The sequence below is a fragment of the Chrysoperla carnea genome, chromosome 5 (assembly GCF_905475395.1).
Source record: "Chrysoperla carnea chromosome 5, inChrCarn1.1, whole genome shotgun sequence".
NCBI classification, from domain to species: domain Eukaryota; kingdom Metazoa; phylum Arthropoda; class Insecta; order Neuroptera; family Chrysopidae; genus Chrysoperla; species Chrysoperla carnea.
This window is the reverse complement of record NC_058341.1, coordinates 71,622,674-71,694,762: the sequence shown is the minus strand read 5'-3', so window position 1 is coordinate 71,694,762 and position 72,089 is coordinate 71,622,674. Positions and strand designations below refer to the sequence as shown.

Genomic DNA, 72,089 nt, shown 5'->3' with positions numbered 1-72,089 from the left:
CAAATATTTTGTGAAATGTCGTTTCATTAAAAAACGCACAGTTTGAAGAGTGTAGACAGACACTCTTCAATTATTTAAAATTGTGTAATTTAATATTGGTTTTTTCTACCTGTGTTTTTGTGACTTTTCGAATCCCATATGTGAGCACAGCCCCTTAAAAATGTAAATTAGGGAGCTGGATTCACAGTGATCGCAAATTACATACAGGAAACTTTTATTTTTATTATATATTTTATATATAAGTTAATTTTTTTTCTAAATTCATATCGAAAGATATTTTTTCAAAAACTTTGTATTTTGGTTTTAATTTCAACATGTAAAATTCATGTAAGTGAAAAAACAAGGCTGATGCCTTCTGAATTTATGTTTTTCTTAAGTATGTATACTCAAACATTTATATTTTTTTTGGAATTAATCAAATAAACAAACTTTATAGTTTTTTTTATTTTTAAACGTAGACTTTTTTTTATTTGTATTGTTAATACTTTCTGGGGGGTAATCGCCTTAGGCGTTATCTTTGGGCCTAGCACGCAGTTTGATCTGTTTCGGTTTTATTTTCAGACCGGGATGTTTCCCTTTAGTGACACTGTTTAATATTTCTTTTTTTTTTTGATTTGGTAAATATTAATCCGAGTGTTCTGGGGGTTGCGAGGAATTTTGGCTGAGGCTTACTTCTTGTTCTCGACGCAAGTCGAGAAACAATTAAGTATTTAAATTTAGGGAAGAGAAAAAATTCGTTTCTTTTTTTTTTCTCAATTTCCTCACCAAAACATTAATTCCCGCAACACTATAATTATATGTTCCTCAATAGCCCAGCACGTATAACTCGTAGTACTACAAGAAAACTTAATCTAACAGACGCAAACATGCCAGGTGGTGAAAGTTCATCAGAAAGTAAAAGTACTTTGTATGAACAACCTTCAATTGGATTTTTAACTTCGATGGTGATCGGGATGAATATAGTCATTTTATCTCTCACGCTAAAAATGCGATACAGTTGGCTAGTGAAATCCAAAAACCCCTTTTATTCGCTTACATACTATCCAAAATTTCACCAGAAGTCAAAGCAAGACTTAATACTAGTGAACTTTCGGATTTTACAGAGCTAGAAAGTAGCTTACAAATCCTATATCAAGATCACACACATATTTCCCAATTATTGGAGGATCTTGAAACTTCTAGGCAAAGACCGAGCGAAGATATCACCACATACTTCGTAAGGCTTGAAAAGTTGACGAATCGATGTCTGATAGCTATTCAAATATCGACTTCCGATGCTACTGAAATAAATGGAAAAAAGGCCTTTATAAAAGAAATAGGATTGAGACGATTTGTATTTCATAGCAATGCAGAGATATCTCGAGTCTTAAGATTAAAGGACTTTAAATCCATTAATGAGGCTTACTCAACTGCGTTATAGGAGGAAAAATTCGTTAACATGCAACGCCGACAAAGATTCAATAACTCTAACTCAAATCATACTTACAGCCAACACCCAAATTATCCTAGACAATACCAAAATCCCAATCAAAACCGAAATTATCAATCAAATAGTCCACAAAACAGTCGAAATTTTAAGCCCCAGTATAACCAAAACCCTTCACGAGGACCAAATCAAAACTACGACCCCCAAAGAAACAAACCCCCTTACAAAAATCAAACGAAGCTATGCCACTTTTGTGGAAACGCTGGCCATTTGGTACACGAGTGCCGAAAAAAAAATGCACAGCGACTCTATAAGGCAAAACCAAAACGCCCGTATAAATCATTTAAACTACAATCTGTCCTCGATAAACGTTGTATCGCAGGACCAAAAACTTTTCAAGACGTCAAAATTCCACTAGAATACTCAAACCAGAATTTTACGATTGAATTTAAATCACCGAACTCGGAAAAAAAATACTTATCATTTTTAATTGATACCGGAGCTTCTATAAGCATCGTCAAACATACCCACTTGGATACAAGGAATACTTTTGTTGACCCTAAACACATGACTAACGTCACTGGCCTAGGTACAACGTATTCTATTCCAACAATGGGAAAAACAGAAATAAAGCTTGAAAAGAGTGAAACAAAATTCAACGCTTTATTCTTTATGATCGACGGAAGCTTATTAACGTCTTTTCCATATGACGGAATCATCGGTCATGATATTTTATCAAAATATGAAGCTATTATCAATTATCAGGATAGGTCAATTAAACTAAATAAAAAAAATCTACAACTCACAATAGCGCCCCGAAAAAAAGTTCAAATAAATATTAATATTCTAGATCACAAGCTCAATGGCGGCTTCATTAGCACAAACACCTCCCTTCCCTCACAGTTATCGCTACCTAAAAATATGTTAATTTCCCGCAAGACAAGCAAAGTACCCATAATCAACACGAGCTCAAACCCTGTCACAATAAATACACCCATAGACGTAAAATTTCTCGAATTAAAAAACCCTGAATTATTATTACCAGTTGCTTTGAAACCAAAAAACGAAAATCGACAAAAACTACTCATCGAAAATCTAAGGACGGAACACCTTAAGCCCCAAGAAAACGAAAGTCTTATAACTATTTGTAGAAACTTTGACGAAATTTTTCATCTCCCAAACGATTCATTATCTCACACGACATCCTTTGAACATAAAATCAGACTAACTGACGAAACCCCTATTTATACAAAAACATATAGATACCCAAAGGTTCATGAAGAGGAAGTCCAGAAACAAATCGAACAAATGTTAGAGGACGATATAATAGAATCTTCCAATAGCCCTTGGTCATCAAATCTTTGGGTTGTGCCCAAGAAAAAAGATTTTTCCCAGAAGAAAAAATGGCGTCTCGTTGTAGACTATCGGAAGCTTAACGAAGTCACCATATCGGATAAATACCCAATAACACGTATTGAAGCAATTTTGGACCAACTTGGTCAAAGCCAATACTTTTCGGTCCTGGACCTGGCTTCAGGCTATCACCAAATCCCAATGGCTAACGAAGATCGAGAAAAGACTGCTTTTACGACCCCTTTAGGTCACTATCATTTTAAGAGACTTGCTTTTGGTTTAAAGAACGGACCAGCTTCTTTCCAAAGGATGATGAATTCAGTACTCACTGGAATTCAAGGTAAACGAGCCCTCGTTTATCTCGATGACATCGTCTGCTATGGAAAAACTCTAGAAGAACACAATCAAAATTTGGTTGAAATCTTCAAGAGACTACGGGAGCATAATCTTAAATTACAACCAGACAAGTGCGAATTCTTAAAATCACAGGTCTCCTATCTGGGTCACGAGATAAGCAACAAAGGAGTTCAACCGAACTTTGATAAAATAGAGGCAATCAGAAATATTGCTACCCCAAGTACACCTAAAGCTATTAAACAATTCCTTGGGCTGGTAGAATACTACCGCCGATTTATCAAAGATTTTGCCGAAATTTCTAAACCATTAAATAAATTATTAAAAAAGGATACAAAATTTAAATGGACCGACGATTGTGACAAATCTTTTAAATTTCTTAAAACCGTCTTAACTACGAAACCAATCTTACAATACCCCGATTTTACTAAGCCCTTTATCTTGAGCACAGATGCATCAGGTGAAGCAATAGGTTCAATTCTGTCCCAAGGTGAATTTGGGATTGATCTCCCAATCGCCTACTATTCTTGTACTCTGAACAACGCGGAACGAAATTATTCTACTACAGAGCGAGAACTCCTTGCTATTGTGGATTCTGTGCGACATTTTAGGCCCTATCTACTGGGCCAAGAATTTTCTATAATTACGGACCACCGTAGTCTTACTTGACTAATGAATTGTAAGGATCCCGCATCACGATTAGTCCGTTGGCGTCTCAAACTAATGGAATATACATATACAATCATTTATAAACCTGGTAAAAAGCATACAAATGCGGATGCTTTAAGTAGACCAATTAATATAATCCAAAAGAAAACGTTTACCAATTTCCAAAGATTCCATCAGCAAACCTTTGACATTAAAGACCCCCCCCCCATTAATACATCACCTCTCGAAAAAATTAGTAACCTTGTAATCCCCTATTCATGTGATTTGTCCAATAACAACAAATTTTCGTACTATATAAATGAAAACTGTTCCATAGAAAAATTAAAAACCCCCAAGTTAGGTGACATAACGATCCTCAACTCCAAACAACAGGAACAAAAAATTATCCTCCTGTTCAAAAAACAGAATCATACGGATTCAACAAATTATGAAAAACTTTTCAACTGCCTTTTTAAATTAGTATCATTGTGAAAAACAAATAAAATCAACACATTAACAATTATTAATATGCCCCTATTTTATACCAATATAAAGAAAGACACTTTTAAGCCCCTTTTGGAATACCTTCTAGGACACTTAAATTATTCCGTCTTACACAATATTAGAATTGAATTAAATAACCCCGAAAGTATCGAAACTGTACTCAAAGACCATCATGATAATCCATTAGCAGGACATCCTGGGTTCCATCGAATGTACGATCGTATCAGACAGTATTATTACTGGAAGAATATCAAGAAGGATATTGAAAATTATGTGAAACATTGTCCAGTCTGTCAGAAAAATAAAACTATTTTCAACCCAAACAAATCACCAATGTTGATTACAACAACGGCTTCTGAATTTAATGAACAAATAGCGCTGGATATTGTTGGTCCCCTCCCCTTAACTAGAAATGGTAATAGATTTATACTTACCATTCAAGATAGCTTAACTAAATTCATCCAAATTTATGCCATCCCGGATTATAATGCTGAAACGACAGCCATCCATTTTCTTAAATATTGTACGATTTTTGGATTCCCCTCATATATTCTGACCGATCAAGGGTCAGAATTCACCTTCAAACTTTTTAAGGAAATAACCAAATTTCTTTCGATACACCACAAGTTATGCAGGCCATACCATCCAAAAACGAACGATTCTCTCGAACGTTTCTCATGATGACTGGGACGAACTACTTTCACTTGCCACATTTTCTTACAATTCTCATCGACATTCCTCAACCGGTGAGTTACCCTACAAATTAGTATACGGTATTCAGCCTAATGTACCGACCTCAATATCAAATCCAAAAATAAAGCCGAATTATCATGAACTTACCCGCGATATCTCATCGAAATTAAAGAAAATTAGAGAAACGGCCAAAGAAAACCTAATAAAAGCCAAACATCAGAGTAAAAAACATTATGATAAAACTCATCATAATGAATACCAGTTTTACAACGGACAATTAGTACTACTATATGACAATTTATCAAAAGTACAATATAAAAAACTAAACCCGAATTACAAAGGACCATATAAAATAATACAAGTCCATCCTAACCATACTGCCTCTTTAGAAATTACGAAAAACAAATTCAGGACATACCATTTTGATTTTTTGAAACCATTCCTTTCAGACACAACGAGACCCTAAGCTATGACAATGATCAAACTCGTGATTTCCCTTATAACGCTCTCAATCCTCAGTCACCTTCCCGTCACTACTTTAAGGTTATTGGCACCCGACAGACAGACACACATAACTAAAATAAACTCAACTTCCGGACTTTTTTATAAATTAATGGGATCTACTCCACTTAGTAATTCCAATTACAAGTTAGTAAACTTCTATAACTTCTCCATAATAGAAGACCAATTGGAGCTTATCGAAAAATATTACGAAAAGTCTACGAACCTTTGTCACTTAATAACATTACAAACCCTGAATCGATTCTTTTGTATTCAAGAATTAAAAATACTTCAGGATCGAATGACCGACATCAAACAAAACATTAGGACGTTAACACATCACTTTCAAGTGGAAGCTCGAGTAAAGCGTGGAATACTGAATGGAGTGTCGTATCCCCTTAAATGACTTTTTGGCATACCAAACTCGGGCGACAACGAGTTTTACGCTAACTCGATCAAAAGCTTGACGAGTGATCAACGACAAACGCACACTCTAATGCAAGAACAGATACACGTAATAGAATCGACAATTAAAAACTTTAATGACACTGTGACAAATTTAAAAACAAACGACGAAACATTGAATAAAAACCTTTTAACGTTCAACGAATTTTCAAGGAATATCACGGACTCAGTAAACAGAGACGATATAGAATTATCCGTGATAGACCACATTTGTCTATTAAATCAACTAACTTCCCAACTTACAATAACCGTGGACAGATACCTACTTAGCCTTACTCTAATTCGGCACGGTATTATTGACTATAACACTATCAACCCGACGGTCCTTTTCAATGAATTACGAAAAATATCCCAAAATTACAAATTAATAAACCTTATCAACTATTATTTAACTCTGTCTAGAAGCATTCGTATTGGAGATTTTGATCTATTGAAGTACGTATTACCGAAAATCGCAAATTTATTTTTCATCTGTAATCAACCAAACTATGCTCGTTGGACTGTTAGATACTGCTCTAATTTATTAAACGTTGCCGAAACTCATCCTAATTTGTACGAACATTTCCAGGAGTGTTTTTCTAAACAACCAATTGATCTAGTTCTTGGACAAACAATAAATGCATATGCAGCAAGGAAGCTCACTGGTATAATACATTTCCCAAATTCAATTTCTGCTCGTCAACGATGGGCCCGGAGTCATGATGTCAGATCCACTATAATTAGTTCAATGTATAAAGATTTGGGCTTGCATAAGGACCAAGACGTTTCAACCGAGCTCACCAATCATTCTATTAAAAATAATACTAAACAATTGCAAAAATTTATTGATACTTTTGATTTATTTATAAATCCATTCGACTCACAACTGCCAAAAGATCTTTTAATCAATATTTCATCAGGTAAAGCTGCATCAGAGTCCATAGCAAATTTTTTGCTAAATATTGAAAAAAATGGTGACGATAAACGTCAAACGTTTATCTCTGAGTGTGAATTGGATATTAGCAGATTTGCAAAAAGTATTAAGAAAACACCACTGGAAAACTTTACACTGGATAATTCCAAAAAGGAAAAAGCAAAAGTAGGTGGTAAAATACAAGAGGTACGTATGCAAAGAGATCTTTTCGAGCGTATCCTTGGTATATCTATAGATCACAAAGTAGATATGGCCAAAATTCTATCCTATCCTATTACTCCGATGCCATTATCTATGTGCCACTTTGATGGGGCCATTTGTAAAACACAGAAATCCACCTTGATGAAATCTTTGGAGAAAGGTTTAGAGCACAATCCACCTGCTCAAATAGATGTTTTATTAATTGATGGTTTCTTTTTGTTACGTACGATGAAAAATGTCCCGAAAACTTTTGGAGCTATCTCAAAAAAATGCTTCAAATGGTAACGCAACTGTTATTTGTTATTGTCAACGTTATTTTTGATCAATATTTCACTCCTTCGATTAAAGATTATGAATGATCTCTTCGCCAAGAATCAACTCAACTGGATTTCAATATTGCTGCTCCTGATCAAGTTAGACCGTCTGATTTTTTAAAAGAACTGAAAAACATCAATTTTAAACAGGCCCTCGTTAATTTCTTTATTCAACACTGGGCATCTCATGAAAGGGTTCCTTTTGTTGAGAATAAACGGATATTTATAAATTATAAACAATGTCATTCTTACATCGTTGATAACAACAAAGTTGTATCAGGTGTAGATGACAGTTTATGCTGTCCAGAGCATGAAGAAGCTGACACAAAAATTGTTTTTCATGTTTTTAACCAGATGCTCAAGCAAATTTTATTATTAGATGTTCTGACACTGATATTGCAATAATTATGTTAGGACATATGGGTAATTTGAAAAATGATGACTCCAATGTATGGCTATACGCAGGCACCGGAAATAACCAGAGATACATTCATTTTAAAAAAATTTACGTGCATTTGAGCCCATCTTTGTGCAAAAGTTTACCAGGATTTCATGTATTGACTGGGTGTGACTTTAATCCTTCCTTTTTCAAAAAAGGTTAACAAAGACCTTTTAATATATTGATGAAGAAGCAGGAATATCAGTTTGTTTTTATGCAATTTGGAAGCCCAGAGTCGTTTACCGATGTACACATACAACAGGATATTTTTAACAAAGTACAAAAGTTTATCTACGAAATTTATAATGTTTCTGGCACACTTGATGTTGATGCAGCCCGGCTTCAGCTGTTTAATAATTATACCGTTTCTGATGTTAACGAAGAATTTAATCCAAAAAGTTTAAAAAATTTTGATGCTAGCAATTTACCACCATGCAAAACTGAATTATTTCAACAATATCTCCGAGCTAATTACATTGCTAGCATATGGAATAATGCAAATGAAAAACAATCAACCATCTTTACCCCTGAAAATAATGGCTGGACGTTAGAAGAAAACCAGTATCACTTTCATTGATTTGATGGTGACCAATTACCAGGAGACGTCAGTGAAGCACTTCAAGATCCAGATACTGTACTTTAACTTAAGATTTACAATGACTTTTTGTTTTATATTTGTAGTTTTATGTTTTGCAATTCTTTTATTTGTTTTTTACAGAAGAAGCTGGCAGCAACGACAACAACATAAATGATGACGATGAGAATGATGACTCGAATGGACTGGCTCAATGATGAAAATTCTAATGCTTATTTTGATGATGATAACGATGATTATATTTTCTTTTTTACTTAAATTAGTTTTACTTAAAAATGTAAAAACTGTTATCTTTGGTAAAAAAAAATAAAAATAATTTTTTATAAAATACAATTACTCCGAAAAAAAGAATTAATTTACCAAATATATGCAATAAATTGTTTTACTTTTAATAATTATTAATTATGACCTTAATGTTGAAATTCATTTTATTTAAAGATGCAAAAATATTTTATCGAAAGCAGTAAGTACTTTTTGGAATATTTAAATTCTTCGCTCTGACACGCATGCGCATAGTGCTCTCGCGCTCGTACTCACGGCCGAATAATTTTTGTGTTTAGGGGATTTTTGGTCATTTCAATTTGTCTGACTGACTAAACATAATTTTGTAATAATCTTAATAACATATTCAAAAATTAGACATTAAAAAATAAGTGAAGTTCATTTATTTTTGGTGGAGCTTTAAAGCATCTGACAAAAATTTTGGTCCATGGAAAGTGTCTGATACTTGCGATACTATTTGAGAATGATACTCTATTAAATATATATCGAAATCAGCCATATAAATTTAAGTTAAGTAACTCTTATTTTTAGTCACCTTCTCTGGGTAAACTTCACAAACACGCAGGTATACAAAGTACATGAGACACTACTGAGAACTTAAAGTTTCATCTTTTAGAAAATAAGTTATGTCTTATCGCTCTGGGATCTTACTCTATTTTATAAATCTTAAATTTAAATCCTTTTGTTTATAGATATTTTTAAATCAACTTGTTTAGGATTATATAAGCTTCTTGATTTTTTTTTCTTTTTGACGCATTTAATACAATTGTAAATTGTTTTTATTTTGAATAAAGATTATTATTGTTATAATTATTATTATCATCCAGAAGGTGTTATTCCTAGTGATAATTTCACTGAGTATCCTTATTTATAATTAGAATTCATGTGGTTCCTTATAAGAACGAGGCTACGTTGTTCGCACTTTATTTTCGTACAGTCTGTAACTATTCTACAATTCGGATAATGTATTTTAAATGCTGGTAGCATACTTTGTTGTATATCTTCTGTGTTATACCAGTAAATTTTCGGTCTTTTGTGCTAATACAGAGAGTGTTGGAATATCGTCAACAGTGCTGAAAAATGGAATAACTGGATACAAAAACGGAATAATTTTGTACCCCGTTCGTATCCTAGATTGCCTAGTATAATTGAATACAAAAAACATATTCAATTTACATAGGGCTTACGGGTTGTTGTCGGTTATAGGTCAGAAGTGGTTTTAATCTATGGAGGGTACTCTCATTATGGACCTGCCGAGTCCGCCCACCCGGCACCTGGGGACTGGAGTTATTCAGCAAATTCAGCCACAAATTTTTTTTGCTCTCTTGTAAGCGATGTTACTCGTAAATGGTGCACGTTAGGATGCTGGTGATGTAGAACTTTTTGTTCCTTGGATGTTTTTCTAGAACTTTGAATGAAAAAAAAAACAAAACCAAATATTTTGTTGCAAATTTTTGCGAAAAAAAGCGAAAAAAATGCCGACAAAACGCTATTTTCTAAAAATTACCTCTACATCTTGTAGATTGTACCTCAAAGAACAAAATTAGCTTTGAAACGTTTCATTTGATCTAATAGTTTTTGCACAACTCCATTTTGCACTAGGTGTCTGAAAAAAAGTGATTGACTATGAGCAGGCCGCAAAGTTTGAGATAGAGCAAAATGTCAATTTTATTTAGCAATTTTGTTGCTTACACCCATATTCAATATTAACTACAGTTACAGCAGTTTAAAAAATGGCGAAAATTCTTTGTTGCTAAATTAATTTTCTTAACGAATTTTCAACTTAACGAGATGCGGTTTTAAAATTTGCTTCGAAAACAAATATTAAAAAAATAGACCTCTCTAACACAGTTTAGGTAATTTGAAAAGAATAATCTTATAAAAATAGTTCGTTCTAACACAGTTTGGGTCTCAAGAACAATGTCTTCGAACCATCTCCCTTCTTAAAAATGTGAATTTATAAATTAAGCAAATTAATGTTTTGTAAATAGTAGTCGTTAATGACCTCGCCGTTAAAAAGCAACTTTAAATAAACAAATAATAAATAAACAGTTTAGGTCCGACTTATGGTCCATTTTTTTATATTTTTTCATAAAAACAAATTAAAGATCAGAATCGTGGAGTAAAAAAACTGAAGAATTTTCGCCATTTTTTAAACCGCTGTAACTGTAGTTAATATTGAATCTGGGTATAGGAAACAAAATTGCTAAATAAATTGACATTTTGCAAAGTCAATCACTTTTTTTCAGACACCTAGTGCAAAATGAAGTTGTGCAAAAACTATTAGATCAAATGAAACGTTTCAAAGCTAATTTTGTTCTTTGAGGTACAAGGTACAAGATGTAGGGGTAAATTTTTTTTAAACAATGATCTGCAAACGAATAAATTCATTTGAAAAATAGCGTTTTCTTAGCAAAAATTTTTTTTTCATTCGAAGTTCTAGAAAAACATCTGAGAAAAAAAAATTCCACGGCACCAGTATCCTAACGTGCACCATTTACGAGTAACATCGCTTACAAGAGCGGACGAGCGGACTAGGCAGGTCCATAATGTGAGTACCACCCTCCATAGATTAAAACCACTTCTGACCTGTTTCCAACAACAACACTTACAAACCGTCATTCAATTGGCCTATAAGATTATTTTAAATATTTCTATGTCCAAATAATTTCTCATAATATTAATTCATAGTATTTACCCTAAACGATAAAAGGAAACGTAGTTCACAGTTCACTAACATTGTATTACAAAAAGGTTAGTTTAAATCACATTCCTTCAATATTAATCAGTTTTTTGAAACATATATTAACCAAATGATTTGAATTACAAATCAGACTTGTAATCTCAACTTTTAGACATAGTTTGGGTTGCTGGATAACTTTGTTTCAATGGAATATTTATTATTGTTCATATTTTAATTGTTGTTACTTGAAGTTTTGTACAATTGTAAATTTAATTAATAAACAAATTTTTATTTAAAATATCTGGTCTACTTACATACGTTTGTAACTGTAATCGTTTCTAAATAAATTCATCATTCAAAACAAAAACATAAGCGACTTTACTCTTTACTCTTTAAGTATTCATACTAATATGTAACGTAAATAATAACTCATGTATGTTGTAACGCCACCAGTTTCAGAATAAGAAACTAAATATGTTAATAACACGTTCAACGGAACGCACCCACTATAACACACAAAAATTACTAAAAGTAATCGTTGCGCACTTAACACTGAAGCATGCAAGAAGTACAGTGGGAGACATGTCTTTAACGAGTTCACTTCATGAACTCTGAAATCGATCGATTAAATACAAAATTAATAATTACATATATATTTGAGAAATCTGATCAGAATACAAATAGAATTAACAAATTTATCTTTTGTATAATATAATTATTGAAACAGAATTAATGTATATGAAATATTGTGTTTAAAAAGTTATAATAAATAATTGTATTCCATCTTGAAAAAGTTGTTTTGTGTATGTTAGCACGTGTGTACTGTATTTGCCTGGCTTACGAAAAATATAGATAAAAATTAGAAATATGGTCACCCTTAGTATTAAATACTAAGTAAAACAAAAGCCAAAACATAAGAGTGGTGACGAACCGACGTGATCATATTTAAAATTTGTAAGTACATAAAGCACATACTAATATATCCCTTAAATGCATGATTTTTTTAAAATGTAATTAAAAAATGAAAACTAGTAGGAAATCTTATATAGTTTATGGGAAAAATAGAAAAAAAATCGGGAAAAAAATTAAAACACCCTTTCTCTCCATTAAAGGGTTTGTTGCTAATCAGCAACATTGTGCATTTATTTATTTACACATACATTTACATATGAAAATTATTGAAACAATTATTGTGTTTATTTAAGCATAAGCCTACACCACATTTATCGCATTTCACTATACAGTGTATCCCGTGCATCTTGGAAATTTACAACGTGTTCTTTTTTCTGTAAAGACAGGCCAATGGCCTATCTGATCCACCCTTACATCCTTTGGTGGAACATGTTGAGTAGGGCCTCTGTGCTTCTTTGCCTCAATTTCTCTTTCTAGGCTGGAGCTCGGTCTTCCGCGTTTAGTACCAGAAGTAGATCCAATTTTACATAAGCAATAGGCTAAGTCCATTCGAAATTTAGATTGGGATATTATATCCGATTCTCTTCCTTTTTCATGCATAATTCTCTTATACAACAGCCATGAATTAACAATTGTAAGGTCAACCAAATGGTAGAATATTCTGAGATACCATTTTCTACTTTTTAAATGAATGGAATATCTCCCAAGTAAGCTATCCATTAAGTCTACGCCCCCCATATGGCGGTTATACTCTTGAACGACATACGGACAGTCTACTTCAATGGTCTTTTTTACATTTCGATCATAACGTTTAACCTTGCTGGTTGAATTTGTCCCAGCAAAAGTCGAAAGGAGATTCACACACTTATTATCCTTCCAAGCAAGAGATGTAACTTCGACACCGTCAAATGAGGTAACATATTCCACACTTGCACCCCGTTCTAGCTTTTTGAAAGTTTTTTCATCAGGCAGTTTATTATTAGGAATTCTGTTTTTGCGAACCGTACGGTACCCAGAGAATAGATACCCTGTCTAGCTAAATAGCTCATAAGAGGTAGTGTAGTATAGTAATTATCGAAATAAAGTTTATAGTTCATATTTTTGGGTATTTCTCGCGATAATCGAATGACGATATTCGCAGCCGCTCCTAAGTTTGGTTCATTTTCAGGTCGTGTTTTCAGGTTTTCTTGGCCAGAATAAATTTAGTATTTATAGGCAAATCCCCAAACACCAGCTAAAACAAAGAGTTTAAATCCCCATTTATGGGGCTTCATAGGCAGATACTGCTTGAGATAGTGCCTAACTTTAGTGGAACACATTTGCTCATCTATTGACAAATCCGGGTATTCTATATTTGGGTCAAACGTTGGATCATTAACACTATCTGTGTCCGACAAATCTAGCCCATCTACGCTATCCGAAAGATTATGTAAAATATCTTCGATATCTTTATGTGTTAGAATATTTTTGCTTGACATTCTACAAATACAAAGACGAACAAATAAAACAAATAAATACTACGAAAAATTACACAATGTTGCTAATTAGCAACATTCCTAATTTTTTACATTTGAACCGTAATTCTGCTTAATTTTTTATAGATACCTAATTTACGTCAAACCTATATTGAAGTAAAAAATATTTTTTTACTAAAAAAAAAAATTAAAAATCCGGTGAAAAATAGCTCTTGAAATTTGCATAAATTATAGGTTACGAATTGCTAACGTATAACATTTAAATTTTATGTTATTGATGGATTAACTGTCACCCAGCGGTCAAATTTTGATTTGTTTATCAGTATCAGTATGTTGTTAAACGACAACAAGTATTATTCACACATAAAACTCGTGCCTACATGTTTAAATAATAAACTTTATACTTTGTTTCCATTTGGCAACAGTATGCATTTAAGGGATATATAAATTTTGTTTGTATTGGAATATAAAATAAGTAGAAAAATCACACTAAAGTACTTTTGAATATAGTTTTGAAAAGTTCAGTCATAACAAAAATAATATATCTTACGTTAAATTTTGAAATACGTTAATAAAAATATTGTCATTTGAACAAAATTATTATCCGTTATTTTCATTAAAAATAAATGTACAAAACGAGGAAAACACCCGTTGAATAACTATAACAAATCAATCTTTTTAATAAAATAAAAAATTATTTAAATTTAAATTTGAAAAAAAACGTAAGGTGAATCAAAACAAAAAAATTTTAATCAAAATAAATATTAAAAATCCATAATCTATATTTTCAATAAAAATCATATTCATTATTCCATTTTGCAATATAAAAAAATTTTCTTGTTGCAAATTTTAACGTTAAACAATAAAAAAAAAAGAAAAAACTATTTGTATTTTACAATTATTATATTATTTGTATTTTATAAATTTTGTATACCAAATATATCTTTAGATTTTTTAATCCAAAATATACTAGGTATAATACAAAATGGATCCACCACCACCACCAGAACCTCGAGGCAATTCAAACCAAGGTGATGTGGCTTCAAACATACATGTTTCTGCATTCTCTGCTGTCGATAAAATTCCACCCTTCTGGAAAAAAGACCCTGATCTATGATTTTGTCAAATAGAGGCCGTATTCGCACGAGCACAAATAAATACTAGCCTCACTAAATTTCAAACAATTATCCCGAAAATCGATTTTGATGTATTGGAACAAATAGGCGATTTAGTAAAATATCCTAGCGATACACCATACGAAGATATAAAAGGAAGATTAGTTAGAAGTAGTATAGTCATGCCGGTTCTGGCCCAAAAGAATGGTACACTTTTCCAAAAAGGGCAAACCTAGGTGAATAATGGAAACCTCGGTTGAATGCGAAGTTGGAGGGGATAGATGACGTCATTGACCAATAGTAAATCAAGATGGCGGAGGTGTGGTGGGGGGGAGGAATGGCTAAACGGGGGATTGGCTTTGACCAATAGTGGTGCTTGACGGAGAGTGAACGGGGGCGGGACGTTGACATTAGTCAGCAATTCTCAAGAATATGTTGAAATAGATAACATTTGACCTTGAAAAATATGATATCATCATCCTGTTACAAGTTCAAACTTGTTTGAATCGACTTTGATCTTAAAATAATTTTACACGTGTACATTAGTCAGCAATTCTCAAGAATATGTTGAAATAGATAACATCTTACCTTAAAAAATATTGTAATTTGACACTTTAAATATACACGATAAAATTCAAGACACGTGACCAGATGTTAATATTTTTATAATAGAATAAGATGATTCAGCAATGTAATATGACACTTGAACGTGTTAGATAATAATTTGCAAGTATGAACAAGTCTGAATTCCAAGAAAAGAATATTATTATGAGAGTCAGCAATTCTCAAGAATATGTTGAAATAGATAACATCAAACCTTGAAAAATATTGTAATTTGACACTTTAAATATACATGATAAAATTCAAGACACATGACCGGATGTTAATATTTTTATAATAAAATAAGATGATTCAGCAATGTAATATGACACTTGAAATTTACATGATAAAAATACATGTTTAAACTTGTTTGAATCGCATTTGATCTTACATGTAGATAATAATTTCTGCTGGTGGGGGATTTTTGGAGTGGTGGTAATCATATAAAAAAGGTGCTCTACATGATGGCAATATCAAACATAATGAATAAAAAAGAATTAAAATTATTAGATAATTGTTTAGTTGTAAGATATCATGCATTAAAATGGATGATTTACCGTTAAAGAAAAAAATTAAAATACGAAAATTGGAGCGGATTCAAACAAAATTTGGATCATCAATAAAAGCAACACTGGAAGTATGCTTGGATGGGAAGGAAAAAACAGAGGAGGGAGTTTTTCTACCAACCAGGTTTGTGGTGATGACTGATAACATGCTAAAATTATTTAACACGAAATGCGGCTATTTGAGGGTGGAGGAAAAAATTGGTAGAAGTCACCAATTGAGACTGCGCCTATTCGAAGACGATGGTGATAGTGATGATGATGATGATGATGACTATGTTCAAGAACATCAAAATCTTAAACAAATCATTCTTATATTTAATTGTTATTCAAAATTTAAAAAAAATATATGTAAAGTTTATGTTTTGATATTTAAAAAAAAATATATATATATATATATGATGAATATTTTTGAAAAAAAATGGTTTTTATTTTAATTCACTACAATTATGGGGTACAATGTCACTATAAAATCATATTGATCTGTTTCAAAATTCGGAGATGATTTACACTGAATATTTTAATGTGCGTATTGTTTGATTAGACCTGTTTTAGAAAATTTTAATTATAATGAAAATGAAAGTTTTGTGTTAAATACATCAGAAATATCTGAATAAAAAATCATTTTATAAAATCTATGTATTTTTATTTTTAAATATTTATAATACAACACTGTTTTTTTTTTTTTTTTTTTTTTTATATGATAAGATAAGAAACTTACAATAAAAATTATATTTTTACAATGTGATTTTTTTTATTTTTTTTTATAAATCACAAGTATGTTCATAAAAACGGTCCACTATGAAATAAGACTTTTTTTGTCAATATATGAATCATGTGATGAATCAAAACCTAACCACCTGACTTTAACGTTAGATCCACGTTTAGCTAAGACCTTTTCCACTAAATAAATGTTTGGATCGTGAACTTTTTGTCATTCTTCAGCATAGAAACCACCCTTTACATCATCGTTGTTGTAATCCTTCAATAAATATGTTCATGGATTTGTAAGTTTCACCTCGCGAACGGTGAATATTTCTGGTGTCCATGATGGATGAAAACCACGAGCAAACGCCGTTCTAAATTTACTTATCCTTTCATGATCACCAACTGTAAATTTTTGTTTTGGACCCACCACCTTAATATGATTGTACGAATCATTTAAAACCCGTTTTTCATTTTGTTGATTGACTTGCGATGGTTTCATCCTAATTGTCCGATGGTATGAATTATTGTACTGTTTAATCAATTCCGGTAATACTTTTATCCATTTATAATTACCATACAAACTGAAATGTTTGTACATCATCGATTTCAGTGTGCGTATAAATCTCTCCACAATACACGCCTTTTTAGTTGAATATACAGAATAATGGTTTATGTTGTACTCTTTCATCAATCTCTTAAATTTTTCATTATAAAATTCCGTACCATTATCAGTTTGAAGGTTTTTCGGTGTTCGGTCTTTTATAATCTGTTCCATGGCATTAGTGACATCCACCGCACTCTTGGACTTTAGTGGCATAGCCCAGCTATATTTGGAGAAGCAATCGATGACCACCAAAATATACTTAAAGTTGGTATTTTGTCTTGCAAAGGGAATCATTTCTACCAAATCAGCTTGAAATAAATCATTGAGTCCCTTAATGATTACACGCCTTCTTGGATAATTATGCCGAGCTGGTTTATGTAACTCATTCACAACTGTTTGGGACATTTCACAAAGTTACTGTTTTTACTTTTTTTCTTTAGTGATTTTAATTAATAATGAGTTGGTACTAACTGACTATACCAAGAATCCACCAATCATACTCATCGTTGTCTCTTGTTTGCTCATTTTTTAAACTGGTCGGCTACCGGCCGGCCAGTTATGAGTTCATAACTTTTTCTTTTTATTATTATTAATTCGTTTCTCGATCTGAATGGATCTTTTTCTTTCGGTTGATTTAATTAATCAATCTAAAATATAATTAAAACGTTGTCGAGTCAGTGATTCTGTTTTCATCTTCAAAAGTTTCAATTTTTCAACTTTTTTCAATGTTGAAGCGCATGGCCTTCAACATTTTATTTTCTATTTAACAATGTGTTAAAGTTTAATTTCTAAACGATTTTTAACTTGATAATCAAGTTTAATTTTGAATTCATATTGATAATTACAAGTGAACCATATGTGATTTAGTGTAGTGAACTTAACATTTTCTACTTTTCCCGCCATTGAGGTGATATAACGCATATTGCAATTTTCATCAATTAAAAGTCAATAACCAACAGTAGCAAAAGCGTGAACAAATTCAACGTAAAGGTTTGATAAATTATCCTAAATTCCTTTTTTCCTGAGTTTATCCGATCAAACCTTTAAATATCAGCTTAATTATTTAACTAGTGTCAACCTGGATAAAAAACTGGTGAGTACATATATATTTTTTTCCATACAGTCCGTTAATCTCAAAGGTTCTTAAAACTCGCTTATTGTTGGGAAATATTTTAGTTTTCTTAAACCAGCGACCATCACCCCAACATTTTTGGTCACTTCAAGCCAAATATACGTTTTTTCATTCAATTCAAATAATCACGTGTTTTTGTTCTTGACAAACAATTACGTAATAGTTCATGCTTCTTTGAAAAACAATATTCGACGTCATTTTGATATTCATGATTTGACTTATAATAAGAAACTACTCTTTTCATAAAATAGATGTCACTATTGACTATTTTTTTGTTCAAATCACAAATCATAATATTTACATTGTATTTTTTAATTGTCAAAATTTATTAAATGACATTTCAAAAATAAATGTAAATAATTTACTTTTTTTTGACTTTAATTGTTAATTTCAATTTTTCTGAAAAAATTTAAAATTCTTTTAATTAAATCGCATTTGATTAAAATTTCGTATTAATTCAATATTATTTAATACTCAATTGATTTAATTAGTTTCAATTTCTTATAGGGAAAATTCGTAAATTTCGTATGGTTATTGACTTTGATTGATTTTTTTTAAATTAATTAATTTCATACTTTTATTTCAATTCACTTGTATTCTAAAAAGTTTAAATTGTTTATTCTTGGGTATCAAATAAATTCATTATTCATTCATTGATTTTCATTCACTCTCAAGTATTCGAGGTTTTCAAAACAAATTTCAATTCATATATAATACTGAATGTCCGGGTAACTCTGCTGATTTGCTCTAATTTATTAAAAATTTTCTTTTGATTTTAAACAAATTTAATTTCAGTGGTTCTGTAATTCGATTGAAATCATCAACGTATCGCTCATCAATAATATTTTAATTATTTAAAGTCATTTGATTGTTTTATCAATCCTTCATCAATTAATATTATTCCTTTTTTCAATTTTATTTGCATTTTCATTCAAGTATGGCACAAGTTATTGACAGCTTACTCCAATATGGAGAAACCATGGAAGCAGTGAAGGAAAACCTAGTCCTTCATCGTGAAAATGCCTTTGCGCAAGTAAACGCAATTTATGACACTGTAAGGGGTCTTACACAAGCAGATTTCTTACAGTGTGAATTATTATATAAAAAACTGCCATCCTTCATTGAAAATCATAAAATAATTCAAAGTGATATTTTGAAATTTAATTCTGCTGTAGAAAAACGTAAGCGAATCGAAACAGTTTCAGCTCAAATAGCTTACGATCAGTTGACATTTTCAATCGAGCTGCATTACCACAAATTGAAGGCGTTAATGCCAGACAAAGTTTCTGATTCAACATCGGTTGATTCAATCAAACCTCTTCAACAGGATAACAGTTTAGCTCGTATTAATTTACCCCAATTCAATGGCGATATAGATTCTTGGTTGGAATTTATTTCCATATTTGACAGCCTTGTCCATTCAAAACATATGGACAACATTTGCAAATTTCGTTACCTTAAAACCTCGTTGAAAGGGGATGCGGCAGCTGTGATTTCCGGGTTTGCCTTAACTAGCGAAAACTATCCATTAGCATACGAAGCATTACGTTTTCGCTACAACAACAAAAGGCGCATAGCCAGTTTTTATTTACAAAAAATTTTAGAGTTCAAGACAACCCATTTGTCTAATTTAAATAATTTAAATTCATTTCTCACCACTCATGAAACTGCAGTAAAATCTATTCGCTCTATGGATTTACCAGATTTAATTGATTTCATTTTTTTCAACTTAACACTAAATAATCTGGACACTAATATGCGCCGTGAATTTGAATTACGTCATTCAGACAAGGAGATTCCGTCATACACGGATTTAATCACGTTTGTTACTAATCAGCTTCGCTCATTAGAGTTGCAATTACCCACTACTCGCACCAGTAGCTCAACGTTTCCAAAAACAAATAAACCCAAATCATTTTTAGTAAACACCGCTCACAACACGAATAAAATTTCTTCATTTAAACAAAACTCTCAGATTTCAAAATGTATTCGCTGCCCTCATAATCTCGCAGCTTGTCCTTCATTTTTAAAAATGGAATTATCGAATAAATATCAATATTTAAAATCACTTACTCGTTGCTTCAATTGTTTAGGTTCTCATCTCCGAAGCCAATGTGCTTCTAAAAATGTATGTCGCAAGTGTGATTCTAATCAACATCACACTACCCTTCATCCTGGGTTTCAATCACCGGTCACGTCGGCAACCAAAGCCACCGTTTCGGACTTGAATGCGTCTCCCTCAAACTCAATCACTCAACCCCCTCACAGCACCGGTAACGACATCCCGGCGCTGTCATGTACTTCATATGCCCAAAACCCACAAGGGGTCTTACTGGGCACAGCTCAAATTTTAATTAATACCCCCAGTGGTAATTATTTTTCTGTTCGGGCACTTGTGGACCCTGGCTCCCAAGTGTCAATTATTTCATTATCATGTTGTCGTGCTCTGGGTTTACCTATTAAACCCACTTCAACTCAAATTTCTGGTATTGGCGCCACCGAAACCTCTTGTCATGGTACGGTTTCGTGTATTTTAAAGTCAAAATATTCTGACATAAAAGTCTCTACAACTGCATATGTCATGTCTACTATTTCGTTAAATTTACCTTCAGTTGAATTGTCTCAAGAAGTCATCAGTCGCTTCACGTCACTCAAATTGGCAGATAGCCAATTTTATAAATCGTCCCCCGTGGATTTCTTAATAGGGGCAGATTTGTTCCCCTCTATATTGTCATGTACGGATTCTCAAACTATTCAGGGATTCCCTTCCGCCATAAACAGTATTTTTGGGTGGTTAATTATAGGTCCTGTTGAGGGCAACCCCCCTACTCAACCCATTTCACTTCTGAGCACTGCTCAAATAAGTGATCACTTACAAAATTTTTGGGAAACTGAAGAATTTTCGGTTTCCATCCCCTCAAATCCTTCAGATATTTTGGCGGAACGCCATTTTAAAGACACGCATTCGCGTGACTCAACGGGTCGATACATTGTCGCTCTTCCGTTTCGTCCGGGCAGCCTCCCTGCCCTTTTCAACAAGGAGCGTTCACTCGCTTCCTTTATTAATTTGGAAAAAAGATTGTCTAAATTTCCAGAAAAATACAAGGCGTATACCGAATTCATGGATGAATACATTTCATTATGTCACATGTCAAAGGCAACTAACTCATCAGGTTATATAATTCCCCATCATTGTGTCACTAAGGACACTAGTACATCCACCAAATTACGTGTTGTTTTTAACGCCTCGGACCCAGGTTATAACAAAATTTCTTTAAATTCATTATTGTTGGCCGGTCCTAAATTACAAAACGATATCTCGGATATCCTTTACTCATTCCGTTTTAACGCAATAGCCTTGTGTTCTGATATACGTCAAATGTATCGACAAATTTTGGTACGTCCAGAAGATCGTACTTATCAGCATAATTTTACCGACCATTCACTGAATCCGATGTCGTTGAATTTGAACTAAATACCGTAACATACGGCTTAGTTCCTTCCGCTTTTCTTGCACAAAGGTGCCTAAAACAATTAGTTATCGACGAAGGCAATCATTATCCTTTGGCTTCTCAAGCCCTTTTGCACAACACTTACGTTGATGATATCATTACTGGTGCTTCGTCTCCTGAACAAGCCAAAACTTTAATGATACAATTACAAACTTTAATGAGTAGGGGAGGTTTCGAGTTGCGAAAATGGACTAGTAACGATCCTTCCATATTAGCTGATCTCCCTGTAGATCACATCGAGACGCCATTTATGTTCGAAACGGAGATAGTGTTCAAAATACTTGGGCTGCTGTGGGACCCAAACACAGATAGTTTTCTATTTCAATTTAAATCATTCGAAAACGTTTTGACAAAACGCACTTTGCTTTCACATGTGGCAGGAGTGTATGATCCTTTGGGTTTTTTAGCACCTATTACTTTTAGCTTGAAGTGTATTCTGCAAAAGTTATGGTTAGACCACTCAGGGTGGGACGACCCTGTACCTCCACATATTCGTCAAATTTGGGACCTCCATCAACAAAACATGTATCTCGTAGCTCAAATTCGCATTCCCCGTTTCATTGCTCCTTTAGAAAGTAGGTCGGTATGGTTGGCCGGTTTCTCTGACGCGAGTCAGCTTGGATACGCAGCTGTGCTTTATCTCTGTTGTGATAATGGATACTCAATAACATCAAATTTATTTGCTGCTAAAACTAAGGTAGCTCCATTAAAAACCCTGAGCATACCGCGCCTGGAACTCTGCGCAGCACTTCTGCTTAGCAAACTCGTCTCGTCTGTCCGTCAAACTATGCCGAATTTGTTCAAAATTCCCCCACTTTTATTCACCGATGCTCACATCGTTTTATATTGGCTCAACACTCCTCCACATTTACTCAAAGTTTACGTTGCCAATCGTGTTGTAGCCATTCAACAAATTACTCAACAAATGTGCTGGTCTTATATTCATACTTCTGTCAACCCTGCTGATATCGCATCTCGCGGACTGACCCCTGATCAGTTTTGCAAATCTACTCAACATAACTTGTGGTTTCACGGACCATCTCTAATTTCGGAGCCTCTCAGTCAGTGGCCCCCTCCTTTTACGGATACAATTTCCAATATTGCTGAGCTGCCCGAAATTAAACCCTTGGCTCTCGCAGCCAATTTAATTACTCCGGATCAAATGTTAGAATTATTTTCTCGCTTTTCGTCATGGACGCGTTTGATCCGAGTAGTCGCATGGATGCTTCGTTTCATCAAACAGTGTAAAGCACGCCTACATCATCTAGAACCCATTTCTGGTCCGTTGTCCGTCACTGAATTAGATTTTGCGAAAATCAAAATCATTCATCCAACTCAAAAATATTATTATTCCTCCGAAATTCGTTTGTTATCCGCTCATAAAGCTCTTAAAGGCAGTCTCAGCTCGCTCAGTCCGTTTTTAGATTCATCTTCCATAATTAGAGTGGGTGGTCGCCTCAACCACTCCCCACTCTCTTCAGCTTCCAAGCACCCCATTGTGTTGCCCAAAGTGGCACACATCTCCCAATTAATATGCGTTCATGCTCATTTGTGTTCTCTTCATTCTGGGCCCAGAGCAGTCCAAGCTTCTGTTCAAGCTATTTATTGGATTCCCGGGCTTCGGGGTCTCGTTCGGAAAGTGATCCGTAACTGTCTCACATGCTACAGATTTCGTGCTGTGCCCTTCACGCCTCAAATGGCAGCTTTACCCGAATCTCGAGTCACCCCCTCGAAACCATTTTCTCATACCGGAGTCGACTTCGCCGGTCCATTCATTGTTAAATCCGGCAACCCACGTAAACCTCGTTTAACAAAAGGTTATCTCTGTATTTTTGTGTGTTTTTCCACAAAATGTGTCCATCTTGAGTTCGCTTCAGAACTCACTACTCAATGCTTTCTAGCAGCACTGGATCGATTTGTAGTTCGTCGGAGTCTTCCATCCGACATATATTCCGATCAAGGTCGGAATTTTCTTGGCGCCTCACGCCTTTTAAATGAAATTTCTATTTTTTTGGAAGAAAATCGCGAGAATATTTCCGATTATTTGTCTCTTAAAAGTGTACAATGGCATTTCAACTGTGCATATGCACCTTGGTTCGGGGGTTTATGGGAAGCTGGCGTCAAATCCGCCAAATCGCTCCTCAAACGCATGTTCAAGGAATCTTCCTATTCCGTTGAAGATTATTTCACGATATTAGCCCGCATTGAAGCGGTGTTGAACAGTCGCCCACTGTGCGATCTGCCTGCTGATCCTTCTGAGGCATCGTCTTATTTAACCCCTGGACACTTTCTTACCGGCACTCTCTTGACCTCGTTGCCCGAACGTTACCCACCTTGTGAACAGCCCGTTCGTGACCGTTGGCTGAACCTGCGACGCTTGGTTCAAAGTTTTTGGAAGCGTTGGTCTAAAGAGTATTTAAATACTTTAATTCAAAGAAACAAATGAAAAACGCCTGCCGCCACCCCTGAGGTTGAGGATGTCGTATTAGTAAAAGGGGATCAAACTCCCCCACTTTCTTGGCCTATTGGTCGTATAATCAGACTTCACATGTCTGCAGACGGTATACCTCGTGTTGCCGATTTAAAACTTGCGGATCAGCAAGTAGTTACTCGGGCGGTCGCCAGACTGCTTCCATTGCGTGGGTCGATCGAGTAATCCCGTTTTATCCTTCGCTCCCCCATTTATTTATTTTTTTTGGAATTCAAATATTTTATCCGTTAGATTTCAAATATTCTTTGTTTTCTCTTCTTTCATGTACATTGTTGACATTTTCAATTTGTTCGGTCCCATGTAACTGAATTTTTCCCTTTTTGTTTAGGTAGGCTCAAATTCTATCGAATTTGGGGGGGCGACTTATGTTAGGGACATTTCACAAAGTTACTGTTTTTACTTTTTTTCTTTAGTAATTTTAATTAATAATGAGTTGGTACTAACTGACTATACCAAGAATCCACCAATCATACTCAACGTTGTCTCTTGTTTACTCATTTTTTAAACAGGTCGGCTACCGGCCGGCCAGTTATGAGTTCATAACTTTTTCTTTTTATTATTATTAATTCGTTTCTCGATCTGAATGGATCTTTTTCTTTCGGTTGATTTAATTAATCAATCTAAAATATAATTAAAACGTTGTCGAGTCAGTGATTCTGTTTTCATCTTCAAAAGTTTCAATTTTTCAACTTTTTTCAATGTTGAAGCGCATGGCCTTCAACATTTTATTTTCTATTAACAATGTGTTAAAGTTTAATTTCTAATCGATTTTTATCTTGATAATCAAGTTTAATTTTGAATTCATATTGATAATTACAAGTGAACCATATGTGATTTAGTGTAGTGAACTTAACATTTTCTACTTTTCCCGCCATTGAGGTGATTTAACGCATATTGCAATTTTCATCAATTAAAAGTCAATAACCAACAGTAGCAAAAGCGTGAACAAATTCAACGTAAAGGTTTGATAAATTATCCTAAATTCTTTTTTTCCTGAGTTTATCCGATCAAACCTTTAAATATCAGCTTAATTATTTAACTAGTGTCAACCTGGATAAAAAACTGGTGAGTACATATATATTTTTTTTCATACAGTCCGTTAATCTCAAAGGTTCTTAAAACTCGCTTATTGTTGGGAAATATTTTAGTTTTCTTAAACCAGCGACCATCGCCCCAACAACAACAATTCGTTTTTTATCCATCTATTAATTTATATTTTATACCAATGTCAACATATAGTAACATGGAATCAGAGTTTGTAGTCATGAAACTTTTAGGAATACCAAACGTTAAATAATCGTTTGATTTTAATGTATTAAGTTTCTTTTTATCTATAATAGTATCGTTTTTGAAGACCTCACAGCATGTTGGTTTAGTATCTAAATGATGTATCATCACAGAGATTGGGAATCTAAATACATAAACTCTTGGATTATTTTCCAATATATACCATGCAAAATCAGTAGTTGGATCTTTATAAAATTGTGTTGGTAGTGTATTACGTATTGATATTTGAAAATAACCATTTAATTTTTTCAGACCCTCGTTAAATATTTCAGTAGTGTTATTGATTTTATCACTAACATGATTGATAAGGGTGTATAAATCCACAGCATCAGTAGAAAATTCTGGACTTGCTACATTACTTATTTTTTTATTTTTTGCGTCAAAGTATGATTCTTTATCATCTAATGACAAACACTGTCCAAGACTTTCCAAGTTCACAACATCTTGCTTATTTATAGGTTTCCCGACATTCACAATTCGTCTTTGTTTTGCATCGAAGCAATTATTTCCGACATTACATTGAAGTATTGATTCATTATGTGATGTATATGAATCTTGATAATTTTTGAAGAGAGGACTTCCAAAACTATCTATGCCGTTCATATTGAGTTCTCAATGGTTAATGTTGTAATTTTAGTAATTACTTATAATAAATATAAAATCTAAACAGGTCTGTTTAGAAACAGCTCGGTTTAATACTGGTCTGTATCTAAACAGGTCTGTAGTATCTAAACAGGTATGTATCTAAACAGGTCTGTATCTAAACAGGTCCGTATCTAAACAGGTCTGTATCTAAACAGGTCTGTATCTAAACAGGTCTGTATCTAAACAGCTCTGTATCTAACAGGTCTGTATCTAAACAGGTCTGTATCTAAACAGGTCTGTATCTAAACAGGTCTGTATCTAAACAGGTCTGTTTAGAAACAGGTCTGTTTAATACTGGTTTTGATCGGTTTAATACTGGTCTGTTTAGAAACAGGTCTGTTTAATACTGGTTTTGATCGCTTTAATACTGGTCTGTTTAGAAACAGGTCCGGTTTTCAGTATATTATATTTTCTTCTCTTAATTCTTGTATCAAACTATTTATCTCATTTTGGTGGCTGAAATTCCCCGCGTCACGTGATGCGCATAACAGCCGTAATCTGTCACAAAGTTCGTCGATTGTATTCCAGTACACATAGTCTATGGGATTATCAGTTACTCGTGATAATGCTAGACCGCCACCAGAAGCAGGAGCCGATGGGTATAGATGTTTCTTAATGATATTTTTATACTTAAAACTTTTAGTTCCTTGAATTTGACCCTGAGAGTCATAATTCCGTCTATTAGCGTTTGTTGATGTTACAATTTCTGAATAGTTACGCATGTCTTGCTCCGAAAAATTTTTTGGTATCTGTTTTACTAAAAGCTCATATAAACCTGATGTCTCGTCATACCATTTTTCGTTGACTTGTATATCGTTATGCTTAATGTAAACAACTGAATTACCTACATATAATCTATCAGCAGCATTATCATAACGTAATCCGTAAATATTATCGATAAGCTTATCATCTTTATTCGATAATATAAAATAAATGTATTTACCAGCCACATCTCCATAAGTCTTTCTAAAATGTTGAAGTGCATGATGATTATTCTCTGGTGATTTTATAATATCCCTAAATACAACATCAGGAGTGTGTAATGCCTCATCCTCGTAGGTGTCTGATAGATTTTTTTGTTTTGTCACTACTGGAGTATCTTCAAATAATTTTCGAGCCTTCATTGGCGTATAATTTAATAGTTCATCTTTATTGTCTTCTAAGGTATCATCTTCCATCTTTACGTTTTATATTAATTCGAGTAAAATCATTTTTGTTCTCTTGTTTTTCTACTAGCTTATTCAACGGATCAGTGATGGGCTTAAATGTTTTTTCTAATGAAATGGTCGCTGTTTGTTCATCAGCTTTGAGTGCGTTATACTTTTTCTGTATAATATCTCTCAACTTAGCTAGCTGTTTCGTTGTCTGAAGCATGTTATCACATGAAAGATCACAAATTAAATGACCTATACAGTTGATAAACAGCGCTTAATAACCTAACAAGCATCATCAATCAACCAAGATAATATGCTCTTAATAAGGAATAATAATAAATCAACTTGTACTACAGATTAGATAAAAAAAATTTTATTTAAAAAAAAAATTCAATTTTAGATTAAAACAAAATACAAAATATGAATAAAGACAATCATTTTATTTTTTAATATTATTTATTGTTATAATAATCAACAACAAGCACCTCCGTATAAAGATCTATTAAAAAAATAATGTAATAAATACATAATAATATTTGTGGTACAATGTTTATGTTGATAGATGCATAGAGCTTTTGATACACTGTCATTCTTATGGAGCGGTTTTCCACCATCCAAATTTTCAATGTGGACTGCCCTTGTTGAATTTCGAATTAATTTTTTAATCCAAATTTTCTTTTCTTCACCTTTGCAGTATATAACATTATGATTAGCAATGTGTGTTAAAATGGTTGATAACTCGCAATAATCGGTGGCTTCTTGATTCCAGTATAAGCCATGGTAATTATTTGAGAGCCAAATTGTTTGTTTCTTATCCGAATCACTTAATGTGTTAAATGGAAATGGTGGTTTGAATACATAATGTCCAAAGTGGTTACCATTTGTATCCACAAAACTAAGTTCTTTAACGGTGAATTCATTGTTTACTTTGAAACCCTGTACGTCCACTATGTACGCCATTTTAAACTACTCTATTCACAATATTCGTAAGTGGATTGTATTTAAATAATCGATCATGGAACACTATACAATACGCACGCGTTTTAGCTGGGAAATTAACACTAGCTTCAAACTCAACGCGCAAGTCCACTGTTGTAGATTTAAGTGACTCTGGGTGCTTAGAACAGTCAATGACAAATAGAGGTGATTTATTTATAAACGTTTCTTTATCTAGCAATGCACTGCAAATCCAAGTGTTTAGTTTGATGTTTTAAAGTAAAACACATTAGCGTTTTTTATAACGCAAGTGTTTAGAAATAAAACGATTGAAGTGTTTTAAAGAATAATATAAAACACTTAAGCGTTTTATTGAAAAACATTTGATCTGTTTTAAAGTATTAAACACTTTGAACTGTTTTAAAATAAAACGTTTATTATTATACCAAGTGTTTAATTAAAAATTAAATGTTTTAAACCTAAACACATGCCATAAAATTAAACATTTGCTGAGAAAAAACGTTTATTAAATAAAACATTTGAATTATAAAACGCTTATATATAAATATTCATTTGCGCATGCGTATTAAAATAACAATTAATATATGTATGATTTTACACTTAAAATAATTTACAATTTACAAGTATTATCCTATAAATTCTGATCTATCGAAATTAATTAAAGGAATGAATGTTAGATTTTTTATTTTAAAACATGAAAGAGGGTGTGGAAAAATCAAATCATCAACATTGATAATTTTTGTTTGATCGCTGGATGATTTTTGGTATCGATAACTATTCACCTTAGGCTCATAAGAAGTAGTTTCAAGTTCTCTGATTACTAATAAAATTTTACTATTAAGTATGCAAATATCATTAATTTCTGCAAACAAAGGCATCATATCTTCGTTACATTTAAGTAAAATTATACTTTCATAACTATAACTAATGCCATGTATTATAACTTTTGGAGACCTCATTACAAAACACTTATTATTTTGAAAATTATCAACCAAGCCATCAAATAATTCTACATATGGCAAGTTTATTAAGGGTATACTTGGACCAGGTGTAATATGATCACCTTCATATAAAAAAGTTCTTGAAGATTGATCACGGTCATAAAAAAGTCGGGAACACATACGCGATTGGTAACGATAACACATCGTAGCAGGTATATTTTTGAAGTTGCGCACAACACCTACAAGTGATTTGAAATAAGCGTGTGCAGATTCAAATCGAAAGCACCACTGCTGACGTGCGGGACCAAACAGTCTTATATACTGTGGAATATGTTCTAAAAAGTGAATTTTGGGGATAAATTTATCTGGAAACAATGAATTGAATTTTATTTTGAAAGTTTCAATCATACGACTTAAAGTATCAACTGAGTCGTTACATATTTCGTATGCCAGACATAAGTTCATAATCTGAAGTAATAAAATAAAACAATCTTGTCTTTCAATAATATCCTCATCTTTGCTATCATAGATCCATTGACCAATTAAGAATGGTAAAGTATGTGCTAAAACAAACATTTGTGCTGCACTTTGACGCAATTTTTTATCATCAGAAAGATCATTATTTTGAATTATCGCAGGTTTATCTCGACTAAAGTGTCCAAAGTCAAATGCAATTAACTGTTCATTAAACTGCTTAATAGTAAACAATGCTTTTTCTGTAATGCAATAATTTAAAAATAATCGGCATAAAAGTTCAGTGACCCCTTCATTTAAAACGTGCATACAGTCTTGTGGTAAACATTTAGTTACATCAAAATATTGAATATCTGTTAATGAACTCGCGGTATTTATTCCGTAAAATACTTGCCAGAATTTTTTTGTAGCTTTAGTAGTATTTTCATTGATCATCCAGATATTCTCCATGTGTATCTTTGTTTCGTAAAATAAAATTAGTCTCATGAAAATGTTGCTTAATCTCATCTCTCGTAAGCATGCAAGTTCGGCATGGACGATATGCAGAAACAGATTCTTTAAAACCTCCCATCAAAGCAGATGCAGGAGTATCACCCGAAAAAAATAACAAGGAACCTTTATAATTTTTTACAATACCATTTACAGTGACATTGATTCCTTCAGTTTGTCAAATTTTTATATCATTGATGAAAGGCAGCAAGACTTTTTTCAAAGCGCCAGGATTTTTTAGATAGCAACTTTTGACAATAGCTAATAATTGTATAGTATTTTGGGATGAACGTAACTCTGGTTTAATATTAGCTAAAGTCCAATAAAACATAGTCAGTTTTTGAGTTTTTGAACTAGAAGCCAATGGATTGGCCACTCCTAACTCATCCATGTATAAAATTATAGCTAAAGCATTAAGATTTTCTTGGAAAAAAACATTTTTTTTATAATATTCGCCATCGAGTACTGTACGGAAAATACCATTCTTATGGGTTAAAGGATTATCAACATTATCTCTTACGGCATCATTCATCATAAGATTTATTAAGTTTTGATTAAACGGAACAACATACGCATTATGCTGAACTTCGCACAACTGAGATTTTATTTTCGACCATCCCTTTTTCTTCTTCCAAATTAATTTGTTCGTAATAAGTTGCTCTGAAGCTGGTACCATTTTCAGATCATTAATAAGAAACTTATCTAAGTCTGTTTTAGTTTTAACTGAGGAAAAAAGGATTGTTGGCGGATATTCTTCAAGCAATAAATGTTTCATTTTTTCAAATTTGATTGCTTGAGTTTCAGCTTCTTTTCTTTGTTGGCATTCTTCCTGAAATATTAATCAATATTATTTGAAATTTAACCGGTGAAAAGTTGAAAGTACTTACAATTATGATTGAATTATAAAATTCTAATAAACAAATCACACCATCAATTATATGTGTTATTGCCGTTTGTGACACTCTACAATTTTCACGAATATTAATTATAAACTTTCCTGTCTGCCACTGAAGACGCTTTATCGAAGTTTCGGTTCTTTCATGAACATTTTCTGAAAATGATTATTTTAATAATAATTTCAAGACATAAATAATTTTTTCTAATATTTAAACTATTCCACGGCGTGAATTTTCAAATTTTTTAAAGTCAATTTCTGAAAAAAACATGCTCTTTTGGTGTATTTGGCAGGTCATGTTTACTAGTTAATACTTGTAAGTTGTGAAGTGGAATTGTGTAGTTAAGTTTTGTTATTAAAATTCGGAAGCATTATAATTAGTGATTTATTGTGTATGTTATAAAATTATACAATGGAAAAAAAAGTTTTTTGTGACATTCAAGGCAGGAGTAAATGTTTAAAATTTGCCTCAGTTGCAGAAAAATCTGATTTAATTATATTAACAGAAAAAATTCATGACATTTGTCAGCGTGATAGTTTATTAAAAACTGTAATTGAAAATAAAACAGTTATTTTTCAAAAAAAATATGATAATGATTTGTATTGTGAAATTGAAGAAGATGATGAAATAAACGACCAAGACATTTTGAAGGTTATATTTTTGAACAATACCGCATGTAATATTTCATCTTTTTCAAACATGGATTCTACAAAAATAGAAATATTATACACCGAACCCCACCCCGAACTCAAAAATGATTTAATAATTTCTGATGTAACACAATACGAATCTGAAACGACAAATTTTAATGTACCGGGCGTTACTTGTAAAAATGGGTCTGAATCTAATAAAAATAACAATATGGTAAGTTGGCTTTTATAATAAATATTAATAATTTAAACTCTGAAACACAATGAAATATCACTTTTAGCTAAGACTCCAATCATTAGTTGAATAATTACTTTACTGATGCACAGATGTCAGATAAATATATATAAGTTAAATTAATTTTCTTAAAAAAAAATCCTTATAATGATATGTTATGAAAAATATTAATATTTTCTATTTTCATTTTTAATTTCTGAAATATTAAAAATACTTACAGTATTTTTATATGTAAGAATTTTTCATAAAAAGGAAAAAAACAAGTAATTGTTGGACAAGGAAAGATGTATACATAGCTAACATATAAATTATAGAGACAGCTATTTAAATTCATATATATAAGCTAGACGCTGTATACAGTCAGTTAGTGTAGTAAGCAGAACCAAAAAAATCAACAACATGGAATAAAGGAAACTATATATACATCTTTCTTCGAACAACAAGGATACGTATAAACGTCATATAATATTCTATTTCAAAATGTTCTGGTGAGATATTAAAAAAAAACTTTAAATATTTTAATTTCATTTTGAACTTTATCTTATTTCTTTAATAAGTTTGATATTTGTTCTTTTAAATCAATCTAAGTGCTAAAGGACAATCAATTAAGATTATTTTATTGAATTGTAAGCAACTTAGATAGAGGATATAAAAATGTTATTTTATATAGTATTGGAATGATTTATGTAACTTGTTTGGGAAGTTCATGTGTTCTTGGAGTGTGATGAATTTAACACTCCAGAACATAGTTTAACATGAACCTTTTTGTTGTTATATTATTTTTTCTAAATGAGAAATGTGTAACTAATTATTTTTTTTTGGTTGTTGCATAAATCATCCTTGCTAATTTTTTTTTTTTTGAAACATTTTGTTTCTTTTAAATATGACTAACTCATTTTTTTAGACTATGTCATTTATATATATTTATTCTCTTTTTTTTAAAGTTTATTAAATAAATTTTTGGATTCTTCTAATCCGTTTAATATATGGTTAACTCTCTTTATAGAGACGATATCATTTTAGATTATTTAACGATGTCATTTATATATATTTATTCTCTTTTTTTTTAAAGTTTATTAAATAAACTTTTGGATTCTTCTAATCCATTTAATATATAGTTAACTCTCTTTATAGAGACGATATCATTTTAGATTATTTGACGATGTCATTTATATATATTTATTCTCTTTTTTTTAAAGTTTATTAAATAAACTTTTGGATTCTTCTAATCCATTTAATATATGGTTAACTCTCTTTATAGAGACGATATCATTTTAGATTATTTGACGATGTCATTTATATATATTTCTTCTCTTTTTTTTAAAGTTTATTAAATAAACTTTTGGATTCTTCTAATCCATTTAATATATGGTTAACTCTCTTTATAGAGACGATATCATTTTGTATTTTTGACTATGTCATGAATATTTAATATTTTATAGAGTTTATTAAGTAAACTTAGGATTATTTTTAATCCTTTTAAAATATGATTAACTCTCCTTTATAGGGACTATATCATTTTGTATAAACTAAAACGGTCGCTTGGCTTGACAAATTGGGGTACGCATTCATTGTAATATTTTTTGTTTTTTTTTACTTCATTATTTTTGAACTTGTTGAATGCGGTATGCAATTTGTCGAATCAAGTCACTTGTATATATAATTCTGTTATTTGCTTTTGTATAGACTATTTTTTTTGAATTATTGTGAAAGAATATTGGTTACGAAATTGAATTTAATCTCTTTTATTAGTGAAGAATAAAACTCGAATTTATTAAAAATTTAAATACTGATTTCATTATTTTCTCTTAATCAAATTTATATTTCAGATTAATTAATTTTCACGCTTCCACGTAAACATTTATGAATGAATTGAACTTGTTACATATATGAGATTGAGTACGGTTAACTCGTGGCTAGAATAATCTAGTTCGAGAGAATATCTCGGTTAACAACCATTCTTATTAGTACTAGTTCACTTCACCCTAATACAACGTTACAATATCAATTAACTATAAATTTCGTTACAATTTTTAAAACAAATTTTCTCATTGTATCAATATTGGCAGCAATCGCTACGTTTCAATAATTAGATACCTTTTTCTCGTTTCAACTCATTGTTCTCCGTTGTAGTTAATGGCTATCAAAATTTGTTAAACTAATAATTTTTTTCAGTTAAAAGAAATTGCAACTCCGCCTTCAGCCGAATCAGTTCAACAACCGGGCCCTGGATCTATTCCAATGTCGGCAATATTACCGCCATTAACATATGATCTAAACAATAAATTAATTGAACAAGGTGTCCTCAAAGTACAAGCGAAGCTGATTTATCATTGGGGAATGTATTTATGGCAGATGACTGCAGGTCAGCCCTCGAAGAGAGACTACCATAATCTTTCCTGTTCAATAGTTCAAGCTTATCCTGCATTAAAAGGCGGTGCATACGAAAATAGTATTGTTCGATCACAGCTAGGCACATGGATCAGAAATCATAGAGTAATACTTAAACATCAACAAACTGTCACTGCGCAAAAAAGAAATTCTGAAGGAGAATTTATTAAACCTGCTACTTCTTTAGCCAAACTGGTGCCTTGTGAAAAATCCGAATTGCCGAAGTTGGACGTCAGTAGAGCATTGATTGAGCTTGAAAAAAAAACAAGGAAAGGAAGGAGGCACGCCTCATGTTAAGAAACTTTTAAAATTAACGTTTGACGAACGTAGAAATTGGATTAAAAATGAAGCTAAATCTATTCATGAAGTTGTTACTAAATACCCACATTTGAAAGATTGCGAGCCGCTATTAATTGATTTTTATCAATTAAAAAATTTATCTGCTGAGGATACTGAAAATAATATTAATGACATGTTCATTCAATTAAAACAATTTTATGAAGTTCATGATCAATCTAATATAGAATGTACTATAATTAAAAAGCTACAAAAAAGTTTGACCAGAAAAATAACAAAAAGTTCGAAGCCATTGTTCATTTTTCACGAGGTATAAATAAACTTTTTACATTAAAAAATTTGTTTTAATATATATAGCGTCAATATTGCAAGAAGCATATAAGAGTTCTACCTTTTTTGACATTATAATTTTTTTAATTTATGGCTTTTGTGATTTTTAAAGCCAAGAAAAATTATATGCTTTTTTGGCATTAGCGGCGAGATATAATAACAATTTTCATTATATTTAACCATTTGGTATTTTAATTTTTGGCTCGTTCAAATTCCGGTTCGTTAATGACTGCAGAAAATGGTGAATCTCCTAGAGTGGTGGTTTACACAGAAAATGACGGAATAATAAGTGATGCATATATTGTTGCTGATAACAACATAAGGGTAAAAATTGAAAACCCAACCATGCAGAAAGTGATTGCATGTTTATTGGCAAGTTATTATGTGTGGGACACCGTATTTCCAAGAGCGTATATAAACTTAATGCAGTATATTGATAGTCAAATACTAGGATCATGTATACAAAATAACAATGTTGTATTTAAGTTCATAAGACAGATAACGTCATTCGCTTGAATCCATAACTCTTAAGGTAGTTTGGTAGCCAAAGACTTAAACACTTTTTTTTTTTATAATAATTTTAATGGTATGGTAGCATTTTTGAATTAAGATAATAATTTATATTAAATCCTAAAAAAATGTCAAATAAATATTTAAATGAATAAATATTTAAAATATAATGTCTATATATTTTTTTTAAATACCTGAAGAAATGAAGCATTTTATAAACTTTTTTTTCAATAAAATAGGGCTTAATTAATTATTGAAATATTAAAATAAAAATAATATGGGGCAAATGATATAAAATCAAAGAAATTTTCTTTTTAGTAGTTTTCATTATATAATGATTGTGGACTAGATTAAATTTTTATTTCAACAATTATTTGTTTTGGTATATTAATTTATCATTAAATTGAAAACTTCTCTTGTTAGCTTTCTTTTATGGCTTGAAATTATTTTTATTTTGAAAATATTAATATAATTAATTAATTATACTAAACATTTATAGTGTATTTATACATAAAACACATTACACGTATTAAGCACTTTAAGTGTTTTAAAATTAAACGTTTAAAACGTTTAGAATATACTAAACGCCATTTTTGTGTTTAGTTGGTGACTACAAACATTTAAGCGCTTAAAGTGTTTTAAAATCAAACACTTGAGTTTGCAGTGTGGTTCTGTTATAGAGCGTCTATAGTACGATTTTTGAAAATTACAATACATTTCATACAGTAACGCTGTTTGATTGTTTGTGTAATTTAGATTCAAATTCACATATGGGTAGGCTTCACCATTTAAATAGACTTTCAAATTTGTTATGTTACAATGGTCAAACTGACTGGAATCTTTTAAAATGTTGCGGTCACGATTTGTTTGGAAACAGATAACAGCGTAGTTAGGACATTCTACACTAGTTTTAACACTCCACACATGTCTATCAGTTAATGGTAGTTCTGGTATAAGTAGACATTCCATTGATCGAAACCATAACCTCAAATCATCATTTTGATTGGCTAAGTTGTATAATTGGACTCGCATTTTATCAGATACTTTAACGTATGGAACACACCATTCTAATTTATTGATTTTAATTTTAGGTTTGCTTGTTCCGACAGTTGAGGTAAAACAATTAATATCATCATTTGCACGAACAATAACGATTTCTTGTTTCATGTTTACGAGAATTTTAGGTTAATCTTCAAAAAAACCCATTTACATTTTCAATGGAATACGAACATTGAAGTAACCAGCAGCATCCTTTTTAAAATTTTCACCAAAACCAGCATTCTCTAAAGCTTTACTTTGATTTTCGTTTGGGGATAGATAGTTTTTTATAGTGCTAACGATGCCTACGTTATTAATCACATCAACTATCTTACCACCAATTTCATAACGAACTTCATGAAACATAAATGATATAGCAGTCGATATGAAGCTGGCTGCATTTGTAGCATCATCATCAGTCACTTGACCTTCGATATTTAAAACACTTTCACTTGGTAATGTGTACAAGTCTTGTGATTGAATGCAAATTCTACTCTCATCGCTTGATTCAAATTTCGATGAATTATAAGCTTGGTGGTTGTGATACTCTAGTCCTGTAATAACATTATCGTACTCAGGTACATTCGTCACTTCTAGTATTTCTGCCATTCTTCTTCTTCTTCTTCTTAATACAATTGAATTTTATTCGTATAACTGATTTCTTTATTTTAAACCAACAATTAAATTTTACCCAACAATTGGCCGTTTTAGTTTTAAGCCAATTGATTGAAGAAATTTTCTATTTTCGTATGATAACTGTTTGTGATTTTTTATTCTATTGTTGCTCGATTGAGGTTGTTTTATCGGACGGTTGGTAGAAACACTGCCTCCGGCATAACGTGTAGGATGATTAAATACAAAACCCATTATATCTTTTTCAAATGTAATCCAATTGTAATGTTTTCACCTCGAAAGTTAACTAATTTACCAGTTTGGTCCACTAACATGAGCGTAATGTTGCTTATAGTTTGACAGTTGATTGGCAAATAAATAACATTCATAGGATGTATCACAATTTTATAACCTGGTGGTAGATTTGGTGAAAAATGAAACAATGTGTGACTGATTTCATTGTTATGATACGATTCATTAGTAATATTACATTGAACATAAATTGTTTCTGCAGGTAAAATATTAACTGTATTGTCACTTTCATGTCTTTTATTTGCATCTAGTTTTCGTTTATTAAATCCCAACATGCGACAAACAGAATCTGATGGTTCACAGTTTATTATCACAGTACACTTTATTTCACATTTTAATGTATTTGTATTAGCATTTATTTGTAGTGTCGCCTCATCGCCTACAGCTTCTTTTAAATAACGTTCAATATCTTCAACTTCATAAGATCCTGGAGGTATTTCTATGACTTTATCATCGTAATAAAACATGTTATTGTGGCTGTATATATTAGGTATGGAATTGTACCCTTGTAAATCTACTAGACCCATTTCATAATTTTCATTTTTATCTAATTCAATTGGTGAAGAATAGTCTGTTGTTAAAAAAAAAAGTTACCCCCTGTAAAAGTAAGTATGTATGACATCTTGATTTTGAATGAAGTGAATACAAGACTTGCTGGTTTATTTATTTAATAAAAATTGTATACATAGATGTCCACAAATCGGAGTATTAAACTGTTGTTGCCTATCAAAATTATATTGAATGTCACATCCGTTAAAATATTTAATGACTTCCGCTGGCGGTCTCAAATTTCCAAAACTATCATAATAGATGACACTTCGATTATACTTTTTATATGCCGTCCAGTGTGTACCACTATTTTTGGATACATCATGGTTGATAATTCCTGTTTCATATTTATATGGTCTTTTGGGTAGGGTGTCACGCATAAAAACACCACGAAAATACGGAATTTTAAATTGTTTAGCATACGCACGTAGCTCCGTATCGTAAAGTGCTCTACGTGGTAGCGTTTCAATTAGTTTTTTGCTAAATATAATCCCATGCCTTTGTTGTATGGTCTTAAATACAAGCCTTTACCCATTGCTATAGCTTCCGTTGTTTTGTTGTGTCTTTGACTCTCATTAAGTTGATCACGAGCACTTTTATAATTTGTAACGGCTTTAGCAATACCCGACGCTCCACCAGCCAAAGCACCTAAAGCAGAGAGTCCTGCGAATATTGGAATTAATGGAAGTACACCACCAGACTTTGGAACTGGTATTACACGTGTGGGTGCTTTAATGCGTTGACTTCGCACGGCTGCTTTTGCTATTTTTACTGCTGCTTTTAAGTCCGTTGGTTGTGATTTTTTCAATGCATTTCGTGCCTTTCGCACTGATGCTGTAAAGTTTATAGTTTTCTTTGTTTTTTTCGTCTTTTTCTTTTTTAATCCCATACCAAGTGAAGTTTTTGCCTTCATGGCGCCTGTAACGAATAAAGCGGATGCTTTTTCACCAATTGTTGAATCAGATGCTTTGGCACGTTTCCAAGCGGCTTCAGCTAATTGTTTATCTGCTAGATGACGCTCCTTTAAGTCTTTTTTTTTTTTGAATATGCTATATCATGTACCATACAAGCCTGATCCAATGCGTTTTTTGGTTTATCACCACGCGCTAATTGTTCTGTCAGCTTAGTTCGAGGTCCACAATATCGATAAGTTGGTATGTGTAACAGTAGAAGAGTCATGTACCTTTCAGCACAGTTGGATGGTACACTTTTCAAAAAAGGGCAAACCTAGGTGAATGTTGGAAACCTCGGAAGTTGGAGGGGATAGATGACGTCATTGACCAATAGTAAATCAAGATGGCGTCGGGAGGTGTGGTGTTGGGGAATAATGGCTGCCTAAGCATTGATGACGTCATTGGCTTTGACCAATAGTAGCGCTGTAAAAATCAAGATGGCGTTGGGAGGTGTGGTGGGGTGAGGAATGGCTAAACGGGGGGGGTTGGCTTTAACCAATAGTGGCGGAGAGTGAACAGGGGGCGGGACGTAAGGGCAAACCTAGGTGAATGTTGGAAACCTCGGCATTGGCCAATAGTAAATTAAGATGGCGTCGGGAGGTGTGGTGGAGGAGAATAATGGCTGCCTAAGCATTGATGACGTCATTGGCTTTGACCAATAGTGGTGCTTGACGGGGAGTGAACGGGGGGCGGGACGTTGACATTAGTTAGCAATTTTCAAGAATATGTTAATTTGACCTTGAAAAATATTGTAATTTGACACTTTAAATATACATGATAAAATTCAAGATACGTGACCGGATGTTAATATTTTTTTTTTTTATTGAGTCAGCATTGTAATATGACACTTGAAATTTACATAATAAAAATACATGTTCAAACTTGTTTGAATGGACTTTGATCTTAAAATAATTTCACACGTGTCAGCAATTTTCAAGAATATGTTAATTTGACCTTGAAAAATATGATATCATCATCTTATAACAAGTTCAAACTTGTTTGAAATAATTTTACATGTGTCAAAACACTGACACTTGAAATTTACATAATAAAAATACATGTTCAAACTTGTTTGAATGGACTTTGATCTTAAAATAATTTTACACGTGTCAGCTATTCTCAAGAATATATTGAAATAGATTTGACCTTGAAAAATATGATATCATCATCCTGTTACAAGTTCAAACTTGTTTGAACATGTTCAAACTTGTTTGAACATGTTTAAACTTGTTTGAATCGCATTAGATCTTAAAATAATTTTACACGTGTTATGAGATTAGAATAAAGGTTTTATTTAATAAAAATCTTATAAATATTTTTTTTTTTTATTTATTAATGATTAAAATTTACATTAAAAAAAAATTTACAGAAAAAAATTATTATTATGAATCTGAAAAAACACATAAAGTATTGGTGACACTACAGTTCAATAAATTCATCAAATCCATTCCTATAACGACCCGCATTCATAGAGAAATTTTTCATTATTACAACAAATCCATTTGGTGAACTCCAACAATGTCGACATAAATCATGAAATTTTTGAAAATTCATATCAGAGCCAACATGATCGTAGAATATGTGTTTTAGATTCATTTCGTCCGTTTTGAATAACACCAAGCAATTAACATTGTCCCTTATGTTATGCTTTGGAACACGTGCGTAGCTCTGACATAGGTAGAAACAATCAATTTTTCGATGACGGCCCATACTAAAGTATTCTCTAATTCTCTGTTGTGAATGACAGCTCACATCATCAAAAATGAAAAGACTTTTTTCTCGAGCTTCATTCGGACTAAGAATTTCACTAGTATCACTAAATGGAAAATATCCAACCCCTTCCACTAATTTTAAAGTCTCTTCTAGTAATTGATATTTCGGTTGGTAAAGAGATTTACTGTACACATAAATGTTTTCAAAGCGTAAACCGTTTTCATCATAAATTAAATTCAACATAACATTGGTTTTACCACAACCACTAGGGCCACATATTATTGTTCGTAGTGAATCTGAAAATAGAGGACCATGATATGTTTGTGTGTCTGTATTTTCTGGTAATAAACACCCAGAGCGGGTTGTTGTTTATGAAAATGCAATGTAACTAAGACTAAAATTTCAATACAACCCATTTTATAAACATTTAAATATATGTGAACTTAATTGTTTAAATCATTTAGTAGTATGTCACATCAGAAGCAACAACACAAAGGAAGAGGTATTGTTAACACACTTATAAATAAATTACCGTTTGAGTTACACATACCAACTTATCAATATTGTGGACCTGGAACTAAGCTGGCAGAACGATTAGCGCGTGGTGATAAACCAAAAAACGCATTGGATCAGGCTTGTATGGTACATGATATAGCATATTCAAAAAGTAAAGACTTAAAGGAGCGTCATCTAGCAGATAAACAATTAGCTGAAGCCGCTTGGAAACGTGCCAAAGCATCTGATTCAACAATTGGTGAAAAAGCATCCGCTTTATTCGTTACAGGCGCCATGAAGACAAAAACTTCACTTGGTATGGGATTAAAAAAGAAAAAGACGAAAAAGACAAAGAAAACTATAAACTTTACAGCATCAGTGCGAAAGGCACGAAATGCATTGAAAAAATCACAACCAACGGACTTAAAAGCAGCTGTAAAAATAGCAAAAGCAGCCGTGCGAGGTCAACGTATTAAAGCACCCACACGTGTAATACCAGTTCCAAAGTCTGGTGGTGTACTTCCATTAATTCCAATATTCGCAGGACTCTCTGCTTTAGGTGCTTTGGCTGGTGGAGCGTCGGGTATTGCTAAAGCCGTTACAAATTATAAAAGTGCTCGTGATCAACTTAATGAGAGTCAAAGACACAACAAAACAATGGAAGCTATAGCAATGGGTAAAGGCTTGTATTTAAGACCGTACAACAAAGGCATGGGATTATATTTAGCAAAAAACTAATTGAAACGCTACCACGTAGAGCACTTTACGATACGGAGCTACGTGCGTATGCTAAACAATTTAAAATTCCGTATTTTCGTGGTGTTTTTATGCGTGACACCCTACCCAAAAGACCATATAAATATGAAACAGGAATTATCAACCATGATGTATCCAAAAATAGTGGTACACACTGGACGGCATATAAAAAGTACAATCGAAGTATCATCTATTATGATAGTTTTGGAAATTTGAGACCGCCAGTGGAAGTAATTAAATATTTTAACGGATGTGACATTCAATATAATTTTGATAGACAACAACAGTTTAATACTCCGATTTGTGGACATCTATGTATACAATTTTTATTAAATAAATAAACCAGCAAGTCTTGTATTCACTTCATTCAAAATCAAGATGTCATACATGCTTACATTTACAGGGAATAGCTCTTTTTTAACAACAGACTATTCTCCACCAATTGAATTAGATAAAAATGAAAATTATGAAATGGGTCTAGTAGATTTACAAGGGTACAATTCCATACCTAATATACACAGCCACAATAACATGTTTTATTACGATGATAAAGTTATAGAAATACCACCAGGATCTTATGAAGTTGAAGATATTGAACGTTATTTAAAAGAAGCTGTAGGCGATGAGGTGACACTACAAATAAATGCTAATACAAATACATTAAAATGTGAAATAAAGTGTACCGTGATAATAAACTGTGAACCATCAGATTCTGTTTGTCGCATGTTGGGATTTAATAAACGAAAACTAGATGCAAATAAAAGACATGAAAGTGACAATACAGTTAATATTTTACCTGTAGAAACAATTTATGTTCAATGTAATATTACAAATGGATCGTATCATAACAATGAAATCAGTCACACATTGTTTCATTTTTCACCAAATCTACCACCAGGTTATAAAATTGTGATACATCCTATGAATGTTATTTATTTACCAATCAACTGTCAAACTATAAGCAACATTACGCTCACGTTAGTGGACCAAACTGGTAAATTAGTTAACTTTCGAGGTGAAAACATTACAATTGGATTACACTTGAAAAAGATATAATGGGTTTTGTATTTAATCATCCTACACGTTATGCCGGAGGCAGTGTTTCTACAAACCGTCTCATAAAACAACCTCAATCGAGCAACAATAGAATAAAAAATCACAAACAGTTATCATACGAAAATAGAAAATTTCTTCAATCAATTGGTTTAAAACTAAAACGGCCAATTGTTGGGTAAAATTTAGTTGCTGGTTTAAAATAAAGAAATCAGTTATACGAATAAAATTCAATTGTATTAAGAAGAAGAAGAAGAATGGCAGAAATACTAGAAGTGACCAATGTACCTGAGTACGATAATGTTATTACAGGACTAGAGTATCACAACCACCAAGCTTATAATTCATCGAAATTTGAATCAAGCGATGAGAGTAGAATTTGCATTCAATCACAAGACTTGTACACATTACCAAGTGAAAGTGTTTTAAATATCGAAGGTCAAGTGACTGATGATGATGATACAAATGTAGCCAGCTTCATATCGAATGCTATATCATTTATGTTTCATGAAATTCGTTATGAAATTGGTGGTAAGGTAATTGATGTGATTAATAACGTAGGCATCGTTAGCACTATAAAAAACTATCTATCCCTAAATCAAAATCAAAGTAAAGCTTTAGAGAATGCTGGCTTTGGTGAAAATTTTAAAAAGAATGCTGCTGGTTACTTCAATGTTCGTATTCCGTTGAAAATGTATATGGGTTTTTTTGAAGATTATCCTAAAATTCTCGTAAACATGAAACAAGAAATCGTTATTGTTCGTGCAAATGATGATATTAATTGTTTTACCTCAACTGTCGCAACAAGCAAACCTAAAATTAAAATCAACAAATTAGAATGGTGTGTTCCATACGTTAAAGTGTCTGATAAAATGCGAGTCGAATTATACAACTTAGTCAATCAAAATGATGATTTGAGCTTATGGTTTCGATCAATGGAATGTCTACTTATACCAGAACTACCATTAACTGATAGACATGTATGGAGTGTTAAAACTAGTGTAGAATGTCCTAACTACGCTGTTATCTGTTTCCAAACAAATCGTGACCGCAACATTTTAAAAGATTCCAGTCAGTTTGACCATTGTAACATAACAAATTTGAAAGTCTATTTAAATGGTGAAGCCTACCCATATGTGAATTTGAATCTAAATTACACAAATAATCAAACAGCGTTACTGTATGAAATGTATTGTAATTTTCAAAAATCGTACTATAGACGCTCTATAACAGAACCATTGCTAGATAAAGAAACGTTTATAAATAAATCACCTCTATTTGTCATTGACTGTTCGAAGCACCCAGAGTCACTTAAATCTACAACAGTGGACTTGCGCGTTGAGTTTGAAGCTAGTGTTAATTTCCCAGCTAAAACGCGTGCGTATTGTATAGTGTTCCATGATCGATTATTTAAATACAATCCACTTACGAATATTGTGAATAGAGTAGTTTAAAATGGCGTACATAGTGGACGTACAGGGTTTCAAAGTAAACAATGAATTCATCGTTAAAGAACTTAGTTTTGTGGATACAAATGGGAACCATTTCGGACATTATGTATTCAAACCACCATTTCCATTTAACACATTAAGTGATTCAGATAAGAAACAAACAATTTGGCTCTCAAATAATTACCATGGCTTATACTGGAATCAAGGAGCCACCGATTATTGCGAGTTATCAACCATTTTAACACATATTGCTAATCATAATGTAATATACTGCAAAGGTGAAGAAAAGATAATTTGGATTAAAAAATTAATTCGAAATTCAACAAGGGCAGTCCACATTGAAAATTTGGATGGTGGAAAACCACTTCATAGGAATGACAGTGTATCAAAAGCTCTATGCATCTATCAACATAAACATTGTACCACAAATATTATTATGTATTTATTACATTATTTTTTTAATAGATCTTTATACGGAGGTGCTTGTTGTTGATAAATTAGTGTTAATGATTAAAAAAGTTTTAACAATAAATAATATTAAAAAATAAAATAATTGTCTTTATTCATATTTTGTATTTTTTTAATCTAAAATTGTAATTTTTTTTAAATAAAATTTTTTTTTATCTAATCTGTAGTACAAGTTGATTTATTATTCCTTATAAAGAGCATATTATATAGGTTGATTGATGATGCTTGTTAGGTTATTAAGCGCTGTTTATCAACTGTATAGGTCATTTAACTTGTGAGCTTTCATGTGATAACATGCTTCAGACAACGAAACAGCTAGCTAAGTTGAGCGATATTATACAGAAAAAGTATAACGCACTCAAAGCTGATGAACAAAGAGCGACCATTTCATTAGAAAAAACATTTAAGCCCATCACTGATCCGCTGAATCAGCTAGTAGAAAAACAAGAGAACGAAAACGATTTTACTCGAATTAATATAAAACGCAAGATAGAAGATGATACCTTAGAAGACAATAAAGATGAACTATTAAATTATACGCCAATGAAGGCTCGAAAATTATTTGAAGATACTCCAGTAGTCACAAAACAAAACCTATCAGACACCTATGAGGATGAGGCATTACACACTCCTGATGTTGTATTTAGGGAGGTTATAAAATCACAAGAGAATAATCATCATGCACTTCAACATTTTACAAAGACTTATGGAGATGTGGCTGGTAAATACATTTATTTTATATTATCGAATAAAGATGATAAGCTTATCGATAATATTTACGGATTACGTTATGATAATGCTGCTGATAGATTATATGTAGGTAATTCAGTTGTTTACATTAAGCATAACAATATACAAGTCAACGAAAAATGGTATGACGGAACATCAGGTTTATATGAGCTTTTAGTAAAACAGATACCAAAAAATTATTCAGAGCAAGACATGCGTAACTATTTGGAAATTGTAACATCAACAAACGCTAATAGACGGAATTATGACTCTCAGGGTCAAATTCAAGGAACTAAAAGTTTTAAGTATAAAAATATCATTAAGAAACATCTATACCCATCGGCTCCTGCTTCTGGTAGCGGTCTAACATTATCACGAGTAACTAATAATCCCATAGACTATGTGTACTGGAATACAATCGATGAACTTTGTGACAGATTACGGCTGTTATGCGCATCACGTGACGCGGGAAATTTCAGCCATCAAAATGAAATCAATAGTTTGATACAAGAGTTAAGGGAAGAAAATATAATATACTGAAAACCATACCGGTTTCTAAACAGACCAGTATTAAACAGGTCAAAACCTGTATTAAACAGATACAGACCAGTATTAAACAGGTTAAAACCAGTATTAAACAGGTACAGGCCAGTATTAAACAGACCTGTTTACATACAGACCTGTTTAGATACAGATCTGTTTAGATACAGACCTGTTTAGAAAGAGACCCGTTTAGATACAGACCTGTTTAGAAACAGACCTGTTTAGAAACAGACCTGTTTAGAAAGAGACCTGTTTAGAAAGAGACCTGTTTAGATACAGACCTGTTTAGAAAGAGACCTGTTTAGAAAGAGACCTGTTTAGAAAGAGACCTGTTTAGATACAGACCTGTTTAGAAAGAGACCTGTTTAGAAAGAGACCTGTTTAGAAAGAGACCTGTTTGGAAAGAGACCTGTTTAGAAAGAGACCTGTTTAGAAAGAGACCTGTTTAGAAAGAGACCTGTTTAGAAACAGACCTGTTTAGAAAGAGACCTGTTTAGATACAGACCTGTTTAGAAACAGACCTGTTTAGATACAGACCTGTTTAGAAAGAGACCTGTTTAGATACAGACCAGTATTAAACCGAGCTGTTTCTTATTAGACCTGTTTAGATTTTATATTTATTATATGTAATTATTTAAATTACATCATAACCTATTGAGAACTCATTATGAATGGTATAGATAAATTTGGAAGTCCTCTCTTCAAAAATTATCAAGATTCATATACATCACATAATGAATCAATACTTCGATGTAATGGCGGAAATAATTGCTTCGATGCAAAACAAAGACGAATTGTGAATGTTGGGAAACCTATAAATAAGCAAGATGTTGTGAACTTGGAAAGTCTTGGGCAGTGTTTGTCATTAGATGATGAAGAATCATACTTTGACGCAAAAAATAAAAAAATAAGTAATGTAGCAAGTCCAGAATTTTCAACTGATGCTGTGGATTTATACACCCTTATCAATCATGTTAGTGATAAAATCAATAACACTACTGAAATATTTAACGAGAGTCTGAAAAAATTAAATGGTTATTTTCGAATATCAATACGTAATACACAACCAACAAAATTTTATTCAGATCCAACTGCTGATTTTGCATGGTATATATTGGAAAATAATACAAGAGTTTATGTATTTAGATTCCCAATCTCTGTGATGATACATCATTTAGATATTAAACCAACATACTGTGAGGTCTTCAAAAACGATAGTATTATAGATAAAAATAAACTTAATACATTAAAATCAAACGATTATTTAACGTTTGGTATTCCTAAAAGTTTCATGAATACAAACTCCGATTCCATGTTACTATATGTTGACATTGGTATAAAATATAAATTAATAGATGGATAAAAAACGAATTGTTGTGAATGAGCTACATAAACCAGCTCGACGTAATTATCCAAGAAGGCGTGTAATCATTAAGGGACTCAATGATTTATTTCAAGCTGATTTGGTAGAAATGATCCCGTATGCAAGACAAAATACCAACTTTAAATATATTTTGGTGGTCATCGATTGCTTCTCCAAATATAGCTGGGCTATGCCACTAAAGTCCAAGAGTGCGGTGGATGTCACTAATGCCATGGAACAGATTATAAAAGATCGTACACCGAAAAACCTTCAAACTGATAATGGTACGGAATTTTATAATGAAAAATTTAAGAGATTGATGAAAGAGTACAACATAAACCATTATTCTGTATATTCAACTAAAAAGGCGTGTATTGTGGAAAGATTTATACGCACACTGAAATCGATGATGTACAAACATTTCAGTTTGTATGGTAATTATAAATGGATAAAAGTATTACCGGAATTGATTAAACAGTACAATAATTCATACCATCGGACAATCAGGATGAAGCCATCACAAGTCAATACACGAAACGAAAAACGGATTTTAAAAGATTCATACAATCATATTAAGATGGTGGGTCCAAAACAAAAATTTACAGTTGGCGATCATGTAAGGATAAGTAAATTTAGAACGACGTTTGCTCGTGGTTTTCATCCATCATGGACACCAGAAATATTCACCATTCGCGAGGTGAAACTTACAAACCCAAGAACATATTTACTGAAGGACTACAACAACGAAGATATAAAGGGTGGTTTCTATGCCGAAGAATTACAAAAAGTTCACGATCCAAACATTTATTTAGTGGAAAAGGTCTTAGCTAAACATGGATCCAAAGTTAAAGTCCGGTGGTTAGGGTTCGACTCTTTACACGATTCATATATTGATAAAAAAAGTCTTCTTTTATAGTGGAACGTTTTTATGAACATACTTGTAACAATAAAAAATTTGTTATAGTGGACCGTTTTTGTGAACATATTTGTGTTTTATAAAAAAAAAAAATAAAACATATCACATTGTAAAAATATTATTTTTATTGTAAAATTTTATCTATAACATATAAAAACAGAGTTGTATTATAATAATATTTTAAAAATATATATTTATAAATTATCGAAAATACATTATAATTATTATTCTGAAAAGTGTCCATTGTCATCATCATCATCATCATCATCATCATTATCTTTCTTCATAAGATAATTTTCAATTATTTCTTTCACTTGAACATAGTCGGATAACTCGTCTGATGTAAATACACTGTAGTAAGATTGTTCAAAAATGGATAGTCCTACAATTCCATCTTTTTGTCCAGAGTGGATATTTTTTAAAATCCAGTTCCAAATTTGTTTGTCTTCATCGTCTGACGATGGGGAAAATTTCACTTCTAAGTCCATTTGTTCTACCTTATCAATAAGGTAGTTTAAAGTTTCCGGTCGACCACATTTAATTGCCATATTAACTAATGTTTTAAAATACTTTGTTAACACATTGTTTAAAGTACTTAAACTACAATTATCTTTAATCATATTAACAATACAGTTGTTATCACTATTATGATTACCAAAGTCTTGCATTTTGTATGTTTAAACTAACACTAAATTGTTTTCTACAATAATTCTACCTAACTATCAGTTTTTTTGACACCCCCACCACTACTCTATCAATTGTTCATGCGCACTACTCTATCAATTGTTTGTACACCTATCACAATACCGAACCACTTTGAGGATCATCACAACAGCAGGACACATTTCTGAAACAACAGCAAAAATTAGCTAAATATTAAAAACATAAAATATAAAATACTTACACTCAACAAATAATGCTATAGTGGCCCCATGGTTTTGTTTCACATGAATTGTGAGTAATGTATCGTTTTTGGTCAAATGGTGATAAGCCCACTTTCTGCTGTTTGATGGTATGTAAGCGGTGTCGCTTGGATTGGATGCTTTGCTGAACATGGTAAAAGTTACGGTTCTCAAGCAAACACCGCTTATAGTCCTCAAAAGTAAGTTTTCGGATAGCTGACTTCTTGAGACCCTTGGATCGTTTAGTCTCTTTTTTATTTTGCACCCGAATAGCATACATTTTGCTACGTAATCCGACAAATTCTAGCATAACATCACCATTATTTTCATCGGACATTAAGCCCTTGACTTTCTTATTACGTAGTGGCATACCATAGATGTTGTCGGGTGCATAGTCAGCCGTATCAAAACGATTAATATCCTGTTTCATGACCTCATAGACGTCAGTATTTCTCACGCTATAAATTAGACTATCGGTGTCTGTGTATAATAACCTGACATTTGTGGGGTTGTACCGTTGGTACATGTAGTTGTAGTGGAAGTCATACACAAACGTTTTCGATATGTCTAAAATTGTGAAGCCTATGTAGATGGGTTTGTTGAAACGTATCTGTGATTTTTTCATTTCAACAATACTGACGTCATTGTCGAGCACCATCATACTGTGAAAATTGGGGTTGGCAATTAATTTCTTCACACCATGTTTTCCATCCCAATTTTTTCGTATGTACACAACCCGATGTTTCCTCACATTCTCCATGGTTTTACCGAAGATGGCATTAATCATGAGTTTGAATAATGCTTTTTCAAACTCATTTGAGGCGTTCTTGCGCATCTCGGTATTGAACTCAATATATGGTTTCAACCATGCAGATTGATCGAATTGTAACACACGGTGGTATTTTGTTACCTTAACACCGAGTTGTGTATACAGTTTTAAATTCCTGTAGTGCACGACATAGTTGGTCTTATTGTAAAGGGTTGACAGAAGATATTTTTGTTTTGATCCAGGTGGTTTCGTTGTCTCCGGACATGGCGGTAAATCGCTAAAGTTATCATGTAGATGTTGGGGTATTTCAAGGTCTACTTCTAAAATGTACCCGACTGGTGAATCATCTGCAACATCCTCGATGTTTGGTGTGTCGACCCACTTAAAATTTCCTGTTGGTAGGTATCCACACATTGCTGCACCATATAGGTTCACCACATCGTAATACATAAGGTAGACATCTTCTTGAGTTTTATCATACCCCTCTTCCATGTACTTATTGTTTGCCTTAGCATAGCGATTAGAACATTGACTTACACCGCCTCTGATTCCTTTCTCGATAAACAACAAGTCATCAATATCCGTGAACAATTCCAATTTGATATTGGTGTATTTCAACATGGCGCTCCACGTATAGCCAGGAAGTGTGTAATAGTGACTAGGATCAAGACTATAGCTATGAATACAAGTGTTACGGAAATTTTCAAAAATATCCGCAAGTAGTAACACATCAGTTTTCATATACAGGTCTGAATAATCACCTAGTGTATGTAAATTGAATGTGTTCCATACCTGTATCGCATGGTTATAATCCTCATCCGTTATGTGTTCATCTGTTAACACACTGTAGAACGCCTCCTTTGGTGGTAATTTTGTCTCTTGGAGACGTCCCCAGCTACTCATGTATTCATATGGAAATACACCTTTTCTCGTCAGCAATTGAAATTGTTCATCATTACTGACCTATAAAAAATTAAAAAGCAAATTACAACCCTGTATTAAAAATTATTTATTTTTTATCATTTACCTCTTTATGTAAAATGGATTTTTTATCATTATCTAAATATGAGGCCAGATTTTCCAACTTGTCTGCGAGAAATCGGAAGGAATCAATGAATCTTAATTGAATGTCCGAGACGTGCTTTGTGAAACTGATGTACTTTTCTTTGTTGATGGGCAACACATCAACTTGACCGTCGATTTCCGTCAGCAGAGCTTCAATAATAAAATGCGAATCGTATCCACTTAAGTTGTGCATCACAACAGGTATCACCCTTGAATCTTGATAATGCAGATTACAAAATTGGTGTGCTGCTCCACGGTAGATACCTAAAATAGATTAATATAAAATTAGATGAAATTAAAAAATAATAAATAACCTGCATTACCTGTGCGATGTGAATGGTCGCGAACACGTATGGAATTGGATACGAAATCTTTACCACAAATGTGACACTTCTCTGCTGACATAAAATCCAGTTCTTGTTCGACGGTGAGCGGATACATTGGTTTAACGTGTTTTATTTTTTGCTCTAATGAGTACGCTACTTGTTCCAGTTCATGAACAAACCACTTGACACAATCAGCACCACGGTATGCCTTATAAAACGATTGGTTGGGATCATGGGTACAATGAACATAGTAACCTACACTGTAGGGTACATGTTTTTGAATATTTTTTTTATAAGACCCATGATCCATTTCCATGTCTTCATGATGTTGTGGTACCAATAACGCCTCAAAGTCAGCGTACACCATATACTCAACACGTTCCTTGCTGTTGAAATCTTTGAACTCAACGAACCGCTCGTCATCAGTTTCAGGCATTCGTACCCGCACTGCTTCTTTCTCACCACAATTTACTGAATGCTGTTGGAGTTTGACTTCTGTAGCAAAATAGTTGAGACATCGATCACATAAATAAATTTTATGCCTATCACTCTTTACACTCGATCGACTCAACTTTGCTAAATTTTTTATCCAGCAAAAGTGGTGACTGTTCCCATTCTCCACAGCCAGTAGATGAATTTTCTGCCCCGCAGTGTTCGAACTAACGCGTACAGGGAAAATTTCCAAACCATGTAGAAACGTATCTTTGTAGCCGTACACGTTAATCGATAAATGCGGGTTCATCTTTTCAAATTTATTAATTTGATCTAGAGACATGGGAAACTTTAATCCATCACATTTTAAATGATGACTATAGTGCGGGTACTTATTCAAGCGTTGAGGATCCTTTTCAACCGGGTAAAGTGCTGACATTATCGACCATAAAAAGCAGTGTTGGTCATCATTCCGGACATTAATCACAGCTTTTCTACATTTAATTGCAGATGGTAGTTCACAAAATGTTCCAGCTGTGATCGGAGAGTACTTATTCATGTGGACTCGAATATTTATGATCATGTCAAGAGCCCAACCGCTATCGCGTTCCTGGAATTCTTCCAATTTTTTCAGCAAATAGTTTTTGACATGATCATTGTACCACTCCTGCATGTCCGTTGTCAGATACATTTCCTTGGCCGGCGTTATAAAAGTTTTCAAATCCTCCTCTTTGGTGATGGGCTTAATAAAATTGCCCGTGAACATAATATACACCTGAAATAAAATCTCATTAGACTATTTCAATTATAAATCTTAAATTTTACTTACCTTGAGGGGATGCTTCACTAGCTCACGCCGAACGTGTCTTCTTAACATTGGAAATGCCCGGTTGAAAAATATATTTGGATCTTTATAATCCAAATTGGTAATCATACCAGTCTTCACCCTGCCCTGGTGGTGGGTTTCAATTGTCTCCCAGATTAGATGTCGATTTTGTTTTTTGGTGACTCCACCACCTTGTTTAACTAAATCTAATCGCAGTCGGTGAAGTTGCCGCTGGTATGATTTACAAAGTCCAATATTAGCTTCAAGACGCAGAGGATTTTCTTTCTTTAACATCAACATCTTTTTGAATAAGCGGATGTTCTGCTTATTAAGTATCATCCATCGCTCAGCTTCCTCCACCGTCTTGATGAGCCTCAACGCTCTCTCCACTTTCTTCATCATATCAGTGCTACCACCTTGAGGTACCATGTTTAGCGTCTGCATAACATTTTGTTCGTAGGTGTCCATCTTTCAAAAAAAATTATATTTAAGTTTCACAATATTATTTAAAAAATTTATACACTTACCGTTATATTTTCAAATACTAAGCAAAATATACGTTACCGAACGTTCAACACTAAAGTTAACTTACAACTGAGTAATATTTGTTTTTTGTATAAAATATATAGACTAAGTTTAGAATAATAAATATACCAAAAACAAAATAATAATGATAATAATAATAATAATAATAATAATAATAATAATAATAATAATAATAATAATAATAATAATAAAAATAATGTAAAAAATATATGCAGAAAAACTAACTGAAGCAAAGGTGAATTTCAAAAGAGATACTTCAACAGCTACGTACATCACTTTTTATAGCATTATCCCCCCCACTAAAAAAGTTGTAATTTGATATTTTTATAATCGTAATTCAAACTAATTATTTTTTCTTGGAATTCAGACAAGTTTAAACAAGTTCAAACAAGTTTAAACATGTATTTTTATTATGTAAATTTCAAGTGTCATATTATATTGCTGATTCAATAAAAAAATATTAACATCCGGTCACGTATCTTGAATTTTATCGTGTATACTTAAAGTGTCAAATTACAATATTTTTCAAGGTTAGATGATATCTATTTCAACATATTCTTGAAAATTGCTGACTCATAAAATTCTTTTCTTGGAATTCAGATTTGCAAATTATTATCTAACACGTTCAAGTGTCATATTACATTGCTTAATCATAAAAAAATATTAGCATCCGGTCACGTGTTTTGACACATGTAAAATTATTTCAAACAAGTTTGAACTTGTTACAAGATGATGATATCATATTTTTCAAGGTCAAATTAACATATTCTTGAAAATTGCTGACACGTGTGAAATTATTTTAAGATCAAAGTCCATTCAAACAAGTTTGAACATGTATTTTTATTATGTAAATTTCAAGTGTCATATTACATTGCTTAATCATAAAAAAATATTAACATCCGGTCACGTGTTTTGAATTTTATCATGTATATTTAAAGTGTCAAATTACAATATTTTTCAAGGTCAAATTAACATATTCTTGAAAATTGCTGACTAATGTCAACGTCCCGCCCCCCGTTCACTCTCCGTCAAGCGCCACTATTGGTCAAAGCCAATGACGTCACCTGGTAATTTCCCGTTTATGCTTAGGCAGCCATTCCCCCCCACCAATTCAACCACACCTCCCGACGCCATCTTGATTTTTACAGCGCTACTATTGGTCAAAGCCAATGACGTCATCAATGCTTAGGCAGCCATTATTCCCCAACACCACACCTCCCGACGCCATCTTGATTTACTATTGGTCAATGCCGAGGTTTCCAACATTCACCTAGGTTTGCCCTTTTTTGGAAAAGTGTACCATCCAACTGGGCCAAAACGTACATGATGTCAACGTCCCGCCCCCCGTTCACTCCCCACCACTATTGGTCAAGCCTCGTTTATGTCATCCCTCACCCCCACCACACCTTCCAACGCCATCTTGATTTACTATTGGTCAATGACGTCATCTATCCCCTCCAACTTCCGAGGTTTCCAACATTCACCTAGGTTTGCCCTTACGTCCCGCCCCCTGTTCACTCTCCGCTACTATTGGTTAAAGCCAACCCCCCGTTTAGCCATTCCTCACCCCATCACACCTCCCAACGCCATCTTGATTTTTACAGCGCTACTATTGGTCAATGACGTCATCTATCCCCTCCAACTTCGCATTCAACCGAGGTTTCCCACATTCACCTAGGTTTGCCCTTTTTTGAAAAGTGTACCATTCTTTTGCGCCAGGAGTGGGCTGACTCTTCTACTTGTAACTCAAACGGTAATTTTTTTATAAGTGTGTTAACAATACCTCTTACTTTGTGTTGTTGCTTCTGATATGACATACTACTAAATGTTTTAAACAATTAAGTTCTCATATATTTAAATGTTTATAAAATGGGTTGTATTGAAATTTTAGTCTTAGTTACATTAAAAAAGCGTTTTCATAAACAACAACCCGCTCTGAGTGTTGAAAATTTAATACCAGAAAATACAGACACACAAACATATCATGGACCTCTATTTTCAGATTCACTACGAACAATAATATGTGGCCCTAGTGGTTGTGGTAAAACCAATGTTATGTTGAATTTAATTTATGATGAAAACAGTTTACGCTTTGAAAACATTTATGTGTACAGTAAATCTCTTTACCAACCGAAATATCAATTACTAGAAGAGACTTTAAAATTAGTGGAAGGGGTTGGCTATTTTCTATTTAGTGATACTAGTGAAATTCTTAGTCCGAATGAAGCTCGAAAAAAAAGTCTTTTCATTTTTGATGATGTGAGCTGTCATTCACAACAGAGAATTAGAGAATACTTTAGTATGGGCCGTCATCGAAAAATTGATTGTTTCTACCTATGTCAGAGCTACGCACGTGTTCCAAAGCATAACATAAGGGACAATGTTAATTGCTTGGTGTGATTTAAAATGGACGAAATGAATCTAAAACACATATTCTACGATCACGTTGGCTCTGATATGAATTTTCAAAAATTTCATGATTTATGTCGACATTGTTGGAGTTCACCAAATGGATTTGTTGCAATAATGAAAAATTTCTCTATGAATGCAGGTCGTTATAGGAATGGATTTGATGAATTTATTGAACTGTAGTGTCACCCAATACTTTATGTGTTTTTTCAGATTCATAATAATAATTTTTTTTCTGTAAATTTTTTTTAATGTAAATTTTAATCATTAATAAATACAAAAAAATATTTTTAAGATTTTTATTAAATAAAACCTTACATTACATCGTAAACAATAACAATAAAATATATATATATCTTGCAGTAATAAAATTCAATATAGGAATGATTTTAAAATAATGCTTGACTTTCTTCGATGTCAACACAATCTTCGTCAACATCGTCTTCCCGACCACGTGTCCTTGTACGATTTTTATCACGTAAATTTCAAGTGTCATATTACATTGCTGAATCATCTTATTCTATTATAAAAATATTAACATCCGGTCACGTGTCTTGAATTTTATCATGTATATTTAAAGTGTCAAATTACAATATTTTTCAAGGTTAGATGTTATCTATTTCAACATATTCTTGAGAATTGCTGACTCTCATAATAATATTCTTTTCTTGGAATTCAGACTTGTTCATACTTGCAAATTATTATCTAACATGTGTAAAATTATTTTAAGATCAAATGCGATTCAAACAAGTTTAAACATGTATTTTTATCATGTAAATTTCAAGTGTCATATTACATTGCTGATTCATCCTATTCTATTATAAAAATATTAACATCCGGTCACATGTCTTGAATTTTATCATGTATATTTAAAGTGTCAAATTACAATATTTTTCAAGGTTAGATGTTATCTATTTCAACATACTCTTGAGAATTGCTGACTCTCATAATAATATTCAAACTAATTATTTTTTCATTCTTTTGAGCCAGATCCGGCATGACTATACTACTGTTAGAACATATACGGAGTCTGAACAAAGGAGAATCCAATAATTGTTAGAAGGTAAACAATTAGACGATGAAAAACCCGCACAACTTCTGCGACACATGAAGACATTAGCTGGTAATGTAATGGCGGACAAAGCACTCAAAGCTATATGGACCCGTTCTTTACCACAAAATATTCAAACAATCTTAGTCAGTACTGGACAAGAAGATTTAGACAAAATGGCAGAATTTGCTGATAAAATTCAAGAAGTCATTAATCGGGGGGAAGTTCTATAGGTAACAACACGAAATTACCCTTCACAATCGGAACAATATACCACTATGCAACAGATGGTGGCAATTGGTAGAATTTGGTACCAATCGTGAAAGTAGGATTATTAATCGAAACAAAAGTCAAATGAGAAGAGACAGAAGTAACAGTCAATCCAGAAAAAATACTAATTCTCCTGATTGGTTGTGTTACTACCATTTTAGATTTAAAGAAAAAGCAACTAAATGCGTATCACCCTGTGCTTGGGACAGAATAAAAGGAAAACAACAGGGAAACGAGAAGGTGAATCGGATGTAGCGGCTACCGATTCGCATATCACTCAACGCCGCCTATTCACAAGAGATTTAAAAAGTGGTCAAATATTTTTAATTGACACAGGTGCAGCAATATCAGTTCTTCAATTTACAATTGCACAATTTAATAAAAACTTGATAAAAACTCCGCAGTCGTTCACACCGTACGCAGCAAATGGCACGCATATAAAAACTTATGGCGAGCATCATCAACAACTGGATTTAGGAATCCGGCGAGCATTAAACTGGAACTTTGTTATTGCAGATGTTCCAAAAGCAATAATTGGAGCCGACTTTATATATAACTACAACTTATTGGTAGACCTTAAAGGAGGCCAACTTATAGATAAAAATACTGGTTTGACCTTGTTACAAATTGTTGGCAAATTAATTAAAATGAATTAATTAGAAATGAATTAGGCAAACAATAATGTAAATATCAAACATTTTTGAATCTGTCTGTGACGGTACATATTCAATTGAAAAGTTTACTCTGTCCGTTACGGTACTTTATTTATTTTTCAATTTGTAGTTCTATATATTGTCACCAGCCGGTACCCTAACAGAGCTGAGTGTGTTTTTTCGATGGAATCTGTCTCTTTAATTCTAGCCGTCACAGAAGTAGTATCTTTGAATAATCATTTTAAATTATTTATTCCAACATGGATTCACATTTTTTTCAATACACATCTTAATGTGTGGCAGTAATTATTTTACTTAAATTTTTATAATTTCTTTTTCATTTAATTCTTATTAAGAATTTATATTCTTTGAACATGACAATCTAAACAAATTGACATGTATTTTTGTTAAATGTTGTTTTATTAAATACGCACAATTGCGTAGAATGTACAAAGACATCCTCGCGTAATTTAAAATTGTGTAGTTTAATAGTTAAAATATTTAACTTTGTATGTTTTTTGTGACGTCTGGAATTTGTGGATGAGCTCAGTTTTTATAGAATGTAATTTTAAAAACTGAATTCACAGTGATTGCAAACGGCATACAGGAACATTTTTAGATACAAGATTTTTTTAAAAGTTATTATCATAAGATATTTTCATAACTATGTGAAATTTTATGTAAGTCACAAAATGGCTGACGCCTTGTAAATTAATATTTTCTGTTTTATGTTATGTCAGACATTTATATTCTTTGTCTTGATAAAATAAACTAATTCTTTTTTTTTTTTAATCGTAGATTTTTCTTTCTTTTTAAAGACTTTCTGGGGGGTAATCGCCTTCGGCGTTACCTTGGGGACTAGCACGCGAATTTATAGTTTTGTTGTTCGTTAAAATTGATCTGTTCCGGTTTCGAACATTAATGAACACATTATTTATTTTCAAATGTTACAAACCGGGATGTTTCCCTTTAAGAACACTAATTTAAATTTTTTTAGCTAAATATCAATCTCAGTGTTCTGGGGGTTACGGAGGAATTTGGCTGTACTAGTTACTTCTTGTTCTCGACGCAAACCAAGAATCAATTAAGTATCGTAATTAAAGAAAATCTTACATTATTTTTTTTAATTTCCATACCAAATATCCGTAACAACCACAAAAGGGAAGGTAATGAAAGAAATTGCAATGACAATATATACCGTACCTGTGGGAAATCCATATGCAGACATTCTTAGGGAATTTCCCAATATTACAAGACCTTCCGCAATTAAAGAAACGGTCAAACATAATACAGAACATACAATTGAAACAAGGGGAAATCCCATAAATACAAAAGCTCGAAGGCGAGCTCCGGAAAATACAAAAAAGTCAAAGAGGAATTTAAACAGATGGTAGAACAAGAAATATGTCGACCGTCAATGAGTCAATGGGCTAAGCGCTTTACATGTAGTAGACAAACCGGATCGCTATGGCGTATTTCACATTATGGATTTTAGATACAACCTTTATGGCAAAACTATTTTTTCAAGGCTCCATTTAGTGAGAGCTTACTATCATATCCCGATACGCAAGGAGGATATACCCAAAACGGCGGTAATTACACCTATTGGGTTGTTCGAATTTATAAAATGTGTTTTGGGTTGAGAAATGCAGCCTTAACATTCCAAAGATTGATGGATAATATCTTTCGAGATCTGGATCATGTTAGATGATATATTAGTTGGATCATCTAATCCCAAAGAACATCGTGATAATTTAAAAGAAATATTTCGCAGATTAGACGATAATGGTCTGACTCTAAACCCGGAAAAATGTGAACTTAGTGTAGATTTAATAAAATTTCTGGGATATTACATAACAAAAGAAGGTATTAAGCCACAAGAAAAGAAAATACAGGCAATAACAGAATACCCGAGACATTAAGTCACTTCATAGGTTTCTAGGTATGATGAATTTTTATAGAACTTGTATTCCGAAAGCGGCTGCCATACAGCAACCATTAAACATGTACCTACATGGAGCAAAGAAAAATGATAAAACGCTAATCGAATGGAACGAAGAATCAAACAAAGCTTTCGAAAAATGTAAAATAGCACTGGTAGAGGCCACATTGATATCACATCCTAAACACAATATGGAACTATCCCTCGCATGTGATGCATCTAACAACTGCATGGGAGCAGTTTTGCAACAAAAGGAAGGAGAGCAATGGATCCCACTAGGATTCTATTCAAAAGCCTTATCAAACGCACAAAAGAATTACGCAACGTACGACAGAGAACTACTTGCTATTTTTTCTGCAGTCAAATATTTTCGCAATATCATAGAAAGACGACCGTTGATAATATTCACAGATCACAAACCGATAACATATGCGATGCATCAAAAAGCATCAAACGCATCGCCTATAAGGATAAGATGGTTAAATTTTATCAGTCAATTTTCAACAGAAATTAAACACGTAAGTGGATCCGAAAACAAGGTTGCAGATGCACAATCCCGTATAGAAGAAATAATACTTCCAGGCGGAAATTTAGAAAAGTTAACCTAACTACAAAAAGTAGATATAGAATTACAAAACTTAAGAAAAAATGAAAAACTAAAATTGAACTTAATAACGCTACCGGAAACAACAACTCCCATATGCTGCGATATTTCGCTAGATAATCTCTTACCCCAATATACTTACCCCAAACGATGCGCATAAAAGCTTTTAATTCAATACATGGATTAAGCCATCCAGGCGTACGAGCAACAAGAAAATTAATGGAACAGAACTATTTTTGGCCAAAAATGAGGAAGAAGGTACTTAGATGGACACAATGTTGTATAGTTTGTCCAAAAGCCAAAATTACTAGACATACTGTCACTACGCCAGCAAGATTTCCAGAGGTTGGAAGATTCGAACATATACATATCGATATCGTAGGACCGCTTCGGAACCATCGTAGGACCATCTTGGGAAGGTATGCGATATTGCCTGACCATGCTAGACCGTTATACTAGATGGCCAGAAGCCATCCCAATAGAAGACATTACAGCCGAAGTTGTATCCAGAGCATTTTACAGTGGTTGGATTTGCCGATTCGGTGTACCACATAAATTAACAACTGACCAAGGATGTCAATTTGAAAGTTCGTTATTTACACAATTAGTTAAATATTTGGGAATGGAAAAACTAAGGACAGCACCCCAGTCAAATGGATGTGTGGAGAGATGGCACAGAGTTCTCAAAGCAGCATTAAAATGCCATTTAGAATGTGAAAAGTGGACTAAGTTATTACCTACAGTGCTTTTGGGAATACGTGCAACTATTCGGAAAGATACAATGGGTCAAAAATTACGATTACCAGGTGAATTTTTCACTGAAACGAAAACAAAGACAGACTTTAACGAAGTTATGGCGTACGTAATGAACGCTATAAACAACCTACGTCCAGCGCCATTTAATACTAGCAAGAACAATACGTTTGCGCAGAAAACCATGCAACACTGCACTCATGTATTCTTACGAGATGACAAAGTACGTTAACACCTCCATATTCCGGACCATATGAGGTGATCAACAGAAATAACAAGTTATGTACACTTAAATTACTGTACAGAGAAATAACTGTGTTTAGACCGAGTTAAACCAGCATTTCTGTAAGAAACGAATTTAGAACGGGAGGAAAACGACACGCAGACAGAAACACAATTAGATAGAACAGAAACACAATCAGATAGAACAGAAACACAAACAGATAGAACAGAAACACAAGAAGATAGAACAGGAACACAAGTAACAGAAAAAAATTCAATCGTTAAGAAGACAACGCCGGAAACGCAAGAACCAAAGGCAATATTTAAAAGTAGTTTCGGACGAACAATAAAGAAAAACATTAGGTTCCTGGACGCTGTTATTAGAGGGAAGTACTGTAACGCCACCAGTGGCAGAATAAGAAACTAAATATGTTAATAACACGTTCAACGGAACGCACCCAATATAACACACAAAAATTACTAAAAGTAACCGTTGCGTACTTAACACTGAAGCATACAACAAGTACAGTAGGAGACATGTCTTTAACAAGTTCACTTCATGAACTCTGAAATCGATCGATTAAATACAAAATTAAATAATTAAATATATATTTGAGAAATCTGATCAGAATACAAATAGAATTAATAAATTTATCTTTTGAATAATATAATTATTGAAACAGAATTAATGTATATGAAATATTGTATTGAAAAACTTATAATAAATAATTGTATTACATCTTGAAAAAGTTGTTTTGTGTATGTTGTGTACTGTATTTACCTGGCTTACTAAAAATATAGATAAAAATTAGAAATATGGTGACCCTGAGTATTAAATAGTAAGTAAAACTAAAGCCAAAACATAAAATATGTATTACTCCTACATATATGAATATACTATTTAGTGGGATCAAATAAACAAATGATGGCATCAATTTTTGCATAATTCTGAGTTCGGAGAAAAAAAATTATAATACATATTGAAGAAACTAAATTCGAACATGTTTTGATGGTCGCATAGGGTCCAAAACAGATGGTAAAGTGGCCTAAACCGGTTTTTGGCACGTACACCGTCGGATTGAGTTCAAAATAATAAAGTTTTTAATAAGCTAAGGCGCCGTAAAAAATGAGCTGCGAATGGACCCGATTGGTCCATCGGTGAACCCAGAAATTGCAAACACCCATCAATTTTGCACGAAATTTCAAAAATTCATAACTCTTGTTGTTTTAAAGATTATAAGCTGAGATTTAAATAGGTTGTAGCTCTTGTGCCCATGAAGTAAGATCGCATGTATACTTTTTGCAAATCGCAGATGCAAAAAAAAAACTCTAGTAAAATAGGCCTAAAAAGTTGTGGTGCGGTAACGCGCTATTTAACGCGTGTATAAAACTGTATAAGTGTTTACTGTATTTTTATTTTATATGCGGCTTTTGATTCAGTTAAATTAAAGTTTTTGAAAAAACTAAAAATTGATTCAAATCAACTCGCAGGTAAGATATTTACAATTAATTTATAAAAATTACTATATGCTGTAACAGAAAATTTTATACAGTTTTTTTTTCCATAGTTATGGTTTATGTGGGGTCAGTATGATTTTCGTTTTCTGTTATGTACGCGTTTGCTTTTGTTTCAATATGATTTTCGTTTTCTGTCATGCTTATGAATATGCTTTTGCTTTTGTTTCTGTATGATTTTATTTTTCTATTATGGCTTTTGATTTTGTTACAGTGTTAAAACTAATAATATGGATAAACTTATATTAAAAAGACCTCATGCTTCTTCTTCTTCTTCTTCTTTCCAATCTTCTACTTCTCATGCTTCTGAAATTCCGCCAGTCTCAGTAAAAATTTCATCAAAAATGGTCCTATCTTTAAATGATAAATGGTATGAAATGGCTTATTTTAAAAATTGGTTACAAAAAGTTTCAAATGACCAAATACAGTGCAAATTTTGTGATTTGGAATTGGCAAACCTTAAAGGAGTACTGGAAAAGCATGTTAGTCGTCATCGACATAAACAAATTTTCAGTACCAATAGAACTATAAGTAAGGTCATTAACAAGCCCGTGAATAAAATGGTTAAGCGAGCAGAATTGAAACTTTCTGGGATACTAGCTACTAATAATAATTTACCGTTTGTGCTAATGGATACATTAATTCCACTTTTAGCCAATATTTTTCCAGATTCGAAAATTTCCAAAGACTTAGAAATGGGCAGAACAAAAGCAACTGCAATAATAACTGAAGTATTAGATCTGAAATTTTCAACTGAATTAACCGATTCTCTGCAGAAGATATAATATTATTTCTCATTAATTTTCGATGAGATAACGGACACATCATCAAAAAAAAAACAACTGCGGTAATTTACTGTGACAGTGACTGTTCGCGTCAAACTCTATATCCTTTTGTGTATTATGCATTTGGCGTATTAATACATCAAAAGTATTGTGCATTGGCGTATTAATACATCAAAAGTACGAGTGTTGGTGGATTAATACATCTTTTAACAACGCTTTATGCGTATTGACCAAGACGGCCCACGACTGCGAGCCGGCTAAATTCTTCTTTTTTTGTGTTCTTTTTTTTTATTAAAAAGTAATAAACAGTTAGTTAAAATTTTAATGTTAGAACAATAAAGTTCGATGCGTTTTTTATTATCATAATAGGCTTTTGTCCACCAAGAATAAATCGGATGGATAAAAGTTTTAAATAGTTAATTATGACATGTAGATAACAAAGCACAAGATTATTTTTAATTAAATATATTTATTATTTTTATTTTTATCAAATAAATTATTTAAAATTAACTGGTCAGTCACGAGACAGCAAACGCCAATCAGAGAGTATGACGTCATCTTACCTGAGCACACAGCCTTATGGATAAATATACCATATGACTGTTTCCAAACTTCATTATAAAGTAGCTTCTTACTTGATAAGTTGACATTTTGTTGTGTAAATTTACATTTTTTTACAAGTTGATTTTGCCGTCATAGTTTGTGAAATCTTATATTAAAATCATGGAATCCGGATTTAATAAAGAAAATAGCAATAATTTACCAAAATTTGACGCCGTTATGCTTGACAGGTTTTTCGCATCAAATAGTAGCTTTTGCTCATAGGAATTCCGCAATGTGAAAACTTCAATGTCAGAAAAGAACATATATTATAATTTTACATAGTGATATTTCAGTTTTGTAACCTATTGTCTTGGCATATGTGTTTCAAGGTAAGGTGTTTCGTTACCAAAACGAAAAAAATTCATGTCGATTCTCTGTACGGTTTATGATAAATTCCCCCTTTTTTGATAAAAACACTGAATTTTGTAGTTAATTTCTCCTCAACCGTTCAGAGAATCGAAATGAATTTTTCACAAAAGACGTATAAAAATATGATTAATTGATAAATAAAATTAACAATTTTTTGGGTCTTTTTCATTTTTGTGGTATCGAAATACCTTAACTAGTACTGATTTTGTGGTTAGATTTAAAAGAGATGAAGTGCTAAATAACTAATAATATAAACTTAATTTCAGGGTCTCACGATCTTCATACGGAGATGATGCCATAAGCTATGTGCAACTTAAGCGCGATGCTATATTGTGTACTGTAAAGCGCAAAATATGTCCAGAACACAAAGTCCACGCTAAATTATATGAATGCGCACTGGTAGTTGACGAAGATGATGATATCATTGTCTCTGTCTTATGTCAAAACTGTGCAGCTTCACAGGGTGGTTGCAAGCACGCAATAGCGTTTCTTATGTGGGTTCATCGCCGAAGTGAGGAGCCATCATGCACTTCGATGGAGTGCTATTGGAAAAAATCGAAGCGAAAGACTTGCCCAAGGGCAGTCCTATATTGCCAGGAAAGTCATCTGTTTTGTTGAAGTTTTTGGCTGAGGGAAAAAAGAGAAAAATTGAGAACTGTGAACTTTTAAAATATCAGTCTACGTATAATCAAATTGAAACACGGGCTGTCTCTATGCATCAACTTGCATTAAAGTTTAAAGAAAAATGTGCTGAAGCGTTTTTGTAAAATGTTCAAATAACAGAAGATTTAATAAAATTATTTGAAGAAGAAACAAGAGAACAATCCAATAGCAGTCTTTGGTTTGAACTGAGATATGGTCGAATAACTGCTTCTAGAGCATTCGAAGTAAGTCTTTGCAAAACATATGATGGAACACTTATATCCCTCATACTAGGTGGCAAAATTTCCGACACTTCATATATGAAACGTGGCCGTGATCTGGAAGATGAAGGGCAAAAAACCATGGAAAGGCAATTGAAAAAAAAAAAATACGAAATGCGGTTTAGTATTAAGCAAAATTTATACCATGATTGCTGGATCCCCAGATGGAATGATGGATGATGGCATTATTGAAATTAAATGCCCCAATAGTGAAAATAAACATACAAAAATTATATTAAAAATGGAGAAGCCACAGAAAAATATTATGTACATATGCAGCTTCAAATGTACTTAACAAAAAAGAAAAACTGTTTTTTTTGTGTGGCTGACCCAAAAGTGTACCATTAAACTGTAAATATGTAGAATATTTAATTGAAGATAGCTTATTGAATTTTTGGAAAGATAATATTTATCCATTATTGTATAAAAGTATAAAACTGTAATAAATTTTAAATAAAAAAGCAATGTTAAAGTTTCAATAGTTTTATTTGATTAAAGAATCTTGCAAATTAATTAAAGCACAAGCTATTATTATTATGTCATCAAATATTTTAATAAATTTAAAATTAATAAATGCATGTGATTTAAGAATATAAAACTCACGTAAACGCCGAATAAGTCTTTCTATATGTATCCTAAAGCTGGCTACCTGTTTAGTCAACTTTGCTACATTTTTACTCATTTTCACTCCTTTTTCAACACTTGGAGGTCTTACTAGAGTAATACCTGATTTTGGTGTGTCTTGCTGCTTCTTGAATGGTATGTCTGCCATAACACACATACCATTTTTTAATGTTTTTACAAAATCACATGATTCTACCATGCACGTGTCACTTATTCTACCGCCAAATCCTAGAGAAATATAGTTCACCAATCCGTTTGGTGTACAAGATATTAAATATTTTATTTTGTTGGCTTTTTTATAATCTGACCATGTCAGAGCTTGATTTACTGCCTTAGATGACTTTTCCACCTCAATTTCAAGGCAGTCTATAATACAACTAACATTGTGATATTTATGTCTGAATGCCATAGGTAATGTTCGTTTAATCATTTCACTATCTAACTGCACAATAAACGGACGCATAACACTTGCTTGTACACTTGTTAGAGATAAGTATTTTATTATTTTATTATTTGACACGTCTCTGGTAGGCCTTTTACACCTGTTAGAGATAAGTATTTTTAGCATTTTATTATTGGACACGTCTTTGAGAGGCATTTTATTACCTTTTAGAGATAAGTATTTTAACATTTTTATTATATGACTCGTCTTTGGTAGGACTTATACGCCTGTCAGAGATATGAATTTTATTTATTTATTTATTATTTATTTTAACGCCTATTTTTAATATTTTTATTGACATTGACTTATTTCAATTCATTTTAACGTGTTATTTTGTATTTGTTATCTTTAATGCAAATAGGTGCCTTTAGTGCCATTTCTTCATGGAGTAATGTTCGATTTATCAATACTCAGATATCTGTTTCATCCTTATGTTGAGATTGGAAATTGTGATCTGCTGTTTTCATTCTTTTTTTTTGTTTTTATTATATTTTGAACATATTTTACATGTTCTAAACAAATGTATTTTGTAATTAAGGAACCAATAAATACTATTATTTTAATTAAGGGTATATTTTTTAAAAATATTTTGCTTAAATATGAAAAAGTTATTCCATATTAATCTACCAATTGGGTAAATTTACTATCCAGTCTTACTTTATTTAAACAGAACAATAAATGATGTTTGGGAATATTTATTTCATCCTTTATTATATCAATTAAGTAGTAACAACTGCGTGGAACATCAATATAAAATCGAGTTTTTCTCTCAATTTTTCTAATTGTATTTAATATGGTCTCGTTTGCTTTTATTTTTCTGTCTTCTGCAATTAATTCACTACAGTCAGAAGAAGATTTAACAAATGAATGCACTGATTTTGTGGGACTGTTGGTACATACAGATGGTACATATAAAGAAATATCACTGCCAGAGTGCTCTTCGTCAAATATATTTCTTTTAATTTCTTTTTGATTGGACATACTAGGACTTGATTTTAAAATAGTTCCAGGGGATGTGGAAACAGTTATTAGTGACGGTTTCAAAGGTGATAATGCCTCGTCTCTCGATTTCACTTTGGCCTGGGCAGCTTTACTTCGAAATTTGTGTGTTATAAAACTTGAACAGATTTATTTGCTTGTCGCTCACATAAAATTTTTATCACATTTGCCCCATGTGATTGAAAATCTGAAAAACAAATACAAATAAAAAACTTAATAATGATAATAAATTGAGATACTTATTGTTAAAAACTTCAAACCATTTATGTTATTTATTACATACCTGAACTTTTATCAGCAGTATCTTCGAGTGATAAGCTTGGTATTTTCTTCTGTTTTTTTGAGACACTCTTCGATTATCATCATTTTTTTTGCTTTTAATGCATCTGACTGATCTGTACTGCTGCATGACCGTTTTCGTCTATCTTCCTGACATTCAAATTTACTTGGAGTAAAGCCTGGTTTCACGCGTATTTTTTTTACTTTTACCATAACAATATACTCGATATAATTTTCCATATCATTTGGCAACTAGAAAAACAAATAAAAGTGTGTCTATTACAATAAATAATAACTAAAATGCAATTTTAAATCATGAAACAAAAACAACATAAACTCAACTCATACATGGGGGGGGGGGGCCAATACATGATTATTTTATCAATAAAAAGAAAAATTCAGATTCTGCCAATTTCATCAGTTTTGCTTGTGTTGTGTTGTGTGAAATACTAACATCGAAATGATTTTCACAAAAATGCATACTTGAAATGTTTGATAAACTATTAAAATCATCCCTCTTTGCAAGTTTTAGCCACTTTTCCGTATTTGTCCATTCTGAGGAACATGAATAAATAATTTGTTTGGCGTTTTTTGAACTTTTACACTGGGGCACTATACAGTTTTTCCAATTCGAATAATTCATTTCTAATTGAGGTTATGATACAACTCAAAATACATCAAAATATCATACACAAAAATTATTGTTTACTAACAGCTGTCATAACAATGATTCTTTGTCACGGGATGAAATGACGTCATCCCACGAGGTGATAGAGTTGAGTGTTTTCGAAGTCAATTTGAATTGGTTTTTTAAAATGCAAAATATATAATGTAAATAACGTTTTTTAAAAAAGATAAATAAACTATTGACCAGTACAGACGTTTATTGTTGTGCTACAAACAGTTATTATTTTATTACTTATTTTTGTTACCTATAGTATAATCATTATATAACAATTAAAAAATATATAATATATATAAAATATCTAATTAACTAGTGCTTACCTGTGTGACTATAATAATAGTGTTTTTTGAACAACTATGTATTCACTTGGTGAGTACAAACACAAAACAAAATTGAATTATTTAATTTAAAATTTAAAAATAATAATATATTCAAAATGAATTCCCAACAATCTCAACAATCTAACCAAAACACAAATAATACAATACAATCACAAAATTCTCACCCATCCACAAGCAACCTACAATCATATCGAGATACCCTTGCAAAAAACACTCAACTATTTCCAAAAAAGACCAGGCCATAATTATTGACTCCATAGAAGAAACCCTTTAGAACAATCTGTTGATGCCCTCTCCACTATAATAAATCCCATCAAATTCACCCATATATCCCGCATTTCGGCAAACAGAATATGTGTATATCTACGATCTAAAGAGGATGCTAATTATATTTCAAACAATCACACAACTATAAAAATAAATAATCGACAGACTTCAATAAGAAGCTATATAACTCCGCCCCACAGACTAACATTATCTATATTTCCAACTGTCCCCAATAAAACTATACTGGAACATCTCCTAACATTGGGCATCAAACCAATGTCGGACATTTTCCATTTATCAGCTGGGTTAACTGAAAAAAAATATTCGCATATACAAAGCTTCAGGCGATTTGTATTTATTCATGCTGACCATCAACAAATACCAGAAGATACATTTATACACTTTGAAAATGAAAATCACAAAATTTATATGTCACTTGACGTTAAACACTGCAGTAACTCTGTAATAAATTCGGACATGACCAAATTAACTGTAAAAAACAATTACCAACATTCCACACATGGAACCTACACACACCTCAAATGCACCCATTCCAAATACAACAAATATACCACCCCCAAATAATAATCTAGATAACACAAGTAATTCCGAAAACCCCATCTCCTCTCAACTAAATACTTCCCCATCTATGGTCCAACAAGAAAATCAAAATACCAAAGAAATAAATACAGATTCAAAAAATCTAAAACTACTATCTGACGAACAGGATAAAACCAATAAACTAAATGAAATTCTTGAAATACCTGACCCTATAAATAAACCCAAAGAAAATGAAATAAACACTCAATTATCTGCCTCACAATCAGCAGACAAAAACATAAAACGCACCCGTGCAAAAACCAGTGAATCAGATTATGAAATAGCTAACCAAAAATCCAAAAATATAGAAAATGCTGAAATTTATAACAAAAATTATAACCCTATTACCATTTCAGAGCATTCAATACCAAAACACAAAAAACCAAAAACTGAAAATAAAATCCTTAAAACAATAGAAATACTCAAAAAATCCATTGAAGAAGAGCCCCATAAATATGTTTTTAATTTTGATCAATTCAAGCAATTAGACTCACAACAATGGCAAAATATGAACCTCATTATTAAAAATTATGATACAGATCCCGAACACATAATAGAAATGCTGAATTTAATTTATAATCTACCTATAAAAAATCGTGTGGCGAAAGCCATGATCACAAAACTGAAAAATAAAAACCTAAACTTATCATCTGATTCTGATAATGCCTGCTCCTCAACTGAGTAACAAAAAAATGAAAAACGAAATAATACAATGGAACGTGAATGGGTTTGTAGTAACCAAGTGAGATTGCGCAGTAAGAAGCTATCCTTTTCTAAAATATTTTTGTATATAACGTTCAGTTAGTAGTTGAGTGTAGTGGTCAGTATGTGTAATAAGTTTGTTGTAACATGTTGAGGCAATTATATTTTGTTTAAATATATTGTTAAGAAGTAATCAATTATTCACGTGTTTATCAATTATCAAGATCCTCAATCCACAACAAAATTGGCGACGAGGTGAAAATTATCAACTTTAATCTGATTAATCAACTATTATCTGAAATACTGACGAAGATTCGATGAATCAACTATTATCTGAAATATTGACGAAGATTCAAGTATTAAACAACAGAAGATTGAAGGTCAACAAAACATGTGATGGTACCGAATATTCTGGACTAAATATTAACCGACATTAAATAGCAAATAAGTACTTTTTTTTTTTTTAAGAAAGAAACATTCCATTAATAAATTCAATATTTTTAATATAGTAAGTTGCATTAATATTTTTCAATACTTTTAAAAATAAGAAATTTATCAATCGAATATCGATATTGTAAAGCTATATTCATACTAAGTACTATAATAATGAAATCTATATTTACATATTAGAATCTATATATTTTTTTATATTTTTTTTTAAGTATTACATTAAATTCACATATTATTTTGTGTATTTAATATTTTAGTTTATTTTTATAATTTGAATTTTGTATTTGTTTTTTATTTTTTTAAAATTATTTTTGTTGACAATTGCATTGCTACCTTACAGGGCAATCTCAAATAGTTTTTCACTTGGTTATTATCTCACAATATTGTCTTATTGATCAGTCCTTACTTTTATCAATACTCATTATAATGAACGCGGAACAATTCGAACAATTTCTGTAAGTGCAGCAAACTATTTTAAGCACAATATTGAGCCAACAGGCGTCGCCGCCTTCTACAACTGCTGGTAATTCTCCTTTAGTAAATACTGCTTTGCTACCAAATTTTGATAATTTTGATTCAAATAAAGAAACCTTCGACAATTACTTACAGCGTTTTGAAAATTACCTCTCAATGAAAAACGTGGCTGATAACAAAAGTTATTGTACTAAACTGTTACTTAATTCAATTGGAGCTAAATATTTTAATATTATTACGGCATTGGCAGCTCCTAAGATTCCTGCATCGCTAGAATATGATGAACTAATAACTTTTCTAAAAACGCACCTAGCACCCAAGAAAAATGTGTTGGTTGCCCAACACCAATTCCTTTCAACCTATCAAACGGAACAACAATCAATTGCTGAGTTTGTTGCCACTTTCAGGGGCGATTTAAGTAATTGTGAATTTGTATCATCATTCGAGCGCAATTCATCCGCGGCTTAAGAGATAATAGCATTCGAGAACAACTTTTGCAAGCAGATTTAACGTCTTTTGCGGATATATTAGGCAAAGCTACGGCACTTGAAGCCTCAAAAATTGATTCAAA

General features: G+C 32.3%; 5 protein-coding genes across 5 annotated transcripts; 4 read left to right on the top strand and 1 right to left on the bottom strand.

Moving 5' to 3' along the window:
* Positions 1 to 17,033: 17,033 nt before the first annotated feature.
* On the bottom strand, positions 17,034 to 26,373 carry LOC123301391. The gene is made up of 2 exons (XM_044884129.1): positions 26,068 to 26,373; positions 17,034 to 17,273 (listed from the first exon to the last, which is right to left on the bottom strand). Exons 1-2 carry the CDS (start codon positions 26,371 to 26,373, stop codon positions 17,034 to 17,036), a joined length of 546 nt encoding a protein of 181 aa, XP_044740064.1.
* A 5,652-nt stretch (positions 26,374 to 32,025) lies between these two features.
* Positions 32,026 to 36,852, top strand: LOC123301390. The gene is made up of 3 exons (XM_044884128.1): positions 32,026 to 32,190; positions 34,387 to 34,826; positions 36,831 to 36,852. Exons 1-3 carry the CDS (start codon positions 32,026 to 32,028, stop codon positions 36,850 to 36,852), a joined length of 627 nt encoding a protein of 208 aa, XP_044740063.1.
* A 6,625-nt stretch (positions 36,853 to 43,477) lies between these two features.
* On the top strand, positions 43,478 to 44,674 carry LOC123301389. The gene has a single exon (XM_044884127.1). It carries the CDS (start codon positions 43,478 to 43,480, stop codon positions 44,672 to 44,674), a length of 1,197 nt encoding a protein of 398 aa, XP_044740062.1.
* Positions 44,675 to 60,924: 16,250 nt separating this feature from the next.
* Positions 60,925 to 61,470, top strand: LOC123301388. Its single transcript, XM_044884126.1, has one exon. It carries the CDS (start codon positions 60,925 to 60,927, stop codon positions 61,468 to 61,470), a length of 546 nt encoding a protein of 181 aa, XP_044740061.1.
* A 3,013-nt stretch (positions 61,471 to 64,483) lies between these two features.
* Positions 64,484 to 65,835, top strand: LOC123301387. The gene is made up of 4 exons (XM_044884125.1): positions 64,484 to 64,568; positions 64,657 to 64,660; positions 64,999 to 65,303; positions 65,519 to 65,835. Exons 1-4 carry the CDS (start codon positions 64,484 to 64,486, stop codon positions 65,833 to 65,835), a joined length of 711 nt encoding a protein of 236 aa, XP_044740060.1.
* Positions 65,836 to 72,089: the final 6,254 nt, after the last annotated feature.

Excerpts from the sequence above, each read along its gene's own strand:
- LOC123301390 (XM_044884128.1), top strand. The coding sequence starts at position 32,026 with ATGGATTCTACAAAAATAGAAATATTATACACCGAACCCCACCCCGAA. Across the intron at positions 32,191-34,386 it reads CTAATAAAAATAACAATATG|TTAAAAGAAATTGCAACTCC; the intron begins GTAAGTTGGCTT and ends AATTTTTTTCAG. Across the intron at positions 34,827-36,830 it reads GAAAAATCCGAATTGCCGAA|GTTTGCTTGTTCCGACAGTT; the intron begins GTTGGACGTCAG and ends TTTTAATTTTAG.
- LOC123301387 (XM_044884125.1), top strand. The coding sequence starts at position 64,484 with ATGGAATCCGGATTTAATAAAGAAAATAGCAATAATTTACCAAAATTT. Across the intron at positions 65,304-65,518 it reads AAAATCGAAGCGAAAGACTT|ATTTAATAAAATTATTTGAA; the intron begins GCCCAAGGGCAG and ends AAATAACAGAAG.
- LOC123301389 (XM_044884127.1), top strand. The coding sequence starts at position 43,478 with ATGGCAGAAATACTAGAAGTGACCAATGTACCTGAGTACGATAATGTT.
- LOC123301391 (XM_044884129.1), bottom strand. The coding sequence starts at position 26,373 with ATGAACGGCATAGATAGTTTTGGAAGTCCTCTCTTCAAAAATTATCAA. Across the intron at positions 17,274-26,067 it reads TATACACCCTTATCAATCAT|TACAATAATTCATACCATCG; the intron begins GTTAGTGATAAA and ends TTGATTAAACAG.
- LOC123301388 (XM_044884126.1), top strand. The coding sequence starts at position 60,925 with ATGCTAGACCGTTATACTAGATGGCCAGAAGCCATCCCAATAGAAGAC.